Source organism: Parasteatoda tepidariorum, chromosome 7, assembly GCF_043381705.1.
Source record: "Parasteatoda tepidariorum isolate YZ-2023 chromosome 7, CAS_Ptep_4.0, whole genome shotgun sequence".
In the NCBI taxonomy this organism is placed as follows: domain Eukaryota; kingdom Metazoa; phylum Arthropoda; class Arachnida; order Araneae; family Theridiidae; genus Parasteatoda; species Parasteatoda tepidariorum.
The window spans coordinates 29,274,349-29,346,437 of NC_092210.1; the positions used below are offsets into that span (position 1 = coordinate 29,274,349).

General features: G+C 29.3%; 1 protein-coding gene across 1 annotated transcript; it reads left to right on the forward strand.

Moving 5' to 3' along the window:
* Window positions 1-7,631: 7,631 nt before the first annotated feature.
* LOC107446820 (glutamate receptor ionotropic, kainate 2) lies at window positions 7,632-53,256 on the forward strand. Its single transcript, XM_021144471.3, has 14 exons — window positions 7,632-7,782; window positions 24,991-25,242; window positions 26,386-26,576; window positions 28,897-28,950; window positions 30,345-30,503; window positions 31,918-32,070; window positions 35,555-35,659; window positions 37,626-37,742; window positions 37,823-38,026; window positions 40,376-40,737; window positions 42,395-42,593; window positions 47,260-47,485; window positions 48,739-48,986; window positions 52,226-53,256. Exons 1-14 carry the CDS (start codon window positions 7,686-7,688, stop codon window positions 52,379-52,381), a joined length of 2,523 nt encoding a protein of 840 aa, XP_021000130.2. The 5' UTR covers window positions 7,632-7,685; the 3' UTR covers window positions 52,382-53,256.
* Window positions 53,257-72,089: the final 18,833 nt, after the last annotated feature.

Consider the following 72,089-nt stretch of genomic DNA (forward strand, 5'->3'; position numbering starts at 1 on the left):
TTTCAGAAAGTGCAGTGTTTCAGGAGTTTGCTTAGGAAAATTCCGAACTTAAATGAGTTTTAGATATATAGGTTTTATACATGACTGAAAAAAAATTTCATTCTCGCAATGATTGCCATCAGTAATAGTAATGTTAAAATCATTCCGACTATACTGTAAAAAGTTCCGGATTAAATTAGCGTAAAAAAAGCGTCGTCTCTCAGGGTTCCGGTATTTTTTTATCATAAAATTCGTTTTTTTTTTTTTCAGGAACATGTTATGGAGGAAGAAAAAATCTGAGATATCTTAGCTTTTACAGTAATAATTACCGTAATATTTTCAAGTCACTTTAATGTAATAAATATTACTGTAAAATTATGATATAATATTTTTTCGGATGATGTACCTGAAGTTCCGGTACTTTATTCCGTAATTTGAACCGGAATTTTTTACAGTGCAGTCTCCTGATTAAACTAAGGCTTAACAGTCTCCAAATTGTGGACGCTGTCCCTCCTATTTTAAGACCAGATATTTAACAGATATCGGATATAAAGAAAAATCTCAGATTTCAAGTTGCAGATGAAAATTAAATGAAAAAATTACTTCACCATTCTTTAAAAGATACTATTTTGTATCTCAATTTATTTCATTCTACTCGCATTGTATAATTTTATTTACCGTTTATTTTGTTATAAATATGAACCTTAAAAATTTAACAAAATCTCTTTTAAAATTAAGTTAGAAATCACTTGATAAAAAGTCTCCTCAAATGATTTAATGCATTTATGCATTATTTATTTATTTTCAATCAATTCTGTTTTGATAGCAATAGAACTGAAGCATTTTTAACCTTCAAGCTTCATCGATGAGTGCATTTCTAGCTGCTTACTTTTCAATAAATTTATATTGATTTATCATCTACTTTTTTAGTTTCAAAGAATTTACGAAAGAATGTAAAACATAACATAAAGATACTACACTGTGTGTAATCTTACTTGATAAGTACTGTGTGAATACATTACATAAAGATACTATTGGCAATCAATTCTGTTTTAATAGAAATATAACTGAAATTTTTTTAACCTTCAAGCTTCCTCGATGAGCGCATTCTTAGCTGCTTACTTTTCAATAAATTTCTATTGATTTATCATCTACTTTTTTAGTTTCAAAGAATGTATGAAAGAATGTAAAACATTACATAAAGATACTACACTGTATGTAATCTTACTTGATAAGTACTGTGTGAATAATAAATGGTGGATTTAATAAATGGTAAAGGAGTTACACGTTGATTGCAATAAGCTAGTAAATACGGTTTATCATAAGTGAATATGCAATTTAGAGGAAGGATTAATTAAGCTTTCTCAGTGGTTTACTCAGCAGATATTCTAAAGTCACTTACTATCTGAGAATAATTACTAGTAATCATTATTACTCACCGAATTTATCACATTCCAGTTAAAGTGTATATAAGTTGTTAAATGCAACGGGTTACAAGTGATTTATAAAATATGAGTTAAGGTAATGCAGTGTGTCGCGTGCAAAAATAAAAAGCAAGCACCTTGAATAACTAAATGTAATTTTTAGATTTTCATGTAGTAACTTAATGATTCGAAGTCTTTACCTTTAAATGTTAAATATTTTGTGAAGATGATGTTTAAAATATCAAAATCGTACTCAAAAACGTATTTTCTCTCTACAAAATAATTTTTTCATTGACCAAAGCCTTTTATTCGTGTCTCTTAAATTATAAATACCCTTATTTTGAAGAATTTGAAAGGAATCTGTCGATTAGTTTTTGTGGAATAAAAACTTAAAAATACGATATTTTTGAACTTGAAATATTCTTGAATTAAAAATATGAAGAAAAACTGAAAGTGGAATTAGTATTAAGGAGATCAAAATTTAGACCTCTCTCCTGTTTGATCTGTTAATCCCCTATTTTATAGAAATGAGACTACTTTCCCGTACTTGAAGGTCAAATATACAAATCTGAGACAATTGAAGTTTATGTGTGAAATATGTGTAACCCTATATTGAGAAGCAAAATAAATTTTTCTGAAATGGTTATGAAAGAGAAAGGAATGGTGATTGATTATTAATGATATTTCACTTAGTCATTGTTAGATTCATATCTCTATCCGCATAAATTCACTCTTGAATCATTGATGTTCCAAAAATATCATCAAATGTGTTTATAGTGTATAAATATGAAACGTTTTTAATGTGCAAGAAAGTTTTAAATTTATTAGAAATACCCTGCAGCCAAAATTAAAACTATATAATTAACGTTTTTGTAAGCTTTTATAAATATTACTGGCATCAATTTAATGATTTCATTGTAATGTCGACAAAAATATTGAGTTGGTGTCTGTGTATTAAAAAAGAAATTCATACATAGAAAAGCATATGCCTAAAAACATACGCTTTTTTGAAAGTGTAATAATTTCTTTTAAAGGCAGCCATTTTGTCTTGAAATAATAAGACTTTTGCCAAAACAAGAATTTTAATTTGACTTTAAATATTTTTTACTATTTGAAGGAAAACTACACGTATTACGACTCTCGCTTTTCATCCAAGCTTTACAGATTCGATATTGTGTTATTATTGGAAACCCATTAGCTCATATTACGAATAACCACCAAATTAAATCAAATTTGATGGTTTTATAAACTTTTTTTTAAGGCTTTTTATGAAATTTTACAAAAAGCGAATATTAAACATATTATTTTCTTAACAATCAATGTAACGGCTAACCTTTTATTTCAGTACTAACGTAAGACTCATCAATTCACCGCCGCGACTTAATTGAAAATAAAAATCTATTTGTAAGTCGTTTTTCTTTATTTCTTACCGCAAAAATGTTTCAGTTATATGGTTATACCAATTCTCGCAGTCTTTTTGGCGATTCGTTTTGGTCAAATTATTTTCATATTTAATATTGATTACGGGGGGTTAGCTTTATTTTTTGCTGCGTTATCTTGGTATAATTCCCAAACCATGGTTCTCTTCCCATGCTCCTAACTGTCCGTTGGGAACAATTATTTTACTTTGAATTTGGAATTATTGGCATAAAGATTTGGGGGTGTTTTGGGCCTCCAATCAGATATATCAGTTAATCAGCATAGATAATATAACCATAAAAATACTATCTTATTTTTATCACTTCATTGTCATCAATGTAGAGGGAGTTAATATTCGGTGCCGGTTGGTATCTGTTCCAGGACTGTCTCTACCATGCTGATGTAACCATCAACAAGAATGTTGTAGCTTCTCGAACAATGTAAGGAAGCATTACATAATAATCGTGTAAATTAATTGTCAACTTGCTAAATTTTGCTGAAGTTCGTTATAATTACGGGTATTAGGATATGTGTCTTAAAGATGCAAGCTGGCAGTATAAATTAATGGTGAACTCTTTAAATTTCACGAGAATTTCTTAGAATGCACTCATGAAAATTTATTATTTTTTTTCTGTCTGATGAAATAAAATGCTTATTGCGGCATTTCCAGGAATCAGTTTTGTCAAAATCTAAGAAATTTTTGTGATCTTATAGGGATCTGATTATTATTAATCCAATTTTGCAATTTACTTCTTATGCTCTTATTAGTTGAAGATATTATTAACACAAATTTATCTAACGCATTAAGGTTTTTTAATAACAGTTTAAAGTTACACAATTATTTACTGATATTTCAGGGTACGTCAATTAGATAGTGAATTTGGCCATCAGAAGTTAAAATTTTGCTCCTAAACATAAGCCTATTTTGGTAAATCTTTAGCGTATCCACAGAAATGGTCAAAAAAATTTTTAGCCTTTATTTGGCCTAGAAACCAAAAGTTTGAATTTTGCCTCCAAAAGTTATGTTGTTTGAAATCATTAGCCCAAGTTAGCTCACCAAACATTTTCGCTAGCCCACCCACCCAAAACAGTTATGGCCAAAACCAATTTTGGCAAAGTTCTGAAGTTGGAAACAGCTGAATGTTTGAAGATAAAATTCAATTTCTGTTTGAACTTCACACACCCATATCAGTTAAGTATATATGGGTTATTATATTTAAATAAAAGTAGTAAGATTTTGTTTTATTTACAGGTGGCCTATTTGAAACAAATGAAAGTCAACAAGAGTTAGCTTTTAGAAAGGCTATAGAAATGATTAACTCGGATGGATTAAATCTTCCCGGAAAAAAATTACAAGCAAGAACGAGACAAGTTCCTCCACAAGACAGCTTCCGTGCTCTTAAGACAGGTATGTATTTATATAGTTGTTTGAAAAAAAAAAACTAGTCTGAATTAGGTATCGTAAGTTGCAATGCAGTTTTTTTACTTTTTAATGCCCGATTACTCCTTTCATTTTTTTGATATATTTTTTTTTCTCTTTTAAAGCACCATGTATGTGCATTAAATAAATAATATCAAGAAACTGTGCCGGTAAGATATTACTTGTCTAAAAAAAAACTTCATAAGTTTCAAAAATAAGCAACTGGCAATAAATGTCGACGTGTTTCAAGCGCTCAAAAATGGGCAACCATACTCATTACTTGCAAGACATGAAGTAAAACTGCATGTGTTTTTGTTTCTCACCTTTATTTCCCCATTTTTCGTTGCTGGCAACTTTACGATTCATGCTTTAAATCACTTTTTTTTCTCATTCACGTCTGTCACGTTTTGAGAATGGGCGCTTATTTCTGGGCGCTTGAAATATGTGGACTTTTATTTCCCTCAACATCTTTCTGAAAATAAGGAGATTTTCTAATCAAGTAATACCGTGTATTTATATTTTTAGACATAGATTAGAGCGAGATGTTTCCAAATTACTTTTATATACTTCGTGCTTAATATTTTATTTATTTTATTATTTAAATTTAATTTCTTTATGTTAATGATGTTTTTAAAGTAAGATAAATCTTTAAATAAAGAAAATCTATACATAGAGAGAGAACTTTAGCCGTTCACATAATGATCGAAGTGAAGCCGTGAAGTCAAGTGTTCTTTGTATAAGGAAAACAAGACGTTAAAGGCTGCTAATTAATTATTAAATTCTGCTTTTAATTTGACGTTTATCTTGGACTTTAGATAGTTCTATATTGGTATTTTTTTCTAGATTTATTCTATGTCCCTTCCAATATAATTTAAAATAATTTGAAATAAATATACACATTTTATAATAAATGTAGTCAGAGCATTCTGAAATAATAATGACAGGTTTTTGAATTATTGCATGCGAATAATTTAAATTAGGGGTATGGAAATTTTGAAAAAGAGTCCCGAATAGGGATCTCAAAATACCAGTTATTGTCGATCAAGTTGATTAAAAGAAATGAATGGAAATAATATTTTTTTACATGTATCTAAACATTGTGTGTTAGTTTATTTATTTAGTATTTTTTTTTCATAATCTATTTTAATTATTCCGCATAAAAATGTGATTGATAAACCCCATCCAGATCAGGGCAGACTGTAAAATCTAGAATAATTGAAAACTGCGAAATAAATAATAAAAATTTGATTTAATTTGATGGCTATTCGATAAACACTCAATAATTTAATTGATGACGCGTGTATGCTTACCATGTACAGGCAACCCAGGGAGCAGAATTAAAAATTTATCANGGCGTAAAACGTCTGAAAGCAAACACCCTGCAACAATTGCCGGAAGGCTGCAGGCTGGAAGAGGGAGCGTTATGGTTTGGGGAATGTTTTCCTGGCATTCACTGGGTGCACTCATCATTGTGGAAGGTACGATGGATCAGTATAAGTACATATCTGTCCTTGCGGACCATGTCCACCCCTACATGCAAATGATTTTTTCTCAGAATGATGGCATCTACCACCAGTACAATGCGAGGTGTCATACAGCTCGCAGTGCATGTGCGTGGTTCGAAGAGCACCAGGATGAATTTACCGTACTCTCCTGGCCAGCAAATTCACCGGATTTGAACAAAATCGAGAATCTGTGGGACCACCTCGATCGGGTTGTTCGGGCCGTAGATCCTCATCCGCGTAATCTAGCGCAGCTTGTCACGGCACTGGAGTCGGCATGGCTCAACATCCCAGTGAACACTTTCAGAAACCTAATTGACTTTCTTCCTGCACGTTTTGTAGCGGCCCGCTCAGCCAAAGGTGGTTATTCTGGCTTTTGACAGGTGGTCACATTAATGTGACTGGACTGTGTATATTATTTTCTTAGCAATCAATGTAACGGCCAACTTTTTATTCCAATACTAACGTAAGACTCATCAGTTCACTGCCGCGACTGAATTGAAAACAAAAATCTATTTATAATTCGTTTTTCCTTATTTCTTATCACAGAAATGTTTCAGTTGCATGGTTATACCAATTCTCGCAATCTTTTTGGCGATTCGTTTTCGTCAAATTATTTTCATATTTAATATTGAGTACGGGGGGTTAGCCTTATTTTTTGCTACGTTATCTTGCGATAATTCCCAAACCATGGTTCTCTTCCCATGCTCCTAACTGTCCGTTGCGAACAATTCATTTACTTTGAATTGCGAGTTACTGGCATGAAGATATGGCAGCCTTTTGGGCCTCCAATCAGATATATCAGTTAATCAGCATTGATAATATAACCATTAAAATACTATATTATTTTTATCACTTCATTGTCATCAATGTAGAGGGAGTTAATATTCGGTGCTGGTTGGTATCTGTTCCAGGACTGTCTCTAACACGTTGATGTAACCATCAATAAGAATATTATAGCTCCTCAAAGTTTTAAAGAAGCTTTACATAATAATCGTATAAATTAATTGTCAACTTACTAAATTTTGCTGAAGTTCGCTACTATTATGGGTATTGGGATTTGTGTGTTCAAGATGCGAGCTGGTCGTATAAATTAATGGTGAACTCTTTAAATTTCACGAGAATTTCTTAGAATGTACTCATGGAAAGTTATTATTATTTTTTTCTGTCTGGAGAAATAAAATGCTTGTTGCGGCATTTACAGGAATCAGTTTTGTCAAAATCTATGAAATTTTTGAGATCTTATATAGATCCTATTATTATTAATCCAATTTTGTAATTTGCTTCTTATGCGCTTATTAGTTGAAAATATTATGAACACAAATTTATCGAACGTATTAAGGTTTTTTAATAACAGTTAATTTAAAGTTACACAAATGTTTACTGATACATTGAATAATTAGGTATGTGACTTTGCCATCAGAAGTCAAAATTTTGTTTCTAAGCGTAAATCTATTTTGGGAAATCCTTAGCCCATCTACAGAAAAAAAAGGTTTACGGTCAAAACAAATTTTAGCCATTATTTGACCTAGAAACCAGAAGTTTGAATTTTGCCTCCAAAAGTTAGCATGATGTTTGAAATCGTTAGCCCATGTTAGCTCGCCAAAAATTTGCACTAGCCCACCCATCCAAAACAGTTATGGCCAAAACCAATTTTGGCAAAGTTTTGAAGTTGGAAACAGATAGTCATAACATATTTTATGGTGGGTGGGCTAACAAAAACTTTTGGAGGGCAAACATGGGCTAGCAATTTCCTACAATGAACAAACGTTTGAAGATAAAATTCAAACTTAAGTTTGACAACTTCACACACCCATATCAGTTAAGTATATATGGGTTATTATATTTAAATAAAAGCAGTAAGATTGTGTTTTATTTACAGGTGGCCTATTTGAAACAAATGAAAGTCAACAAGAGTTAGCTTTTAGAAAGGCTATAGAAATGATTAACTCGGATGGATTAAATCTTCCCGGAAAAAAATTACAAGCAAGAACGAGACAAGTTCCTCCACAAGACAGCTTCCGTGCTCTTAAGACAGGTATGTATTTATATAGTTGTTTGAAAAAAAAAAACTAGTCTGAATTAGGTATCGTAAGTTGCAATGCAGTTTTTTTACTTTTTAATGCCCGATTACTCCTTTCATTTTTTTGATATATTTTTTTTTCTCTTTTAAAGCACCATGTATGTGCATTAAATAAATAATATCAAGAAACTGTGCCGGTAAGATATTACTTGTCTAAAAAAAAACTTCATAAGTTTCAAAAATAAGCAACTGGCAATAAATGTCGACGTGTTTCAAGCGCTCAAAAATGGGCAACCATACTCATTACTTGCAAGACATGAAGTAAAACTGCATGTGTTTTTGTTTCTCACCTTTATTTCCCCATTTTTCGTTGCTGGCAACTTTACGATTCATGCTTTAAATCACTTTTTTTTCTCATTCACGTCTGTCACGTTTTGAGAATGGGCGCTTATTTCTGGGCGCTTGAAATATGTGGACTTTTATTTCCCTCAACATCTTTCTGAAAATAAGGAGATTTTCTAATCAAGTAATACCGTGTATTTATATTTTTAGACATAGATTAGAGCGAGATGTTTCCAAATTACTTTTATATACTTCGTGCTTAATATTTTATTTATTTTATTATTTAAATTTAATTTCTTTATGTTAATGATGTTTTTAAAGTAAGATAAATCTTTAAATAAAGAAAATCTATACATAGAGAGAGAACTTTAGCCGTTCACATAATGATCGAAGTGAAGCCGTGAAGTCAAGTGTTCTTTGTATAAGGAAAACAAGACGTTAAAGGCTGCTAATTAATTATTAAATTATGCTTTTACTTTGACGTTTATCTTGGACTTTAGATAGTTCTATATTGGTATTTTTTTTCCTAGATTTATTCTATGTCCCTTCCAATATAATTTAAAATAATTTGAAATAAATATACACATTTTATAATAAATGTAGTCAGAGCATTCTGAAATAATAATGACAGGTTTTTGAATTATTGCATGCGAATAATTTAAATTAGGGGTATGGAAATTTTGAAAAAGAGTCCCGAATAGGGATCTCAAAATACCAGTTATTGTCGATCAAGTTGATTAAAAGAAATGAATGGAAATAATATTTTTTTACATGTATCTAAACATTGTGTGTTAGTTTATTTATTTAGTATTTTTTTTTCATAATCTATTTTAATTATTCCGCATAAAAATGTGATTGATAAACCCCATCCAGATCAGGGCAGACTGTAAAATCTAGAATAATTGAAAACTGCGAAATAAATAATAAAAATTTGATTTAATTTGATGGCTATTCGATAAACACTCAATAATTTAATTGATGACGCGTGTATGCTTACCATGTACAGGCAACCCAGGGAGCAGAATTAAAAATTTATCAATAAACTTGGAAGTTCCACCCCTGGCGCGCTATGCACAATAAAATCCGTGACTGCTTCATCATTACTTTTTTTCCTTTAAAATAAAAAATTTCTCACAAAAAAACTTTTTTGTGGATAAAATATATTATTGCAATCATTTTATTCAAAAATATCTCTTTTAGATTTTAAACGTAGAGATATGAATCATTACCTGGATATGTGAACTAATCAACTGCATTCCAGAGAAAATTTAAATTTAAGAATTTAGAGTGTCTGAATAAAAAATAAATAAACAAGAAGTATTTGTACTCATTAACGAAACTTTCATCATTATAAAAGTTTTTTTTTAATCTCTCTTGAATTAATCCTTTTTCTTCTAATAATTTCAATATGAATATGAAGATTTTTATCTAGAAAAATCACATTTTTATCTAGTAACATTGGCTGAGATGACGATTGGTTAGGTGTTCGGTCCAAGAGGTCGTGAGTTCGATCCCACTGGCCAAAGAATTTATGTACAGTAAATGGTGACAGGTGCACTGTAAATCTGTCAGGTCTCATAGCAAATTATACCTCTTGGGGTGCTGAATTGGAGATTAATCGTTCCCTGGTTCAGGTCAAAATTACGAATTTAGTATTGATGAACATATGCATGAATGGGACTGCCCTATAAACAGTCTGTGACGAATGTGTGACTGAAGCCTTATTCTTGGTTGTAGTTGGTGCCATTGGCAGACAAAAAACGCACCCTTTGCCTTAAATTAGCTTGGATTCACTAAGCAGGCTTGTTGATAATGGCAAGTGACTTTAGAAACAACAACATCTAGCAACCTCAGACTCAGTCTCTCTCTTCTTTTTATAATTTTCAACACCATCAGCTCAAACGTAAGCCCATGAAATAGAGATTTCGAGTCAGATAAATAAAATTTCTGGCATAAATGGATAAATAATCATCATTTTAAGCAGATAAAGTAAGAAAATCTCATGAAAAAACACCTAAAATTTAAAAAAACTTTCGATTAAATAGGAATTTCAAAAATAATTCATGTTTAGTTTATAAAGGAAGATTTTCTCATTTGACACACCTTATTTCAACTCTGTAGAGTAGCTGCATTTTTGCAAGGGGGTGACGTGGAGCGCAGAGTATTTTTAATAAAGCATTAACTGTGTGTGTGTGTGTGTAAATAATTGTCGAACTACGTATACAACACTACAAACACTACGTGTCTACTAAGAAATTACACCACTACTACCATTAATGCTTCCATTATGTTTGTTTAGATACATTTTATTTCTAAAAGAGAAAAATTTAATTTTAAATGAATAATTTCTGACTTTAAATAAGACACAAATTTTATATCAAATTTTATTTAAATATCAGTTCGCTCAAATACGAGCTTTTACGTATAAGTTTTATTAGGAAAATATTAATGTGAGTAAGTTGTGAAAAATGCATATAAACTGGCACAAAAGCAATAAACATAATTTATTTATTAATTTACTTATTTTTTAGTTTTATTGCTTTTGCTCCAACCCATGTGAGAACTGATTAAGGTTTTTGTGTCAGCTATTTTACGTTCTGATTCACTTTTTATGGTAAAAGTTAAATAAGTATGATTTTTGGTTAAAATTCTTAAATCTGTGATTCAAAAGTTAAGGAAAGAAATAATTCGTTGCAAATAATTCTTTTCTTAAGTCATACTTTCATTATTCGAATACTTGGTAAATAATTTTTTTCGATAAACGCAGTAAATACTTTCAAATGCAACTTTGTGATAGCTTTAAAAATATTTCCAAATTGAAACAATATACTCTTTTTACGCAAAAACAAATTTTTTCAGTCATTTTATATTTGCACTATAATTACTCTAACGTTCTTTCTCCTGTAAGAGCATAAAATATGATCGGAAATACATTTTCGCCATTTTTCTAAGATCAATATCAGAAAATCAATCGGTATATAATTAATGGTGAACAGCTGGTTATGTTTTTCTAGTCGGAATATATATTAAGGAACATAGGCATTTCTTTATTTATTTCTTAAAGAAAATGCTAATATTTTTTATAATTTTTACTAATGTATTTCGAGAGAAGTATGCTCAAGAAACAGATTTGATCATGAAAACATTAATTTGACATTATATCAATGAGTGAAATACTTTTTTTTTCCATTTGTTTCTTACTTTAAAATAATCCTTCAGGAAAACTTCGTACGATGAAGATTTTTGTGCTTTTTTCTTTTTGTAATTTGTAAGTTTTTACTTTTTTTGTGAAAAATCAATGTAGCAAAAATTATTCAACTACGTTTAAAACGTTTGTGAGAATTTTGAATGAGTATTGGAATGTTTAGTGCCAGATGAATTTCTTTATTTCATTTGAAAGAACATTTATTTAATTTTGCATTAATTAATTTTTAAACTTATGTAGTTAATTTATTTGACTACAAAAAAGTATTGCTTGCATTCTAAATCCAGATTACAAATTATAGAATACCAGATGTGAGCTTAAATTTAAGGAATTGAATTTTTTTATTTCATTATTTAACATTGTATTTAAATAAAAATCTATTATTCTAAGAATCTATCTATCTAAGTATGTATATATATATATATATATATATATATATAGATAGATAGATAGATAGATAGATATAGATAGATATTCCATTATTCCATTCCTTATTGCATTTTTTTTTCATTTATTGATTTTTTTGTGTATAAATGCTGGGGTTCCTATTATTTCTTTTTCTCCAAATAAAAGAAAATTAAAATTTAATCTAAGTCAGCTATTTGAAAATTAAGACTTTGCATGGAATTGAAAGAACAGTGCCCATTTTCTTAAATTGTATGAAGGCCTCGATGGCCTAATTCCGTGGAGTTTGTGTCTAATGTATACACAACACAGTGCAGATTTCATTGTAAGTTTGTAATAAAATCAATCATTTGTTTAATTATTGTTAATTTTCTTTGATAAGCATTATATTACTCTATGAGAACATCTTGAAACTAGTTATAACATATTTTGGCTTTACTTAAGCAAAAATTAAGAAAATTACATTAAGCTTTTTATAATAAAAACTGCACTAAAAATTTAACAAAACTGCCTCCAAATTATTCCGAAACAAATAATAGTCGAATTTGAAAAACCCATGCATTGAAAATTTAAACAGCATTAATTAATTTGTGTGCGAAACGTTTCTAACGTATAGCGAAACGTAGCGCGCATAATGCTTACTTGAATATCGCCTAATGAAAAAAAAAGAATTATTTCTTTATAGTATTATTTGCTTAAATTTCAAATAAGTTATTCGAGAGTTCGACAGCAAAGCTTTTCTGCTCAGTATCATAAATGAGTGTCCATTAATGCTCTAAGATAAATCTTGATTTTGTATGGTGAAAACATTATTCATACAAAATCATTTGAAAAAATGTTTTATTAAATTACACTGTCAAACAAATGGAATATGTGTTATTGTATATCTCTACATATCCTAAATTAAACACAGATATGTTAGATTTGCATTGATCTCACTCAGAATTTGTTACAAGAATTGTAAAAACAGAAAGTTGATTTGTAAATCATCAATTATCTGATTATATGCAATATTATTGTTGTTTTGATAAGAAAGCAATGAATAGCAATAATTGAGGGCAAGGAGCAGCAGAGAGAGATGCCTGATTGAGTGTTATATGTATCAACTGAACATATGATTCAAAAGCGTAACACATATTTTATTTTTTACTCCTGATATCACATGAAACAACATTTGAAAAATTATTTACGTATGTTCGTTTTATCTGTAACAGCCATACCAAACAAAATAAATATAAATGTATATGCTACGAAAGATATTGTTCTTTGCAAAAGGAAAGAAAGTTAAGCAGAAAATACGAACAGGAAAGGAAAAAAACTCAGTAAACAGATATATCATACATTAGAACTCTGTCAACACTTTCTTCGGACACCGTTTCCAAGTTTCTTCGCCTCATGACAATAAAGTTTCTGACTACGCCACACCGGATATTTTTTTTTTTTACTTAAATAGTGAGTGTCCGATGATAAGGCCTCTCGAGTAGTGCTGCTGGACAAATCACCTCGTTAGCCTCTGAACGTTATATGGTAGACTCATTTGGGATGACTATCTAAGAGAAAAACGACGCCATCTGGTGTCCGTTGGGATAAATTCTTCTGCGAGTTTTTTTTTCCTTCGATATTTTTTCATCACAATGTATTTGTTTTTTGCCACAATGTAGTGATTTTCTTTTTTTTATATGCACACATGCTTTCTGATTCTCAAAAGTGTTTGGTATTATTTTTTTAATCCTTTAAAAATATTTCTAACAATGTATAATTGTATTTTTATAAGAAATGCTACATTGCAATAATATTATAGTAGAATCGATTTTATTACTAAAAACTATTAGAAAATTATAAAATTCCACAAATATTTTTCCACAACTAAGTTTTTTTTATTTAATCCGATTTTTTTCATTATTTTTTAAAAAACTTTATTAAAATTGTTTTTACAATGGTATTCATATAGAATCCTTATTATTTTTATGCTGATGTTCACTTAGAGAATTACATTACAATATGGAATAAATTTACATGTTATTCCAATTGTAAACCACATTACTTTCATATATGGTTGAAAGTATATTAATAATATATAAGAATATATAATAAAATAATATATAATAAAATAATATATAATAATAATATATATTATATAAATATATATTATCAAATATATAATATTAAATATATAATATATAATAAATATAGTGTTTATTTAAAGCAGAAGAAACTAATAACTGTAATACTGTTCAGAATATAATTGTTAAGAAAAAAATGGCTAAGTGGTTTGGTAGGTAGGTATTTTATTTACGTCGCACTAGAGCTGCAGAATGGGTTATCGGTATGCGAAACATCCCTAAGGAGGGTCCGAATACATGCTATCACAATTTTGATTCTCATCAGAGGGGGTGGCTCACCCGCTTTGGTAGCCCGATGACCTGCACACGAAGTCAAGCACTTTACGGTCGAATTGCTTACGAGGACCGATACCGTCTACCCTCAGTTCATATGCAGGCTGATTAACGTGGTACCATTTATTGACCCGCTTATGATATGAACCGTTGATTGACGGCAGCCAGTGTTGCTTGACTACTGAGCTCTATTGGGAATCATGTCTTTACAATCAGTCCACTGCGGGATTGAAAAAAAAATTGCTAAGACCAAAATTATTATAGAAATTAAAGTTACAATATTATTTTCGTTACTCAATGCGCATAAAATATTTGTGCGAATTCGTGTTTTTATACGCGTGTGTAGACATTTCTTTAAAATTAAATTATTTTATAGCAATGCAAAGTTTATTATTTTTTTTTTAATATTTGTAAATGAATTTCGTTACAAGGCACTTTATATTAACATTGAAACAGTAGCATATTGTCTAAGTATTGCCACATTTCACATGAATATTTTATGCTAATTTTGCATTACATTAATTTTGTATTTAAAATAACTATTGCTTACACTAAATCTTTTTTAAATTTTTATTTGGAAATGTATATTTAACTTAGCTGAAAATGTTTAAAGTAGTTATTTCAGTGAAAGCGTAACTTGGTAAAATTAAATTCTTCCAACAATATAAATAATTCATAATCAGTCAATTCCTAAAATAATTTAAGTAAAGAAAAAATTATCAAGTTGTCTCTAACAGGCTCAGCTGAAATGAAATATTTAATTGTCTATTTTAAGATGAAGAAACTTAAAACTCCATAATTAGTTCCAGAAAGCAGTTACATCTGCAGAGTTAGGAAGATAAATACTCTTAGTCGGTTTTCTTTTGATTCAAAAAGAAGATAAAAAGAAAAGCGCTCTTTTCTATGCTTGTCGAAGAATGGACGAGAAAAACTTTTGTCCTTTTGCCAAGTATTTCTTTACTTATGAGATTGTTATTTTTTAATGTCACTGGATAAGACAAAAGTTTATTTTTAGAGTCATTTCGCAGAAATGGTATTTTTATTTCCAAAAAATACATTGATATAAGTGTCTTTGCAAGTAAGTAATGGTTTTTTAAGCAAGTGTACTTATAACCACTGGATATAGAGTTTTAAAGGTTATAGAAGATATCACAATACTGTTACTAACATTTAATTGATATTTTATGTTTTTCTTTCCAATACTCATTTTTTTCTTCAAAAAGTAACATTTGTACCACCCTTAAAAGGTCAATAATGCAATTAGCACTTTTATTTATGGCACTGCCATTCCAGAGCATGTGAAAAGTTCTTTTACCTAAAAAACAATAAATTAGCAAACAATAATGCTGTAATGTCAATTATTACTCACATGATTCTGATTTTCAATTGGTTCCGAAAAGAAACTTAGCATATTTATTTTAATGAACTTGAAATTTCGACTGTTTTATTAAGAACATAATTTAATTATCAACAGTTATAAGTAGTATAATATCATTTACATAACTATATGGTTAGAAAACTGATAAAAAAATTTTCTCCAAATAATGCTTTAAAAAGTAAAAGAAAAGAAAATAGAAATATTTTTTTCTCTAATTAAGTAAGTTCCGAAGCATATAATGTTATCATAGAAATAGTAACGTTTTAAATTTCAGTTTATAAATTTGAATAAAGAACAATGGGATTTATTTATTATTTTTTTTGCATTGATATCTATACTTGGCATCGCCTATTCAATTCTGTATTTAGTTTTGCTCCTGAAGTTACAGGTTTTTTAAATGACAGTTTTCGTCATTTTTTTTATCTTTATCGAAATGTACAAATTCCAAAACGTGAGAAGTGGTGGTTCAAGGGATATTCCAATGAGGCCTTCATTAAAGCCGGGCTCGAATCCCATAAATAGCTGGTCAATACGAATACCACCCCCGGATCGCACTTACCACAATGTTGACTTAAATATCCTCTGCGGTAGTCGGATCATGGGTCAGACTCCCTTTGCCACGAGGCAAACCGGGGAAGGATTTCGTGGTTTTCCGCTCCATGTAACGTAAATGCGTGTTAGTTCGGGTTAGTTCCTTCAAAAAATACTCCATGAAGGCAAATTTCTCACAATACTTGATTCAGGAGTTCCCTTGTCTTCTGGATTGGGTTAAAAAAAACAAGACTACGGTGTTGGACATTAGTAATCTTAAACCCAAAATTGGGCCAACTGTTCCATGACGCTTATGAAATAAAATCTTAAAAAGTAATAAATTTTGCATAAAGAGCAGAAGTTTGTGTAAATGCAGCGTCAAACTTTGAGGGAAGTTAGGCCAGGTCATCAAGATTAAATTGCATCGAACCCATATCGGAAATGTCGTCATATGCGGTTAGAGACAATTCCCTATTACGATCTGTTCATCACCACACAAAGAAACAGTTCATAAAAGTAAAGGGCCCCTAGCGGTATATGGTGACATGAGTTCCTATATAAAATTTTTACATATCATCAAACATTGACTAAGACTGAATTTTAAAAAATGTAACCTGGAGTGGGAAGTCGATAGCATATTATTTTAAATCACTGATACGAAAGTACATAACGTCTGTTAAAAAATTTCATGCCACAGAAAACACAATACGAAATTATAAACTTTACAAGCATTTAAAACTATAGTGACCCCCACATGTAAAATTGTCTGACAACTTAAGTTACCAAAAAAAATTATGTTTAAGGAAGCATAATTACCATATAAAGTATCATTTTAAAAATAAAGTTGATTCACAGTTTTATTTGTACAATGTCCGAAACCATAAAATAATGGATGAAAAATAAGAATTAAGATTGAAATAATACTAAAAGAACGCGAAAAAAAGGTTAATTCATTGTAAGGTAAGCGAAACTGAATAGCGAAAACTAGAATTCAAATTCATGGCAGTTTTAATCCTTTTATGATTAGAATAAAAAAAAAGGAAAAAAGTCGTTTTGTCAATTTAGAAGCTTTGAAAAGTCAAATATACAGAAAAAGTCCATAAGAAAAGGAGAATTTTTTACGTTTCGCGAATATTGGTTAAGAACAGTAGATATTTTAACTTTTCCTGAGAATTTTTTTTCCTGTAAAATTTACAGTAGTTTCTTACAGTGTAGAAGAAAATTCATAATTGCATTAAATAGTTCCGATTCAAAAAGAAAAAAGATAATTAAGTTTTAGTTCCGGTTCAAAAATAAAAAAGAAAATTAAGTTTCAAATGTTGTATAAAGCAAGATTTGTATTGAAACACTAAAAATATATCGTTATAATTTAATATGTGGAAAAAGGGATATTTTTCTCAAATTAAATAACTGTCCGTATCCATTAAGAAATTTAAATCTGTTTTGAGCAAGGTTAAAAATTATAGTATTCACATTTCATATCGATTTTTAAGTGCTGAAAATGAACCTATGTAACACTAAACCTCTTCATAAACCTAATTTCAGTGAAACAAATCCTAGTTTTAGGATCTTTTGAAGGTAAAGATTTCTCTTAAATCCAATTTCAATTGCTTTCAACCAGATAAATCAGTTCCCTGGATCATCTTATGCTTTTATGTAATTGAATTTTCTTCTCAGAAACAAAGATCAAGGGTAAATAAAGGCTTAACAATTTACTCAGAAAGGTGTGTAATCAAATCTCAAGCTGCTTTCTGAAAACAAAAATAGAATTAGTGGAACTTCTTTCCAGAAGGAAAAATAAAGTCCTAATAGTTGACGTCTTAGAATTATTGTTTTGATTGCATTTAACAATCATCAAATACTATTTGTGGCGTACGTTTATTTTTTGTTTGAAAATATTTAAAAATATTCGATTATTAGTTTAAAAAATGCGATTATTTCTGTTTAATAATCACTTAATTTAGTTAATACATAATGTTTCAAAATTTAAAGCAATAATTACTACGCTTCGGTTTTGAAACTATTACATTTTAAAATTTTTCAATAATTTTCAAAAAATAACATTCATTTGTTACAATTTACGTTTCCGGTTACCAAAATTAATAAACATCTCACCAATACGTAACTATAATAATTCCACTCAATATACTTCATATTTTTGTTTAGATGGAATGGATATGTGTTTTTTTTTAATTCGTATGCTCAAAGTCACAAATTCATATGAGCAAAAGAATACGAAAAATTAAAATGTTTATTAAAAAATAATTTCTTAAATCTGGATTTGCTTCAATTATTTTTGTGCTATTAACATCAGTCATAGTGCAACGTCTTTGGAGAGCCGCGTTAATTGATCATTCATTATTTGAAAAACTTAAAAAAAAATATCAGTATGTATAGTAATAATTAGGTAAACTTCTAATACATTTCCTTTTGAATGTATCCCTTTCTTGAGACAGTTGCCTATATGTTTGTTACTTTTATTAAGGAGATAAAGTAAGAATTATGTTCTTAAAAATAAAGTGTTTTTTACATTTTGTTATATACACATACTAGAGAACATAATTTGTGCCAGATAGGCAACTGTAAATTACCTGATATGTCAAGTTAAATCCATAAATATATGTGTACGTAAACTATGCATAAAAAATTTTAAGTGTAATTCATGAAACGAAAAATAACCAGTAGCCACTTGCTATGTGGCGAAACAAAAAGAAAGTAGTGAGATAAATTAAATATAAAATCTTTCACTTTTCGCTCTTCTTTTTTTTTAAAAATGCTTAATAATAAAAGTGCATCAGAGCAAAATTTTCATTACAGTGTCTAATCTCTCCATTCAAAAATGTTGATACTTTAGAATCCATCAATTCGTGATAGAAACATGCGGAAGAAGAAATTTTAACAATTCATATAATTCAAAGTTGTAATGTATACATTAAATGTGCTTCAGTGTCCCCAAATATATTTCGTTTTTTTAATGCTTAATAATAAAAGTGCATCAAAGCAAAGAGACTATGGAAAACATAATTTTCATTACAGTGTCTAATACCTTCATTTAAAATTTTGATACTTTAGAATCCATCAATTCGTGATGGAAACATGTGGAAGAAGAAGTCTTAACAATTCATATAATTCAAAGTTGTAATGTATTCATTAAATGTGCTTCAGCGTCCCCAAATATTTAAAAAAAAATTTTTTTCAAGTCATAATGTGTAACTAAATTTTGCCACATAATTACATTATTTTTATTGATGAATACGCTTTTTACAGAGGTCAATTTTTTTAAAAATAAAATGTAGCCCAATCAAGAAAAAAAAATTGCGAAAATTGTCTATTAAATGGTAAGGAATAATCGATAGTGGTCACCGACTCATTAGTTTGAAGAAAAAGTTGCTACTAAGGTATTCGAGTAAACTAGCCACTAGCTACTAATTGAAAATTTAAATTTTAAGGTTTAGAAATTCATAAATACTAATTGAAACTTAAGTGAGATATGAATTTGTTTAATTGCAGATTACATCTTGTCTCTATAATGAATTTTTTTCAAATAATTTGTTTTAAATCTCACCTGCAACCTTTTTTTAACATTAGTATTATTTTTACAAAATTGTAGCGTTTGGAACTATCATTAATAAATAAAAAAAATCATTTTCTTGGTACCGTGCTTCTCAAATGAATAATATTAGCAAATCCTCTACATAAAACGGCTCTAACAGTAAATCTTTTAAGAAGGCTTCAAATCGATAACGCAGAATGTGATTTCAGCAATATTTCATTTTTATGTCACGCAGAATATGCTTTACTTTTCATGCTTTAAGCAAAAGTAAATGTAAATAAATAAATAATAGGCTATCTTAAGAATCGTCTCATATATTGAATGGCGGACTCACCATTCCATCTGGAACTTCATGCGATTTCTCTTCTTGAATGTTTTTATGAGAAATGCTTTTGGATTTTCGCCAAATAGAACGCAATCTGCACTTTTTCCCATAGACGATGCATATTGTGATTGCATATGCAAGTCTTCACAAGTCAGCAATGACTTTAGAGAATTGCCTAAATTTTGCCAAATATAAAGCTAATGCATAAAAAATAAAGTAAAAATTTTGAAGATTTCCTTCTTTTTATCTATAATTTATTGTAAAATAAGGTTATAGAATCTAATTTTTATGCTGTATATTATCCTAAATTTTATCAATCTTAAGTTTTATGATTTAAATAAATACTTATGTAGAAGAACATTTTTCCACGAAACGTACATATATGAAATTTAATTTTAACTAAATATTGATTAGAATAAATTTTTCAAAAACATAATTCACAGCATAAATCTAATTTTCATTATCAACTCCTGCAATTATAAGGAAATGTAGAAGCATATAATAGTTCGATTTATAATTACAGTACATAGTCAAGCGATCAATGATTCCCTAGCTGACAATGTATTAAATCACAAGAACGGTATTCTTCCATGTATGATTATCTAAAATAAAAACTTTACTACAAATGCTTCGTATTTTTCTACAAAATAAGCCACCAATAGTTATTCCAAGAAAGACGTGTCGCATATTACTCACAGAAGAGTTGTTCAGGAAAAAGTAGTGTTAAATTTATTAATTAATTATCATTAAAGAACTATGTACGATATTTAAAAAAATGCGATATATATTCAATATAATATCTGTAGGTTGACTTATAATATTATAAGTCACTTAACTTTATTTTTTTATGTAAGTACAGTAAAATTTTGAATAAAATTTTACGAAATATTACTAACATTGCTAGCGCAAATAATAGTAGGAATATTACTAGAATAAAAAAAACATAGAGTAGAGGAACAATAATGGAAATAAACAATTAGAAAAATCTTACTAGCCCAAGTAGAAATTTAAATTAAACATGCTCAAAAGCAATATTGTAAATTTAAATTATTAATTATAAGTATATTTTCCATTCTAATACACTGACATAAAAAATAAATAAGGCGTAAGTAGAATTAAACATTCTGTATCAAAGCTTGATAAATTTGAGAACAATATTCAGCCGTTATTTAACTCTTAAACTCAAGGAAAAGTTTTTTTTTCTTTCTTTCGAATCATAAGCGTATGAAACTAATTCTTTAAAGATATTCAACTAGTCATTTCTCCTGATGCAAGAACTTAACATTGGAAAATAATACATTTTGTATTATGTTCTTTCCTTTCCTTGTGATTCCAACGTCAATTCCTTACTACGGTTCATTTTCTCCTAGCTGTGTTTTCTTCATTTTCTACTCCATCGAAGTTCCATTATTTGAAAATCTTATTTGTCGAAGGCTTTCAACTAGAAAGAAGAAATGCATTCTGGAGAAATTTCAGCTTTATTCATTTTAAATGCCACTCAAAATGGTGAATTTCCCTCTAAAAAGACACAGTATTCTCCATTTTGCTTCCGATACGTTATTATTTTTAGTGATATATCATTCTTTATAAAATATGATGTATAATGAGAAAAATGTACGTTTTTTTCTTTAATTTTTTTATTTTTTGCTCATCTTTATTTAGATTAAGTGCCACTCATACTGGTTATTTAACTCAAGAAGAAATAGTATTATATATTTTGCTTCTGATACGTTATTTTTTTTAAGGATATGTATTTAAAAAAAAAAAAAAAGATGTATAATGAGAAAAATGTACGTCTTTTTTAAATGAAATATTTAAGAACAGCTTTATTTATTTTATACGTCTTTAAAAATGGTGGTTTTTCCTAAAAAAGTGCAAAGAATTCTCAATTTTTTTTCTAATACAAAATTACTTTTCGAGTAATGTGTTATTTTTAAAAAAAAAAATTATGTATAAAAAGGAAGGCGTGTTTTTTTCTTCAAATTTTATGCACAGGCCCATTTATTTTAAATGCCTTTAGAAACTGTTATTCCCCCTTCTAAAAACATAGTATTCTCCATTTTGTTCCATATACATTATTATTTTCAGCGATTTATCATTCTTTATAAAATATGATGCATATCATGGAAAATGTAAGTTTTTTAAAAATGCTTTTAGCACTGCCTCATATAGGTTATTTTCCACAAAAATATATAATATTCTACATTGTGAATTTGATACGTTATTGTTTTTAAGGATACGTCTTTTTTTGGAAAAAATATGTATAATGAGAAAAATTTATCTTTTTTTGTAACGGATTCTTCCAGAACGGCTTTATTTGTTTTATACGTCTTTCAGAATGGGGATTTTACTGAAAACTACAAAGAATTTTCAATTTTACTTTTTATTAATAGATTCATTTTTCTTATTAAAAATAACGTATAAAGTGGAAAACATATTTTTTTTAAAAATCGTGTATACCGCCCGAATTATTTTAAAGGCCACTCTTAATCGTGGCTTCCCCCTAAAAAGAATCCTCTATTATTTTGTTTTCAATTTGTAATTATTTTAGTGAATTATTATTTTTCGTGAAGTATAATGTATAATTAGAAAAATATACGCTTTTTTTTTAAAAGATTTTATTAAGATTTTTATACTGTAAATGTCATTCTAGGTTATGTTCCTCTAAAAACATGTGGTGCTCTTTATTTTTTTCCTGTTACGTAATTATTTAAAAAAACTAACGATGTTTTTTCTTAAAAATCGATTAATAATGAAGAAAACGAACTTTTTTTTAAACGAAATATCTTACTGCAGTTTTATTGATATTATATGCCAATCAAAATGGTGATTTCTCCCAAAACAACAGAGAGTATTCAGTTTTGTTTCTAATACACAGATACTTTTTAACAATAAGTCCGTTTCAAAAATAGATGTAAAAGGTGGGAAATAATTTTATATGCAGCTCCATTTATCCTAAACGCCCCCTAAAAAGTGTGATTCCTTGTATGGCATTTATGGATTTTTATAGTAATTAAATAATTTATGTCGAACGTAGAACAGGATTTGCTACACATTAAAACCGTTTACTATTCTAAGCGTGGGATTGAGTTTTAAACTTTTCATCTTGAATAAAAATTTTATTATGACCATTCACCATGCTTTTAATTTTAAATAATATATAATTTAAGACTTTAATTTTAAATAATAAATAAGCTTTTTAATAATAAATAAGCTTTTAATTTTAAATAATAAATAGTTTTAGTAACTATAAAATAATGATGACTCTGCAGATTTTAATCAGATAGCATTTTATGTGGTTTATCACTTAACTGAGCCTAGACACCCCTTTAGTAATTGTAGCTAAAACCGCTTGAATTGTAGGGCAGGTTAGTGAGTAATTGGCTTAATAAATAGATTTTTTACATGATAATAAATATCAAGACATAAATTTTCAGCTCAGGGATAGAGCTTCCACCTCCCAGTGAGCTGATCCAGGTTTGAATCCCAGTGGTGGCTGGTTGAGACGAATTCAGCTCCCAGCTCTCACAGAAAACAGTGCTGACGCAAAATATCCTCAGTGGTATACGGATCATGGTTTAGAATCAATCCCTTTGCTGTCGATCTAACTGTGTTAGGTTTTCGCGGTTTTCCTCTACATGTAACGCAAATGCGTGTTAGTTACATCAAAAAGTCTTCCACCAAGGCTAATTTCTCCCAATACTTGGTTTAAGAGTTCGGGTAGAGCTCAAAATTGCAAGACTATAAAGTTGAATACTAATAGTCGTAAGCTCAGATTTAGGTAGGCTGTTCAATGCCGGTTATAAAATAAAGTCAAATGTAAACACAATCGAATTTTCAGACAAGGATGAATTAAGTCACGAATTCCTTCCTATCAAAACAAAGAATGAACTATTATTGTAAACACATGAAACACTGAAAAACATAAAAATAAAGGGCATGTCATTCTAAAACATTTCTTTGTTATGGGATCGCATTGCTTTTTTGCTGAAGGGAACCTAAACGAAATGCGACGTGAACAGTGTTTCGAACAAACACATAGACACCCTTTCTTAGGGGTTTTCTTGCTTCTTCAAGAGACACGTGGTTCGAATGTATGGTTTGATTCTATCCTTAAAGAATACAAAGGGGAATCAATTGCAGGAGTTTCCTTTTTTATGTTTTATTTTTCTTCCTGTCTACTAATGCTCTCAGAAACCTCAAACTATATTTGTTTCTAACTTTATAACATGTTCTTTGAAAAAAGTTTTTATTTCAATTGAGAATAAAATATCGGTTTTTGATTACATGAAAATATACCTTATTTTAATTTTTATTTCTCAATATATTAGGTGTTCTGAATCAGCTACGCATAATATATATATATATATATCTATATTCATTCTTGGATTTCCTTTTTTTTACTNGTTCAAAATTTAATGGTGAATGTTACTAATATAGTTTCCCCAATCATATGTCATATACGTCACCAATTTGTTTGTATATATATATGTAATACAAAAATTATAAATACTTTTGTATTAATAAAGGCATTAAAACTCTTTCGTTTTTATAAAATATCTTTGGTAAAGGATAAGTGTAGATATTCTATTTCAAGGTTGAAAACATACCAATGAATAATAATTAGATTTATATTTCAAAAGAGGAGTTATTTTAAGATCTTTCACTTCCATATAAGGAAGGATTAAACGATTTTCTATGAGAAATAAATAATTTTGATGAGGCGTAAGAATACAGGGAATGCAATATGACTGGCCTCTTTACACATTTTAATTATCGTATAAAACAGAGGAAGCAATGGTTTTTGCGTGGTTTTTTGGTGTTTCATACTTACCAACTAAACTCCGTCGGATCTGACTGGAACTGTGTCTCCCCCTCTCCAGCTGGAAGAGCGGGGATGAGATTTATGCTTCACCATCGATTACTAAATACAAGCTTGTGCACAACATGGCCTCATTATTCCTGTTATTTTGACTCATACTTCACGAAAATATCGAGGTTGTTGCCCTGATATTACATATATATATATTAGTAGTATTGTTCTTGTTTGACAATCTAACATTACTATTTGATTGTTTCTTCCGTCAGCTTGTGATTTTCTTGAAGAAGGCATGGCCGCCATCATCAGTCCAAAATCTCCGTCCAATGTAGGTGTTTTACAATCTACGTGTGATACCTTTGAAATTCCTCTCATACAAACGCATTGGTCGCCTGGTTACAAGGTTGGAAACACCTCCATTAATTTCTATCCAGACAGCCGGGGACTGGCACGTGCTTTTTCTGATTTCATGCTCACTCACAATTGGAAATCATTCACTCTCATTTATGAAGACAATGAAGGTAAGTATATTTCAGCACCTCCCTAAAGAATTTAGCGCATATTTTTTTTGAAAAGTCATTTTTCAAGATTTATTTATAAACATTGTAATAATGATTTACCTATTTAAATGAGCTATCCAGGATTGTCCGAGTGTTTGCATCATCTGCGGAAGAGTTCTTACACTTAATTGTACACCATTGGTCTCCATACATCTGCGATGCATTACTCCGAAATTAATTAAAATATTGATAAAAATAATTTAAAATTAACAAAATTAAAGTGAAGCACAATTTCAAAAGTGCATCGATTTTCTTTTATTTTTAAATTGTATTTTTTAATTACATTATTTCATTTATAATCGCATTTTCTAAAAATAACTTTTGAATGAAAGTTTTTACAGTAAAGTGTATAATTTTATTTTAATTTTCGATAAGACTGTATATGATTAAGTGGAATTGTTTGATAAAAGTTCACTCCAAGTAGATTGCGAATATGTTTAGGTCATATCTAAACTTTTCTACACTTACTAAAACCATTAAAATTTAAGCTTGACAAATGTGTATTTTGGAATTAGTAGGAATGCAATCGAAATTTCACAGAGCGTTGAAACAAAGATTTAAAAACTATAGCAGCAAAGTTTTGTTATACGGAACACTGCCTCTTGTAACTTTTGTAAAGGGATTTGACCTTTACCATAAATTTTCCTATCCCTTACTTGTCTCTTACCAGGGCCATTATTCTTATTTTATTTAAATGTTATATTTAATAAATAAATGAAACTGAAGAAAGGAAGTTTTTATGTTGTAGAAATAAAAAACCACGCAAATTTATGAGCAAATCAACAATAACAGGTCCGAACTTTACTTTTCAAACCAAATTATTTTGTTTGTTTCATTTTTGCATAAAGAAATAATAGTTACAATTAATTATACCCTAAAAATTTATAATGCTTAACTAATGTTTAACCTTTTTTTAACCTTAAAAATACCAGAGAATCATAAAATCTTTATATCCAAACATATTTATGAGCAAAACCACAGGCCTCAAACGTACTTTTAATGCCAAATTATTTTGCTTGTTGTATTATTCTTGAAGAAATAATAATTACAATTAATTATGCCATAAAGCGCATGATGTCTTACAAATGTGTTTTTTTTTTTTAGCCTTAATTCGCCTTCAGGAAATACTACAGTTGCCATCCTCTAAAGGAATAGGTCACAACATAAAAATAATGTTGAGGCACGCAAAACCTGGTCAAGATTTTTCTAAAATGATGAAAGATTTATACAAATTAAATGAAAATAATTTTGTTCTTGATTTACCTTTACCCCGAGTGAAGCAGCTATTTATTGATGTAAGTTTACATGATCCTTTATTCATTCTTCTTTTATGATTTTTTTTCTTTCACCTTTTAATACGAGGTTCGGAAGATATATGCTTTTTAATAATTTCAAATTAAGTTTTAGCTGAGAAATAAAGAAAAAACTAATAAAAACCTTTAGAAACATGTGAGCATGTGGTGGTTGAAATATTGAATCTTGCTTTTTTTCCCCCAAAAATGATATAAAGAGAAAAGCGAAAATAACTAATAACACTTTTTAAACAACAATAAAAAAATTTTATCGGATAAAAAAAAACAGGCTCTGATTTTTAATCCTATATAATAGTCAATTTTTTTAATTAATATTTACTTTCTTTTCCACATAAATGTGGCTCTTTATCTGTATTTATTTTTAATTATGTATTTGTTATTATTTTTGTTTTACTTATGAACTTTAAAATACGTTCTGCATAGCGCAGTCACCTCAGAACAGCCTCGATTTTTAAGGAACTTGCACAAAGCATAGACAGGGGATGTTAAATGAAAGTTCTAAATCTGCATTCCATATCTTCACACATAAGCATGCTCTGAAGTAACTATGAACGCTAAATTACTTCGGAACATGTGTAAGTGAACAGAATTTGAAATATTATTATTAAAAACACTATTATATAAATCAAGGAAGTTTTTTTTTAAATTCTGTTTTATATTGACGTTACTATGATACGATAACATACTTACGATAACAGCCCTGTATTTTGACGTCATAGCTACTATAGTCATAGCAGTGACTAAGACGATTCATAAGCCTTTCCGCTCTCGAATCCGTTCTAATTTATCTGAAGAGCGTGTTTGGAACATAGCGACACTGCAGATATTGTGAAACACATACGCGTTTCAGCATCCCTAAACCGGTTTTGATTGATTAAGAAGGCTGTCAACTTATGCACGCGGGGAATCATTTAATCATTCGAGGAGGAAGAACAGACATTTTTTAGGTTGACCTAGTGATATTGCTGCACCGTGGGATAAATTTTTCATTGCAAATCATGTATCACCCCATCCTTATTTTAAGTCTCGAAAATGTGAGTCTATGCAAACGTAGTATAAACAATGAAACTTAAAAAGCTAAGGAAATGTTCTCAAAATATCATAACAATACAAATTGTTATAATATTTATTTCCTATTGTGCAATCCTGAGAATTTGTCATTAATTTATTAGTATTTTAACATTTAAAAAAAAAAGAGATTATGATTTGAAACTTCATTGTTCACTCAGAGTTTGACCCTAACTCAATTTTTTCTACAATTTAAATATTAAATTATGTATGTTTTTGAAAAAGAATTTGCAATGAAGGTTTTCTCCAGTAGTATAGCATCATCTTATAAGACTCAGTCCAAGCCTCTCTACATTGTTAATTATCCAGGACTGATATTTTTTCTTGGGAGTTTTCAAGTGATGTACTAAAAACAAATTTGGTCTAGGTTAGACGCTGGGGAACCATTAATTCCTTTAAATTGGTTAAGCTAGTGTATCACGAGGAAAACTGAAAAACTGAATACCATGGTGCTTTCTTGTGGTGAAACGGTGTAGAGTCAGAATTTTTTGGATTACTTAATTTCTACACCCTTAAAGAAACATTCAAATGGCGGCATGGGATCAGGATTTCATTCACACATGTCACATTTTTAGAATCCTTAATGACTTCCCAGAAGAAACTTCGTTGAACCCTGAAGAAATATATTTCGGCTTTGACTGACTCAGCGTTCCTTCGCACTCTCATCACTAAAGACAGTCTTTATCACGACAAATTTCCCACTGAAATCTTAACGAAGTTCATACGAAACTTGATGGCAATTCATGGATGATAGTTATTAATGAAACAAAAGCAATTTCACTAAATTTCATACAGTTTCTCCCCCGGATTGTCAGAGATATTAGGGCGACATTCACGCATGCTTAAGCTGACCGTCCCTTTTACTGAATCCAAGTGGTCTCAGAATGCTGAAATGCGAATAAGCTTAACAATAAATTCAGTGGTATTACTTTACGAACGCATCCTGTATATAAAAGTAATATGTTTAAAAAGTTGTAAAAGAAGAAAGTTTTGCGTTTTGCAAACTGAATAATTTCGTTTTTATGCTTTAGAAATAAATTATTTGTACGCAGTATATGTGTACAAATATAGTATATGTGTGCTGCTTATAAGTAGAGTTTTTTTATATCTCATTGAATGCTTTTTAAGGAGATTTTTATTAAAATAACTTAAATTTTTGGTATGGAATATATTATGATTCTATGAATATTTCTTTCAGTATAAATATGTTTTAATGAACACATATTTTTTCCAGGCAACCAAAGTTTCTTTAATGACAGAATATCAAAGTTATTTGTTGACCTCATTAGTAAGTCTCTTTTTTTTCTAATAGCGATTCTTTTTAATGCACTAATTAAGCTAAAGAAATTTATTTCTCAAATAGTTCAATGTTCATTTTATTATTACAATTATTATTATTATAATTATTATTATAATAATTATTATTACAGTGAAACCTCCAGGAAAGAAACACCTCTTTGTAGCGACCTCCTCTATTTACGAGGGGTGGCACGGAATTTTTTTCCATATACTTTGTGTTGAAATAAACCTCTTAGGACATGGCATCAAAGCTTCTCCCAGTGACTGGGAAAACCTTTGCATTAAATGTAGGAAAAGAAACATAAATAAATATCAAAGCGAAAATTATTATCAAAACAAATAATTAGATTAAAATTTAGTCAAAATATCTGTGTGAGGTCCTTATATAGAGAGTTCTTCTTGAGGATCCCTGAAAGAAATCTACAACCTCATGTTGTATCTAGGGTGCACTAAAGCTGATACTGTCAATGATTTATGTTTGAAGTTGAAAGTTGAATTAGACAAAAAGTTTTTTTTTTTATTTCCTCTGAGCTGCACAATCAGCCTTCCCGATGAGCAGACCCAGTGCGTTCTCCGGAAGTGGTATCTACTCTTTCAGGACCACCACAATGGGTGAGATACCGTTGGGCACGCTAACTTGCACGTCTAGTTTCTGCCACACTAGATGGCAGCACCGAGACTCTATTTGGATGCTAAAGTGCACTAGGAATTTAATTTTGCCGGAAATGCCAAGAGCAAATACGGCACTCCAGCGATCTTTTACATGCCGCATAATCATACGACATGGCAGCTATGGATTTTCTGCATCCCGGAAATGTCTGGGCCGGGGATCCAACCCGCAGACTTGAATTCAGAGGGCCAAAGACAAAAAGTTATTTTAGAAAAAAATAAGCATCTCAAACAAGCAAATTTCTTCAAATTTTTTTTCTAAGTAAACTAATTTTTATGCTATAAAATTAAACGAAAGCTTAAGCAAAAAACATAATTGTACATTTATTTAAAATCATTCTATCATTTATGTTTGGGGAATTTGTTTTTACTCATGATTATATCAGTAGGGATAATTTTTATTGATGCTAAATTTTATTCATCGATCCAGTTTTCATGACACAAACACAACTGGCATTTCCGCACCAAGGAAATGACACTGACTAAAATTCAAATCATTTGCGAAAAATCATATACTTTCTATAACATTTTGAAGTAACCCCCTTAGAACGATTATTTTACAGTGAAACAGAGAGTAGTCGTTCCCGAAAGGTTTCTCTGTATCATTGAAAATAATAATAATAACTGTAATTCTGACGTATTATTAATTTGCAGCAAATATTTGAAATTTATATTCGAGTAATTTATTCAGTATTTTTTATTTTATTTTAACAGGATACGCATACAGAAAATTGGACAAATATTGGTTTAGCAAATATTTCAGCGTTTAGATTAATTAATCCTGAAAATGAAAAATACAAAAAGTTTGTAAGCGAGTGGATATTTTCTGAACAAACAGCAGGAAGAAATATCATAAACAAGCAGCCAGTGACGGTAATTTAATTAATGCTGATATATTCCTTTTTTTACAGCTAAAACCTTAATCTTACACAAAATTTTTCAATATTTTGAAGCTAAAAAAATATTTCTAAATAAATAGAATTTTTTTGAAAAATATGGGAATATATCATTCCCATTTCCAATAATTTCCGTTGCAAATATGGCTTGTGTTTTTTTTTTTCTTTTTTTCTTATTGTGCCTGATAGATTTATGATTATTAATAGGTTCACGTTCTTTCAGATTAGTTGGAAAATGTGTGAAAAAACACTCAATCAGGTTAAATTAGTTTAGTATAAATTGCAATAAACTTTTAATTACGCTGTTCTCAATATGAAGTTTTTGACAAGTACCTGAAAAAGTTGTACTGGTTGAATAATAAATTATGGGTTTTCTAGCTTAAATAACAGTATGTGGGCATAACACAAGAAATTCTATTTCAGTCTTTTAGAGAACTAAGAAACTTCACCCCTGATTGTTCCGCCCACCAAACCCAGTAATTATTCTCATTCATCATAATTCATTTTTCATTAAAAGTCGATGCCTTCCTTCCTTTTCTTTAAAAAAGAACATTTTGTTAGCAAATATGCAATTTTTGCTGTTTTATGTAGTAATACTTTCTCAATATGTAAATGTTAATTTAGATCACCTTTCTTTAGTTATTGGGATGACCACTTCTAGGACAAAATAGCACTCTCTCGACTAACATGGTATATTTTTGAAACAAATAACTGTCCAAAAAAAGTGATCATTCTATTCCAGAACGCGCTTTAGTTTTTAAGAAACACTTTTGTGGAGCAGGCAACCAGGATTTTTCATCTTTTAATTAGTTGTTGTAGTTAAAATTTATTTAATTTAAGGAATTTACATTCAAACTCGTTTGCATACCACCTATCGAATGTCACCAAAAAATACCCGTACCATACCTTTCTAGCAATATACGCCAGCAAATATTTTAATATAAAAATTTGGAAATTTTAGGCCCATATAATATTCAGTTATATAAAAATGTGTTATATAAAAATGTGTTACATAGAAAAATTAGAATGTTATATAAAATAGATGGTATTAATATGCTATCTAAAAAAATCAAAATGCCGAATTATAATTATTTGAACAGTGATTATATGATAACTATGTCCAATGTTATATAGAAAAATAAAATGTTATATACAATAGATGGTGTTAATATGCTATCTAAAAAAATCACAATGCCAAATTATAATTATTTGAACAATGATTATATGATAACCATGTCCAATGTTATGTAGAAAAATAAAATGTTATATAAAATAGATGGTGTTAATATGCTATCTAAAAAAATCACAATGCTAAATTATAATTATTTGAACAATGATTATATGATAACTATGTCCAATAACAGTTATTTCTATTTTAAAAATATTTTCAGACAGAGGCTGCTCTTGTATACGATTCACTTCTGTGGCTGTCTCATATGATAAATGAACTTGACAGAAGTAAGCAGATTCATATTAAATCATTGTACTGCGACGGAACACAAACCTGGGCTTCAGGTTTGCAATTAGTTAACGCCATGAAAATAGTACGTTTTATCTATTTATTTATTTATTTATTTTTATTTCAGCTGCAATAATACTGCACTGTAGAATTTTTTCTAGCTAAGACACTATTCCTATGGATTTTAAAATGATCTCCTGAATCCAAATATTACTCCGGTTGCCTCGTTTAATGAATCTTTAAAAACTTTTACAAAAGAACTTAGGAGTCTCTTAGAGAGTCAAAAACATTTATTTTAACGATTAGGGGATGTGGATTGAGGCTAGAAGGAAGAAACGGTTCTCGTAAATCTTCAATTATAGCAATTAGGGAGATTTTGATGGGTTGGGCCACCTTCAATAACATTAAAAAAGGAAGAAGAAAAAAAGAAATTTTCTAATATTTTTTCTACATATTTGAAGGTTCAGCCATAATGCCTTCCTAAATACGTCATATTATTAAAATTATTTAGTTTCGGTTTTAACTAAAAACGGAAAAATGGATTCTAAATCTCAGGCGAGAAAAATTTGGCCTCCCTTTCCCCTCAACGCTTTAAGCCAATATTGTTTCTAATTATTTTTATTGTTTGGATGGAAAAGAGTGTAACTGAATTTTGAATATGTAGAGAACTAGTTTTAAAAAATTTCAAAACTAAATAAAAAAAACTATAATTTAAGATTCTTTTCCAGTTCAAGGGCAAAAATTTCCAAGAAATTTCTCCTTTCTGCAAATGTTCGTGTCTTAAAACTTTGAATCTCGCTAGACTTACGTAAGATGAATAAAGGTAAAAACAATCATTTTTCCCGTCTTATATCAAATTTATGACAGTTAAATCATTGAATGAAGTAACAAATATAGTCATGTCACCAAAAAAGGGTAGATGAGGAATAATTATTTGCTGAATGGTGTCAGGGCTTTCATTTTCGCGAAGAACTGTATAATTTATCAAAAATGTGAATTTAATAGAGCAGAGTTCCGCTTTTAACTTTTGAATTTTTATCAATCACAGCTCACTGACAATTATATTTAAAGTTTCTTAATAATAAAATACAGCAATTGAACTACTAATATTATTTCTTGGGTAATAATTGTTCATTAAGTACTCATAAGGATTTGTTTTTGCAAGGTTTGTAAATGGTACGATTTAGGAGGCTGGGATAGCCTAGTTGGTAGGGCGTTGGGCCTATGTTCAAGAGGTAGTGAGTTTGACTCCCGTGCAGTAAATAGTGACTAGTGCACGTTTAATCCGTCGGTAACGAAGTCCTCAGTGTTTCCATAACAAATCAATACTTCTGCGGGTACTGAATAGGAGTTTGATAGTTCTCTTGTTCATGTCAAAATTACGGCCTATGGATCAATGAATGAATGTATGAATGAATCCACCCTATAAACGGGCTGTGACGTGTGTGGCTGAATTCGTGTTCTTGGACATAGATAGCGCCACTGAAAAACAAGAAGCGCACCACGTGCCTTAAATACGCTTGGTTTCACCAGACAGGCTTACTAGTGTTGGTAAGTGGCGTTAGAGATAACAACGGTTCTGAAAACCGGTTGCTTTTTTCGTACCAACCTCAAACTTATTGGGTACTTATGATTAAATTAATAAATCGACCACGTGAATCCAAAAAAAATTTTTAATAGTGGAATAAGAAGTGTCATATTAAATTTATTTAGCAGTTACAAGTATAATAATATTATTTTATGTCAAAGAAATGTTGAACCTGATTTTAAGGTGATACAAAATTCAAGTGTTACATTGCTTGTGATGTTTTTTTATTGCATTTTATGAGATCTGTAACCAACTTTCTTTTCTTAAATTTAACAAATGGGGAAATTGGTTCGGTCGAAGCCTTTAACTGGTAAGTTACTGTGACAAATCAGCCTATAATCACATTACTATTTCATTGTTAGATCACTACTTTAAAATACTAGAAAGCTTTTAAATTAGACAGTTTTTATCACTTTTTTTCGTACCTGGAGTAAGTGATAAAATAAATCTCATCAAAAGAAAATTAAATCTCAATAAGTTTTCAGAAATAGTTTCGTTTATTTCCGATTGATTTGCATATAGTATGAAGTTTTGCGCCAAAAAAAAATTAGCTTAGTTAAAAATTTACTTATGAGAATAGTAAAAACCTTTGAAATACTATTCTCGTCTGTTGCAACCTTATTCAATGGGAGTTGGTAGGGAATAAATCAATAATGCTAAATTTGAACTTTTTTGATGCACCTTTTCTAAGAAACTACTTTTGATATCGTTCTGTAATTTTTTGGGGATATTTGAGATTATATTTGCTGCATGATGTGGTAATGTTTTAGCGTTAACAAGAATAATTTTTGAGTCAATTTAATTTTGACAAAGATTTTTGCTCAAAAATGGTGCAACTTCTTAAAAAATCAGGATTCACAGTTCATAATTTTTTAAAAAATAAATTCGGAGAAAGATATGTAATAAAACTATCATATTGTAAACATGCATTAAGTAACTATTTTGTGAAAAGAAACTGAAGTAATATCATGCTTAGATGCTGAGAAAAGGCACATTTCGAAGGGTTAGTTTTAGCATTATTGGTATATGCCCAAACAACTCCCTTTAAAAGTCTCAATCACGAAATCGGAAATTCGATAATCGGAGAAAGTTTGCTGATAAATAATTTTCAGCCACCTTTCGACAGTTTGAGTGAAGTATAGTTTGAAAGATTTTAAATTCAGTCTATTCAGTAGTTGAAATTAATTCATTGCTCTTAAATCGTGCCGGTACGATTTATGAATGCACACGACACACAATTCAAGCTACTACGTAACTTTTTTTTTATAAAAAATTTTTTTTTCAAACCTCTAACAGCAGTTATCTAGCAAAATATAACGTAAGAGCAATAACATTTTACAATTATATAATGTATTAAAATATCTCGAAATCACTGCAGTTATGCTACTCTCTTACGCAGGATGTTCGAAAATTTCATTGAAATCTTGTTAAACAAATTAAATCGAAAGCGACTTGACTCATCTTCATGGATCTATATGTAAAAAAAATCTTTCTAATTTATCCACTAGAGCGTAGTTTCTCCAATTTGTATTTCTTCTGAAACCAAAGGTGGTACGATATTCAAACGGTGCGATTAAACGGTGCGATTTTAAAGACTCTTCTCTATAATGTGCCGGTACTTAAAACCGTAATTTAATACAAAATCTTTTCAATGTTATACCATTTCAAATACAAAAATGAATATATTCATAATTGGACAAATTTGAGCAGTTTTTAAGAAAAAAATACTTAGTGTAAAAAAAAATCATAAAAAAGTTTGATCTTCAAACAATTAGCTGCTTCCATAAAATCTATTATCTCTTAAAGAAACAAACATTTTTTTTGGAATCTTGTAATTTACAATTAAATGTAATTACAACACCTTTGGTGGACAATAATTTAGCTTTTCTTCGCACTTTTTTTTTTGAAATTTTACCTAAGCATTCTGCATTATTTTTTATTAACCATATTTATATCTAATTTATATTTCTTTATTCAACAGAGTTCCCCAGAATATACGACAGGGATATTGAAATTTGATAAAAATGGGACACGATCAAGCTTCGAGCTAGATCTTGTAAAAATTTCAACAAAAGGATTACACAAGGTAACTCATTAAGGCTAATACAATATCTATGCAATAGCATCTTTATTTGTTTTAAAGTGTAATTGTATGAACCGTAACTATGGAAGTGCTTAGATTTTTTTCAATTTGGAGATTTGACTACGCAATTTTACATAATAGGCATACAGTGCGTAAGCTTTGAAGAAGCAATTGCGCATGCTCAATTTTTTCCCCTCTATCCTGAATAACTTTATGTTTTGTGGACTTGACTTGCGTCATAAAGTTATAACAATGCTGTTAAAGTTGTTAGATCAACCAGCTGTTATCATAACATGCACGAATGAATTTGTAACAGTTTAGAGATACTTTTTAAGGTTTATTGCCATTCGTTATAATGTATGAACTAATTTAAAATCATTCATCATTTTAGAATTTTATAAATCGATTAACTTTTCCTATAAAATATTTATAGAATAATATTACCGGTATTTTTATTTTTATGGGCAAAAACTAAATATCGTTTATGAAACTATTTTTTACAATATGATAACATTAAGAACTTAATAGTTTTGACAACACGAATAAAATAACATGTTACATATTTTTTTGTTCAAATCATTACTGCTTCTAAAAACCAACAGCTCATTTTAGTCCATGTAACATCAGTTTGGCCCTAAAACAGGACCATTTCCTTTTTAATTCATAAATAATTAGTTGATTATATGCATATTATTAAACATTATATTGGACGGATGTTGCATAGTTCTAAAGTAATTGAGTGAACTTGAAATCTTAGAACGAATCCTCCACAAAATCATCTGACTTAAAAGAAGTTAGTTTCTAATATTCAAACTCATATATGAAAATATTATCAAATTACCGTTACACGTTGAATTTAAAACCCTGGAATCTAGGGCTTTAGGTAAATTCTCACCATTTATTACGTAGAAGAAGCTTACTGAAGATTAGCTGTGATGACAAATCGTGTTAAAGAGCGTATTCCATGTATATGTATATTTCTAGCCTCATTTGTATATTTTGTTCGTTCATTTAGTAATTTTCTTCTGAATTAATTTTTTTCCTGAAAATTAAAATTTGAATTACATTTAGGTCAATTCTTTTCAAATTAAGGTTTACTTCTTTCTCCCCATAAAGAAATGAAGTTTAAGGCTCATTCAGAGTGAGATATATATCCTTCGATTTCAATTGGGTACATGCAACTCTTAAGAAAATGATTATGCCTGTTTAAAATCATATTTAATCTGTTACGTGTAAACGACGTCACGACGAATGCGTGTCGAACCAGATTAGCTTCTGAATTAACAAATGCCGCGATTTACCCACGATGACGTCACTTACATGCATCCTACTAAAACTCAGTGGCGCGACAGCCCATAGAGGGCCAAAGCATTCTGTGCCAATCTCAGTTTTCTTGACTTTGGGTTCTGGGGTGCAGAAGCAGATGTTCCGGTCAGGTGGTCAGCCGAGCACGGAACACCCAGTGTTTAGTTCCCAAACATGCTTGGTACTCATTTATCGACCCACTGAAGGGATGAAATGCTGAGTCAACCTTGCCTGGCGCAAGGATCAAACCAGGGGCCTGCGGCAGGACAGCGCGAAGTGCTACCGCTCAGCCACCGGGGGTCTTACATGCATCCAATTAAAGATTTATTGATATATCTCTGATCCTAATTACCACTTTATAAAATTTAAATTTTTAAATTTATTTAATTCTTGATTTCAAAAGTAATTTAAAAATCCAAATTTGTTGTTAATCGTTCCAAATTTTTGATTTCTTTTTAAATATTTTTTATTGCTTAATTATTTTTTGTTGATTGTTCTAAATTTTTGATTTCGAAACAAAAATCACCTCACTTCTTTTTTATATACCTGGGTAATATACTTTTGCATTTATGTTAGTTTGATCAATTCCTATAATACTACTATGGTTTCCCTTTTAACGAATGTCTCTATTTTAAACAATTTCCTTGTTTTTTTTCCTACATAGGTTGGTACCTGGGATACAGAAATTGGATTACATTTATCTAAGCGAGGGGACGGAGATGAATTTGGTGACGTTTTGGATATCTTGAAAAACAAGACTTTGAGGGTTACAACAAAACTGGTGCGTAAATCGAATTGAATGGTTTCATGTGTCAATGTATAAATTAACTTTATATTCATTTCGATATTGTGCTATTGCAGACTGCGCCGTACATGTCGAAAGTGGAATCTGATCAAGAACTTAGGGGAAACGATCGATATGAAGGATTTTGCAAGGATCTTTTAGACAAACTAGCCAGTAAACATCATTTTCAATATACGATAAGAGAAGTGGTGGATGGTAATCATGGAAAAAGACTTGATAATGGATCTTGGAATGGAATGATTGGTGAACTCTTACGAAAGGTCTGTTTCTTGTTCTTTTACTCATTATTTCAACTAAATAAGTGTCTTCATCTCTTTTCATTTATCAATCAGTACTCAAAACGTTTACTAATTTTTTTATAATATATATTTTTTATTTTTACGAAAATAAAATGTTTAAACAGTAGCCATACAAAGGCATTAAATAATTGAAATACATTAAATAAAATAATATGGATTTCGTGAAAAAAAAGGTTTTTATAGGGTTCCACGTTTCAACACTCTACCAGGCTGCATGATAATTTTTTTACTCAGCGAACATTAATCTGCATCTAACCTCTGCTTCAACCTCTGCTGCTAGAGACTTTTCAGTTCTCAGGATGGTGCCCTCAGAACAGGACCTATAGCCTTGGCAAAAAAAGTTGCTTTTGAGGTTGACAGATGTAAAAATGTGGCACAAAATGAGATTATGTTTTGCACCAAAAATAATCTCATTAAGAAGCCTCAGTTACACCTCACAAAATCAATCTCATATGTAACTCAGAAATAATTTTACTTAGATCGAGGGAAATTATTCACACCTCAAATATACAAATTTGCTGAAGTGTCGAAAAAAATTCCGTATACTTCAAAAACAACCTCCCTAAGCTGGATTGCTCTTAACTGTATTTCCATCCAGTGTTAATAAAACAATCGCATACACCTTGATTATACTCCTTGGGAGGTTGATCTTGGGAGGTTGATGTTTTTAAACGAATGAATCGTGACTTCGAATGAATTTCAAACCAACCTTGACACCTCAGAACAATCACAAAATTACCTTAAATTTCTGTAGGGGAAGGCTATCCCTCCCCCCACTCTTAGAATTCACTTTCTTTTGCATTCTATATATTTTTACATGAGATATTTTTCGCTTAAAGTTTTTTTTTATGTCTTTTTCTTTACAGTAAACTACATTCCTTAGCAGAAATATTTCTGTTTATTTTCTTTGTGCGGCAAAGTAAACTACCTCAGGTTATCTAAGTGGGCGCAAAAACATATTTTAGTTTCATATGAGTAATAATAATAATTAAAAAAACTAAAATGAAAATAAATGCAAACTTTTTGCAAACAAATTTAAAAGGCAAAAAATTCATAAATTTATTGGTTTGATATGTATGTATGTATATGAATATTCATATAATAATAAATAATTTATCAAATCAATATTCCGGTAAGGCAGTTTATTTATTTGTAGAAATATTTCAATATGTTCCTTTGATAATTTAAATCAAATCAGGTATGTTATTCAAATATGGATGTTTTAACCCTATAAATTTAGGGTAACATTACTGCACCCCTATTACCCTTCCTACCCCAATCCCCCTCTCAGACTTGTACATGCTGCATTAACGGATGATATCTCAACATTACGGATTTAGTCTTCCTTATTTACGAATGCAGCGCTTGAATTATAAATGAACGTTTTCACGGTATTTCTAGTTTAAAGGTTCCTGTCTTTTGCTTGGTTCGTTTCACCATCACACTACCACTTCACTTTCTCTACTCTATACTACGAATAGAGATATATATATATATATATATATATATATAGTCCCCGAAAAATTGGTTTTTATTTTCATATAGGAATTACATACATTTCATATAAGAATTCAAATTACTACCACGAATTACTTATTCTAAATGGTCATTGAAAACAAGTTCTCAATGGCTGATAATTGGCAACTTCTGAAATTAAAATTTTGTGAAATTCAAACTCTGTGTAATAACTTGCATATTCTTGTTCTTCATATTCTGCTACTTCCTGGCTCCTGCCATATAACATTCTGAATAATCTGGAGTTTCATGTTTTTTAAATGCTCATTTCCAATAACACAATTCCATTAATACTTAAGTCCTGCAGTGGACCGATTGTAAAGGCACGGTTCCCAGTGGAACACCGAAGTCAAGTTTCACTGGCTGTGGCCAGTAAACGGGTGGGGACCACTTTGATTAGCCTGCGTAGGGACTGAGGATGCACGGTATTGGTTTTCGTTAAGTATTCGACTTTGAGTGCAGGTCGTTGACCTACAAAAGCAGGGGAGCCATCCCTTCTTCAGAGGATCAAAATTGCGCTGACTTGTATGCGAATCATTCTCAGGGATATTTCCCGGACTGTCGCCAATAGCCCATTGTGAAGCTCTAGTGCGAGAAAAAAAAGTACCTACCTACCTACCATGTCCACTTAAAGTAATTTTTGTCCTTTTCGTTGCATTCAACATAGTATTTCTAATCTGTAGGGGGAAAAATTGCGGACTTAGAACAATTTAATAATACTTAAAAGTTTTTCTTTTTAATAGTAAATCATCTATTAAACAGTTTATACTTAACATTGTTATTTGCATTATTCAGGAAGCTGATATAGCCATAGCTGACTTGTCAATAACTTACGAAAGAGAAGAAGCTGTGGATTTTACCATGCCTTGGATGACACTTGGCATCAGCATTCTTTTCAAAAAACCTGACAAGAAGAGTCCACCCATGTTTTCATTTCTTCAGCCTTTATCATTAGAAGTGTGGTTCTATATGGGAACAGCATACTTAGGAGTGAGCTTGTTTCTATTCATCTTAGCAAGACTGAGTCCTTATGAATGGGTGAATCCTCATCCATGTGATACTGAGAATGATACCGTGGAAAATCAATTTACTCTTCTAAATTGCTTCTGGTTTACGATTGGTTCAATAATGCAGCAAGGTTCGGATATCTTACCCAGGTTAGAGTCTTACAAATTAATTGTGTGTATTACGCATGTACTGCCTGCTGTTTTCTGATTTATATTTAGTATTCACGAGCTACTGTCACTGTGTTTTTAAAAGTAATCCATGTTTTAGTGGATTTTTCGATCGCACAACAAAATTAATTTCAATATTTATTTTATTACTTTGACTTAAATTTAATCTATAATGAAATAAGTTATGTGAAATAAGTGTTACGGTGTATAACAACAGTGAATAACAGTGGGTATCATCCCTTTTAGGATACCTAAATATGATAAAGATGGTAACATTTCCATCAAAATGTAACAATTTAAATAATGTATAATTGCAAAATATTTTAGTAAATGAACTGAAAATTAACGGGTTTATAGTTCATGCAACTTCAGAGAAAAATAGTAATTTGAGAAAACATGAGTTTTCGAAAGCTTAGTTCAACCATATGAGTGGCTTTTTTGAAGGGAAAAAAATTGATGTTTTTTTTTTTTTTTTAATTTTGTAAAAATAAAAATTGATTTTAAAAAATTCCTTTATCCCTCGTTTAAAATTTGTGTGGGTGCTTGATATCGGAGCATTTTTTGTTGTGTTAGATTTAAGGAGAAGGTAACTTATCATGTTATTCGTTATAATTTCTTGCATTTTAGTCCTAAAGCATTTTTGAAGCAGAAGCTGGAATTTGTGCGATTTATTCTGTTTCCTAATACTTGTCAGTAATTGATTAAAAATTGTTTTGAGTGTTTGCTGGGAATTTTCGAAAACTCTATGTTTTAGATAAATTTTACATAATGTGCGAATCCATAGAAATATGTAATTATATGAATATATTGTTAAACTTAAAATCCTGAATCATTTAATCATGAATCATCATATCATAATTTTTTAATAAAGACTTGAATTTGGGTACATGGTACATTTTGTGTCGCAAGAACAGTTTAGAAATACTAACTTAACAAGTAAATTGTATCGGGTAATTTTGTTTGTCTCGTTAGAGTTAATACTTTATTACTAAATGATTATTTTTAATATTCTCATTGAACACCTCCTTGAAAAGGAAAGGCCTCCGTACGGGTAACCAACCATAACCGAGCAATCTGATACTTTATTATCCCAAACGCTGTGACATCTTTCGTATTTTTCCTGCAGTTCATTTGCCTGGACGTTGTGAGATCTTCTTTATCTCCTCCCTGCCCAGTTCGTTACGTCCGAATCTATAGTGACCAGTACTGATGCCTCTTATCTTCTAAGAGGTGTTTCCTTGACCAGATAAGTCCACGACTATCTCAGCCATCTGGTGCAGTGATTGTGAAGAACAGAGGTTCGATCCTCTGTGACGGCGTGAATCCTGACCAGTTTCAGATCCTTCGGTAACAGATTTTCTGGGAAGAAAAGGTGACCTATGCTCCATACTGATCCCAATGCCGTAAACATGCCATACGAAATTGCAGAGCCTTTGTCTCCCTGAACTTCCAGTCCCGCAAAGCATTGTGGTGTGAATACTTTACTTTTTATTAATTCGACTTAATATTTTACATATTATTACAAACCCTTACAGTTTTAATATACTTTAGAAAGTTTCAAGCTATTTATTGGGGTCATTTCTTGAACAATACATCATAAGTTATAGTAGTTAAAAAGAAATGTCTTGTTTCATTCCAGAGCTATTTCAACCAGAATAGTTGCTAGCAGTTGGTGGTTTTTTACTTTAATTATGATATCATCATACACAGCAAACTTAGCAGCTTTCCTCACGTCTCAACGTATGACATCTCCTATAACTGATGCAAAAGATCTTGCAAAACAAACGACAATTCAGTACGGGAGTGTGGATGGAGGATCAACTCAAGCTTTTTTTAGAGTAAGATTACAGTTTAAGTTAAGTTTGATAAATATCAGATGTACTAACAAGGGAAAAAACTTAAAAATTGGAGATACAGATTTTTTTTAAAAACTATATACTAAACAAAGAGTAGAGATAGGTCGTGATTATGTAATGACACGAGATGTAAATTCTTTCCTTTGCTATGCTGATTAATTTGAAGAAATTTACAATCATGATTTTGCATAAATGTGGCTAGATCTCTCAATAATGCAATGCTCGGGCAGTCATGAGCGTGTCATTAAAATTATTGTTTTTATAAGAATCCAGAAACACTCAAGTCAATTGCGGTAAATCGAAAATTTTAGACCCCTCAAAAAACCTTTTTAAACACCTTTAGACCAAAATGAGCTATTTTTTCATTGAACTAAGAGGAAATGTAAGTCAAAAAACATAAATAGTCCCATTAATGCTTGTCATTACAGCAATTTTTTGGAATCTGTAATATCTGAATGAATCTGAATAATCTAGCAAAAACAAAAGATAATAAATAAAGCTACTGCTCGGAAACAATGTTTATTATTCTACCGGTTTTAAAATAAAATTTAATTAGATTATGGGTACGCGAAGTGTTTTACTATTTGCTTATTACCTTCAATGTATGAAATCAAACATTCTATAGAAAGCTTAGGCTTTGAAAAAAAAATGTTTAAAATCGACCCGATAAGTATGAAATGATTAATTTATCATTCACTTCCTAAGTAGTTTATAGAAAAATTATCATGCCATGTTGACTTCCGAACATCAGATTCGATCATTGTCTTAGCGTAAGTTGGTATTGGCAATTATCTTGTGTACTTGCTCCTTGTTTAATGCATGTAACTCATGTATTGTTGTTGTCTCTGTGGAAAATAGCATAGATGAAGAACTAACAAAAAATATTAAATGCAGTACCTCTAATTAAATTATGCACCAAGAAGTGACGCATTTACCTTATATGTTGTCACCCAATCATGGAATTTCGTTTAAAGGAAATCGTAAATACAATACCTCCAGTCAAAATCTACACAAAAAAAACAATGCAGTTATATAATGTTCTTATATGACGAGCGGGGAATTACGCGATAGGGAATCATAGATGCCAAGTATCCAGTTAACTCCGTGTTTCAAAAACGACACTTTTTCAGGACCGAGTGCTCTATACCTAAAAGTAACCTTTCGTGCCTATGATAAAACATTTTTAAAGTAAATATTTGATATTAACATAGATGGGACTAAAATGATGATACAGGGGTTGGACGAAATAATGGAAATTCTTTCATGCTAAATTTTTTTTTGTTGACATTTCTCAAAAAATACTTCGAGAATGAGTTCATAAATTTAGAAATGTATAGAAGATCATGAAACTTCTCACTCATATCAAGAAAGTTTAAAGCTTTTTGAGGTTTGAGGAACCAACAATAAATTACAAACTTAAAAAATATTTTTGAGCACCCTTGGCCAAAAAAATATTTTTTTTTATTTCCAATGCCCGCCTGTGTCAACATCCGTCAATTCAAGCGTATACAGGGCGATTTTGTTGGCCTCTCTTTCAGGGTCACCATATTAGGTGGGCCAGCGTCGCTCCCACAGTGAGGACAGATAGTGCAGAGAGGGAAAGAACATCCATGCCTTGCCCGGGATTCGAGCCCAGAACCTTTCTGATGCAAGGACAGTTCCCTGCCCCCTACACAGGCTAGTCGGCGACCAAAAAAATATAATAATGCATTTATAACTTATAACTATTGCTTTAGTTATTAAATGCAATAATTGCCCAAAAATTCGTAAACCTAGTTTAAATATTAATGAAGATATGGACATTTTAAAAAAAACGATTTTTTTTTTGTGTTATCTTTTTTTGCTTTAACTTTGAAACAATTTAATGCAACAAAGCCTTTGTATCAAATTAAAATTGATTACAAAATTATTGCTTTGAAATTTGAGAAAAGTTGTTAAAAACAATTAGCAAGCTCTGAAATGTGTGCTTCCTTAGTCGAAGGAATATTTTCCTGAATTGAAAACTTTATTTACCATGGTAATGATCGACTATTTTGGGGAATGTATCTTGTGGAATATAAAATTTATTTTCCAAAAGTGTATGATAATTAGTTGAATCAACTTATCAGTTTCAGTCTTAGTAACTACTTTTCGAAAAATCTGGAAAGAAAATAAAAAATTAAATAAATAATCTTTTTTATCAGCTCGTACAGCAAAATCAGGAAAAAATATGTTAATGCCTCAGAATTATGTGTGATATATAATCACCTGTTTTAAATTTTAAGTTAATGTGAATGTTGAATTAGATACGGTTACAAAATCTGAATATATTAAAACTGCAGAAAATATCTGCGCATATAATTACGTAAAACTATTCGTTCTGGAACTGATATTGCCATATCATTAAATAATGATTTATCTGAAAAAACAATTTTCAGTTTTAGTCCTCTTAAAAAGTTGTATGTCTTGTTTTTCATATATTGCATGATTTGTAAAGTTTAATGAAGTATTAAAATCAAAAATGGCTTTTATAATTTATTTGGTTAGCTTATGAATCTAAAATTTTAATTACGTGTACTATCTAATATATTATTAATTTTGCATCCAATATTTTAGTAATTAATAAAATTCTTAAATTGCAATAAAATTTTTAAATTAATTCAATTTAATTAGAGAGATATTTACTTCCAATTAAACGATTAATTTAATTTACACAAATGAAAGAAAAAAAATTTAAGAAAATTTTTGCATTCTTCAAGAAAGCTTTGATAAAATAATTCCATAATTACTAAAAAATCAAGAATACTTACTTAAAGAAAAAAGATTGCTTGTATTGAAATTTATTTTCCGAACCGTCTAATAGAAAGCTAAATTAAAAAGTAAAGATAAATTTCCACTCGTTTTCGAAAGTTTATTGCTTCGCTTAAATATGTCGTTAAAAAATGATAAATATACTTAATTATATGGAAATAAGTCTTCCATGGAAAATAAAGCATAAGCTTCTATAATTATGAACTACTCATTTTCACTCTGAACATACTTAATTGCATTCGAAGTAAATCATCAACTGTAAGAAAAAAATAGATCTTAATAATTTAAAACTATATATATTCAGTGATTATTTCGCGCCTTGTTTAAGTAGTGTAAATTTAGCAAATAGGGTTAGGAAATACATTAGTTGCAACTCAAATTTCAAATTCTGATGTAAACAAATACATTTACTTGAAATCGGGATGAATTGAAGTTGTAAATGATTTTGGTGGGAAAGATTTTGGTTTTAGTTACTTTGAAGTTACAGTACGATTCTGCATGATTACCTTGGCTGCTTACTAAATGTTTCTTATTCCGCACTTTGAACAATCTGTTTCCTTGAAGTAAATTACATGCCAGCAGTGCAAATATAGTTTATACCTACATTAAAGTACAATTTACCTACGTTTAAATTAATCATCAGAAAAATGTTAATTTTTCTTTTCTTCATGGTAGCAGTCTATGGGAGAACAAGCATAGAAGTTACCATTAATTTACTTTTCCAGTATAAACTGCATCATAAAAAATTAAACTAACGTAATCGAAAACTGACATGCTTATAATAAATTTTATTATAATTATTTTTAATATAAATTTTGAGATACTTCTGATAGTTTTCAGTTACAATTATACTAATTTCAATGTGTTAAATTATACTAGTTAGTGCGCATTAAACTTATTAAAAATAAGAAGAAAATAATCGTTTAAAATCAGGGCATGAAAGGCATGAAGGGCAGTATTCAGTTCCATTGTATTATTCGGTGAAGTACATCTATACGTATACTTATGTATACTTTTGGTGAGGTACAAGTATACGTATAGTTATGTACACTTCAGTGGAACTTTTTATAAATTTATACATGAAACTTGCGCTATGAATTCCTTTTATCTAATATTTTGGTGATTAATTTGCTTTATTTTTTGTTTTATTTAGTTTTACTTGCTACGGAAAAGTAATTTACACTTGTGGCAAATTTTCAAATAACGACAACTTTCTTTTAGAGTTGATTTTTTTTGAGTAGGTAAAAAACTAATATTTGTTTTTAAAAAAATGTAACATTATAAGTGATAATACAGTGAGCACAAAATTTCCACTTGGAGATATGAATTTTTTGGGCTTAAGTAATTTCCAATTGTATCACAATTTTAAATAGTACTTCATACTTTGATTCCTAGGTGTAATATTTCATAACACATTTAATCAAAAATTATTGCTAACTTTACTAAAATGTTTACTTATAAAAAGCAAAAGTTTCCGGTAAAATGTGGTAGCACACAAAATGTCGGTACTTTCAACCGTAAAATCCATTTTTACCAGGATATGTTGCGGAATGAAAAAAATTTGACTTACAGCAATTCTTAAAGTAACAATTATCATAAAATCTCTGAATCACTGCAATTAAATAAATATTTCTAACAAAATCACGGTAAAATATTTTTTGGGTGAAATGGTTTTTACGGATGATTCCCCTAAGTACCCGTACTTTAAACAGTAACTTTCAACAGTTAATGTAATAACACAATGAAGTCTTAAAAATGGTAAAAGAATATCCCTAGCTTTAAAATATTATATATATACGAGTGTTTATTATAAAAAATTGCTTTATTAATATTTTAAATAATTATTATTTTTAAACAGAATTCTTCTTATCCGATTTACAAAAGAATGTGGTCATTTATGGAATCTCAACGACCATCGGTATTCACCAAAACTAATGGCGATGGAATTTCCAGGGTAAAAATGGGAAATTATGCTTTTCTTATGGAGTCAACAAGTATAGAATATATCACTGAAAGAAGATGCGAACTGACAAAAATTGGTGGAGAACTGGATTCAAAGGGATATGGAATTGCAACCCCACCCAGTAAGTTTTATTTTTATTTAATGAATTGTTTCAGTTCAATTGAAATACCATGTGTTCTGATCCAAAGAGATATAGAATTGCTACATCTCCTACTAAGTTCTTTTTTTCTATTATTAAAAGGACTGTTTGCGTTGAAATAAATTGGATCCAAAATCCTTTTGATCCAAGAATCTTTTGATGTTATGTAATGTGAAAACAAAATTGTTTTTATTTTCCATGCGATGAACATTTCTTGAATTATGAAGTATATTTTATATATATATATATATATATATATATATATATATATATATATGCAGATATATATATATATATATATATATATATATATATATATATATATATATATATATATATATATATATATATATATATATATATATATATATATATATATATATATATATATATATATATATATATATATATATATATATATATATATATATATATATATATATATATATATATATATATATATATATATATATATATATATATATATATATATATATATATATATATATATATATATATATATATATATATATATATATATATATATATATATATATATATATATATATATATATATATATATATATATATATATATATATATATATATATATATATATATATATATATATATATATATATATATATATATATATATATATATATATATATATATATATATATATATATATATATATATATATATATATATATATATATATATATATATATATATATATATATATATATATATATATATATATATATATATATATATATATATATANATATATATATATATATATGTATGTATCAATAATGTCAAAAAGGCTAAAAATAAAATGGGAGGAAAGTAGGAGGATAATTAAGAAAAATATTACGTTTCATAAACTGCTCACAAGCTGTTATTATAATAAAAGGAGAAGAAGAAAAATCATTAAAATAAAATATTTTAAAAATATTTATTTATTTTTAAAACATTTACTCTCCTGTAGTATTTACAGTACTGCAGTAGGAACGCTCCATAAAAAAGCTCCCTCGATTTAAGCTTCTAATCTCTATTTACTCTTCTATTTGCATATTTTGTAATTTGGCAAACTTATTACGAAAATATATTAAATCATTTTTGAAAGATTTCTGAGTAACGTGAAAGAACAAAGAACGTGAATAAAGTCAAATAATGACTTAATTGATTTTAGATACATTTAACTTAAAATATTAAATTCTTTCTTCTAGATTCACCATATAGAGGTCTCCTGTCGAGCGGAATACTCGAGTTACAAGAAACACAACAGTTGCATATGCTGAAACAGAAATGGTGGAAAGCACCTGTTCAATGTGTAGACGATAGTGCTGCAGACTCGGCGGAAATGGGTATTCGAAACGTAGGAGGTGTTTTTCTTGTACTTGGTATTGGCTCATGTTTAGGAGCGATTCTTGTTGTCATGGAATTCGTATGGAAGGCCAATAAGATATTAGAACGGGTAAATATTTTATTCCCTTAGAACGACTTTCGTAATTACTAATTAATCAAAAATTTAAGAAGTATCCTTTAATTTGCATAAATTCCATGAGTAAAGTAAAACAACGTGAATGAGGTTAAAGAGTTATTGAAAATTAAAGCAAATGTATTGAAGCAGTACATTTGCTTTTGTCTACGAACAAAGAACATTCCGCAGTTTCGCTGTATTCATATTCCTTAGTTTTATTTCCACTTAACGCAAAAAGTACCCTATATTCATCAAGATGCATTCCATAGTTTACCAAATTTACTTTTTTTTACTACCCAATTTGTTAATAACTGTGCTGTTTGTAGAAACTGTGGATTAATTTGTCTGAAAATATTGATGAGAAACACGAAGTATGCATGCATAAGATGACGATTTTAATTTCATACAAAATATTGGTAAATTTTTCCGAGAATATATGATAGTTTGCAGTTGTGCATAAACTGACACGGTAATGTAATTTGCATTTTATTTGATAATTTTGCATTCTTTTGATAGAATTATGAATCATGGTATGACATAAATGAAACACGTACTTTATGATGCAGTGTCTAATCGGCACATATGGCTGTAGACTTTTTGAAATAAAAACGAAAAGGAAATAAAGAGCAATTTGTCCCACCAAATAATTATATTACTCTAAAGAGTTGACTATGATAAAACGTTTTGATTAGGCTTTCTCACCAAATTCTTTGCCTAAAATCGTTAAATTACCAGATGCAATCAGTATACCATAATATATAATTTTATCAAGAGACTCTGAAAGTTGATTTAAAGAAGCTCTTATAGAGGATTTATCTTTTTTTTAAAAAAAATATTCATAACGAAAAAAAAATCATGGAGATAGCTTCCATATTCCCTTCCGCGTATACCATACAAACCATACAAATATACAACCTGAGTTCTTTATTATTTTATGAAAACAATGGTATTAAATGAAAAAAATAAGTTATTCGGTATTTAATTAACAATTTGCGACTCCTATTGTTAAGACGCTTTTTAATTTATTAAACCCAAAAATTCTATTTCATTTAAAATGGTTTATTAAAATTAGTTTATTGTTACTTAATCTCAAAGATTGTTTGATTGGTTCGAAACTAGATTGAACTGGTTTGATTTGTTTAAAATGCAAACAACAATTAAATACAACTGAAGCAATTAAGAAAATTAAGATTGAGCAAAATGATTGCAAGGTATCATATGATACATGCAAATAATATGATACTATTTTCAAAGTTTTTTCCCCTTGCAACTAGGATTAAAATCAATAAATGTCAGGCAGAATTCAGGCTGTCTACTTTCATTTATACTGCGCGTCGTACTGCTTTCTGTGTGGCCATTTGTCTTTCGACTCTTTATGAAGACACTTCTCAGGTGGTTTACAACGCGAAGAAACTTTTTCTTCAAAAATGTCGCTGAGGGAGACATCGCTTAAGAGAAGAGAGTTGATAAATAAATTTTAATGTAGTTGCTTTTGTAATATAGAAGCAGGGGGGGAAGTGTAATAAAAGATTCCGTTGCTAAACAGGTTTTTGTAGCTGAAAATTTGGTTTTATTTGCTTATTCATGAACTAATCAGTGTGAAAGCTTCTGTAAAATTTTTAATGTCCCATGAAGCTTCAAAGATAAAACTTTAGAACCTTTGATGCAATGACAACATTATGTTATTATCATACTCTTTGTGAATCAATTTGTTTTGTGTGCAATATAAAAAAGAAAAATAACTTGCACTTTCTAGTTGCTCTGTGCCCCAAAAATTACTAAAAATATCAATTTAAGTAAAACGCGAGGTGACAGAGATGCATAGTTTGATGCCATCGACTCAACAATTCAAGCCTACTTAGTTTAAAAAATAGCTACAAAGCTTATTAAAATTTGGCTTTGCTGACTGAGAAAATATGTATATAAAATATTTTTTTTCAACAAAACCATGATTTTCAGACACAAAATAGCTCAATACAATATTCACCAATATTCAGTTTTCATACAATATTCACCACTTTCTGTGTAATATTTTATTTGGTATTGACTGGCGCCATCTCTCGACGAGCTTTGTAACTAACTATTATAACTTTTCTAAATACAAACCAACTAATATTTAACATAACTCAGCCAATAGTACATTTGTATTTCTTTCTATTTTTCTTAATTAAATTCTTGGAACATTATGAGATAAAAAATAATGAAAAGATAAGGAAAAGAAAGGGATGAAAATGAATGCGCGTGAACTAGCATAGTTAAATTTAATATTGTTTCAGACTTACATGCACTGTAAGAAAATTGATACTCAAATTTCGCGACACGTTTTTTTTGTTTTCGAAGAAACTGTTTCCTTGTATATGTGTCGAGCGAACATTTCGTCAAAGTGACGAAATAGACGCTATGTCTCTGAGGAAATGAATTTTGTCAATACTCAAGAAATTGTTCGTCATTCTATTTTTTTCGAAAAAAAATTACTCGTAGTGCTTAACTTTCTAAAAATCACTTTATCGTAGGCGACATATAGCAGAATCAATGTCACCTATCATCACAACAAACGAAATACAGATTGAACAAAGACATAAATTGTACCCCTCATCGAAGTGGGATGTGATACCGGGATCTTTGTAGTGCTCTCCTTGACCACCATACGTGCCGGTCACCCAAATTGGTCATTTTATTTTCAGTTATCTAGTCTTCATCCTAGTATCGTCATTCTAGTTAAAAATCTTCCACAATGCACTAGCATGAGGTCCGAGTTGAGGAAATATTTTCGTCATATGCTAGAAAGCTCCTATTTCGTCACAAATTACGATTTTGCGGCGAAATAATACTCAAAACTTGTGAAATATATCTCAAGGATTTCTGAATCGTCCAAAATAGGAGTTTTATTTCTAAGAGTGTGGTTTATCTGCTAATCTTTAATAAACCTCTTTGGTATTTTGAGATAAAGATTGCTGCTGCATAAAAATCAACCCTTCAATGATATCTGGGATTAAATGGCTCATAACTCAGAAGAAACAGAAGTAATAAAAAATGTTGGTAAAATATATTATGTTGCTATTTTCTTAAATGAAAAAAAATCAACAAAGTAATGATAAAATAAATTTAAGTTCTAAACCAGTTTCTTCTTCCAACATCATCCAGCATCTGTTCTCTATATCAAATTTGAAAAGAAAACAACCATTTTTTTTAGAGTTTCTATCTATAATAATTTACACTTTTATTTTTACTAGGAATCTATTCCCAGGATGTTATGGAATGAGCTAAAGTCAACGTTAACTTGCAGAGGATCTTCTAGGCCGGCACCTAAAGACGCGGAAGACGAACCATCAGTTGAGAAAATGCCAATGGTCAACATGAGCAAAATTGAGGATTACAAATTCTCATGACCTTCTCTGCTCTTTATAGATGTACTTAAAATTTTCAATCTGGAGGGAACTTACAGTCATCTTGTACTCGTCTATTTGAGTTACTAATATTAAATTGCATTGCATCTGTTAATAGATATTTAAGCATAAAGGTTTTAAAAACTTTTAAAGAAAGTTAAAAATTTTTAAAATACTCAAAACAACCAAAAAGTATAATATCAATCAAACAATTACTTCACACGTCATTCAAATGAATTGGATTTAAGAATAAGTTTCTTCATCGTATAATAATGAATCATGTTAATAAGGTTGATATAAATTAGCGGTTAGCTAAAAATATTTATTAAATCTCCGTCCTGAAACTGTTAAAAATATCTTTGTTAATGGTTTCTTGTAAATTACTATCTAATGCAACACAAGTTGTTTAAGAAAAACTAGAGATGCTTGCTTATACGCATGAGTATTACTATTTCATTTTTAACATTACTAAGCAAGCATTAACAAATTATACACATTTATTGTTTTTTTTTTGTATTTATTACTCATGAAGATTATTTTGATTGATTAGAAGCACAACTTTCTTTATCAGTAACTGAAAAATAATATGCATTCTGAAAAAGCAATGAGAGCTATAAGAACCTTCCAGAGGAAGAAAAAAAAGTGTAATTGTTTGTCAATGTGCCTACAACTGCAAAAAATGCAGTAATTTTTATCCCTTAAGCGAATTCTGTGTACCCATCCCGGTGTTTGTATTTAACATAACAAAAAATCACTAAAAAGAGCTTTAATTCTCACCGACGTCTTTAAAAAGATACTGGTAGCTATATATATTTTATTACTTGATAATACTGAACAAAACTGTAGAGTTTGTATGTAATAAAGTTATATTTGTGGAATTTCTGTGTGTTACTTTCTTTATTTAAATTATAATTTAAATATTCATCAAAAAATATAGAACATAAAGGGGACATGTATTTTAAAAGTATAACTATTTAAACACTGAGAAATAAGTATGGTCAAATTTACAAATTTACCAATCTATAGTGAATTCTACCGTGTTTTTGGTTCTGTGAGAACACAAAAAGCTAGGTAATTTTACGGAAGAGCTTTGGTAAAGATTTTGGTAAAATTAACAATGAAATATGGCGTTATATTTTATGATAAAGTTTGGTAATTGTGGTAAAATTTGTTAATTTTATCATGATACCTTAGGGGATGGAATGAAAACCATTTATTTGGTTGAAATAGTTTCTTGGTTTAGTATTTTTTTACCTAATGTGTGGTAATAAGAGGTATAATTTTTAAAACCGGAATTTTTGTTAAACCGTTACCATATGAACGAAAGCATATTTTTGTTTTATTAACCAAAACTATGTTGCTCTTTTTATACCGTAAATGTCACTAACATACATCATTAGAATTTTACTAGAATTTTTTTCGCCTTGAAAAATTAAAACTAACATTAAAATTAAAACAATACATTGAAGTTTATATAATAAGTATTAAATGAGCTTTTGATATTTTTTATTCACCTAAATAGTCAACTCTAAAGTAAGCTAATAATGATTCATAACTCTCATTTTAAAACTTTTTTTAAAATTTATTAAATAGCTGTAGTGCAAATATGTAAAAATGAGCACGGATATTTTGCCGGAAACTCAATGAATGATTGACACAAGGATATGAAACGGATTATGTTTAAAGTAAAATTTGTAGAGAAAAAGAATAATGAGATAATGCAAATTTAATGACTTCCGGTTGCTGTCTTGTCATTCTATAAATGAAAACTAAGTATTTAATATCGAAAGTCTTTAAAGATTTATAAGAAATTTTCCAATTCCTTACTTCCTAACACGCCACTAAGCTTATTTCAGCTATCCACTTTATTTTTCTTTTATACTTCTCTACTTTTTTACAACATCACTGGTTTCACAAGCCGGGAAGTCATCGATCACGATCCTAATCTTGCGGCAAAAAATTTCCGGATCTTTTCGATATGATCCGTGACATTTTTGATCAATCACAAACTTTAGAGCTCTACTCTAATAGTCGCTTTACAAAGAAAGAGCCCTTCGGCGTAGTTTGTCATTTAGATACCGGAAAGGACTTTACGCAAAGTGTTATAGCCCCGAAATTTTATCGGAATTATTTTATGGCAAGATTAGATCAACACGCTGACTTTATGAGGCACTTGTAAAACATCCAAATTTCTTTTACCGTAATTTGAGGAATACATTAAGTTAGACTGTTCCTTATTGTTTATTTTAAGAGGTTTAAATTAACATCGTTGTGGTGCAGCATTTTTAAGTGAAATTTTTTAAGACTGTAGTGTATTTTTATTAAATTTTGATAAGATTAAAAATGATTAAAACAGCAAAATTCCTTTCACCGCAATTTTGTTTGATGAATACATTTGCAAAATAAAAACGTCTCCTCATCTTTTTAAAGTTCAGGAAAATGAAAATAATATTATATTGTTTTTAAGCTAAATATTTTAAAATCGCAGTGAGTTTTTTTTAAATAAACATTTGAAAGTAGTGCATTAAAATGTATGATATTATGTTCAGTTAGAGTAAATTTTAAATAGTAAACGCTTAACTATTTATAATTTAATGTGTTTTTTGCACATTAATTTAATGAGAATTCAAACAAGGTTTAAATGTTTACAGTTCCGATATGATCCATGATATTTTTAATCAGACTTTAGAGCTCTCCTCTAATAGTCGCTTTACAAGGAAAAAGCTATTGGGTGCAGTTTGTCGTTTAGATACCGGAAAGGACTTAACGCAAAGTTTAACCCTAAATTTTTTCCGAATTATTATACGGCAAGATTAGATCAACATGCTGACTTTATGAGACACTTGTAAAACATCCAAATTACCGCAACTGTGTATGAGGAATAGTAAGTAAGTAAGATTGTTTATTTTAAGAGAATTAAATTAATATTGTTGTGAGGCATCATTTTTACGCAAATTTCTTTTAAAACTGCGGTGGGTTTTTATTAAATTTTACATGTACGGGAGTAAAAACGAATAAAAGATCGGCATTTCTTTCTTGTTTTCATATTTTAAGATAATTAAATTAATATTGCAATGCTTTTAAGTGAAATATTTAAAAACTGCAACGGATTTTTTTAAAATAAACTTTGAGAGCAACGCATTAAGAAATGACTAATTATATTATGCTTAGTTGAAGTAATATTTAGACAGCATTTGTTTAACTATTTTTAACTTAATGTTTGCCTTATGCCGATATTAATGAGGAGCCAAATGAGGTTAAGATGCTTGAATACAAAATTTCCAGCTTCAACTTCATAATATTTACTAAAGCTTGCACGCAGAAACAAAATCTGGTAAAATTACTGTACTTTATGGCAAAGACATTTCTGTTCCAAAATCCATAGTTCTGGTTAATAAAGCTTAGATATTTAGTGTTTAAGCCAATCATTTCGTAGATTTTTCATTCATAAGTTAACGGTTTACTGGAATTTCTGGCTTAAAAATTAAAGTACTTATTATTCCGTTTAGTAAAAAGTATAAAATTGAAAAGTAAATTCAACCGAATTAAGGGTTTTTATGCCATGTTCCAAGATATTTTGGTAAAATTACCATTTCTTACTTTTTTTACCCCATTTTATCACACATTATAAAAATTATATTTTATTGTTAACTTTTCCAAAAACATTGCCAAGACGCAATGTAGGAAAGTGAAATTTGAGGAGAGGGTTTTGATAAAAATTACAAAATATTTGGTCAAATTTACCATATTTTGGTAGTTTTGACCATATTGTTTTCTTAGTGTATAAAAAAATTATTTACTATGATAAGCAGAAATAAATATATATTTGCTAAGAAAACCACTGTTTCTTGTACCAGAAAAAATACTTGAAGAAATTAAAAGAATAAAATTATTACATATAAAACCATAGAAAAACAAGAAAGAACAAGCCCATTTTGTGGTTCAGGAGGTAGAGAGCTCGCTTTCCTGTTAGGTACCCCAAGTTCAAATCCCAACAATGGCTGGTCCATACTTGGAGCGACCAACTTGGAAAGACGTAGGGAAAAAATAATTGACAACTTTAAATAACAACTAACATATAAAATATGCTGAAAATTAGTTATTATACCTAAGTAGGTGGTTCAACTGAACTTGAATTTAAGAACTAACATTCTTCTTCAAATTGTTGCGGATATGAAAAATACGTTTTTAACATTTTTATCTCTGAATTTTATTTATGAACATATTCAGTTGAAATAGGCGCAGCAAGGATTAAATAACGATAACTTAGACGTGCACATAAAAAACTCATATATGGAAGAATTCGCTATTTAAAAAAATCATCAAGTTTAAGATAGTGTTTATATTCAACTGTAATGATTCATGTTACAGTTTCAAATTAGTGTCAATATTTAACTCAAATATGGAGTTATCAAACTGATAAATCGATCCTCAACTTTTTAATAAAATGTAAGAGAGATGGAAAATTCATAAGTGTTTGGTAGTTATTAAACTGCTAAATCGATTAATTTTGAGAAAAAAGTAGCAGATATTAAAAATTTGCAAGTGTGGTAGAGTTGTCGAACTGTTAAATCGGTGCTCAACTGTTTTGTGTAAAAGTACCAATTATGTAAAATTTGCAAGTATAGTGGAGTTATCAAACTGCTAAATCTATGTTCAATTACTTTAAGAAAATGTACCAAATATCGAAAATTTTCAACTGTAGTGGAGTTATCCAACTGCTAAATCTATGATTTTGAGAAAAAATACCAGACATGCAAAATTTGCAAGTGTAGAGGAGTTATCAAACTGCTAAATCGATGAGTTAGGGAGAAAAGTACCAGATATGTAAAATTTACGAGTGTACTGGAGTTATGAGCAGCGTGCGATATGAATGATGTCCCGGGGTATTGGTCCTCGTCAGACTATTTGACTGTAGAGTGCTCGAATTAACACACAGTTCGTTTGGCCACCAAAACGAGTGAGCCATTTGCAGATGATCAAAATTATGAAGAAGTGTTTTCGGGACTAATAGGTGAATCGTGCTCGAATCCGAGCGATGGTTGGTCCATACGAATTCCACACCCAGCTCGCACCGATTACAGTGCTGACGTAAAAAAGCTTCAAAAGTAGATGGATCATGGGTTATAGTCCCCTTGTCATCAGGTTAACCATGGAAGGTTTTCGTGGTTTTCTTCTTCATGTAGTGCAAATGCGGGTTAGTTCCACCAAGAAGTCCTCCAAGAAGGCAAATTTCTTCCAATACTTGATCTAGGTTGTTGTAAACTCAAAAATGAGTCTGCTGTCCACCGACGGTTAGAACAAATACTACTACTTCTATTTTATTCAGTAAATGATTGTTTATTTTGTTTTTCGTCTGTTAGTGGTTTTATTTAAGTACTACAGATTTGTTGCGTTTTTTTCACAAAAATAAAAATAAATTCTTAACATAAAATGAAATTATTTTATTTTCGAATCTAAACTTTTTTTTTGATAATAAATGACGCATTATTTTTGTTAAATGTAAAACTAAATAAATGCATTAATGATTTAGATCTAATTTAAGTTAAATGAGTAACGATAATTAATTTATTAACTATTTAATTAGGAACAATACAATTGTCAGCAATTTGCTAAAAAATGACAAACACTTTGAAGTTAGCCATTTTATTATTCTAATTTCAATACGCTCTTCAATACCCCAAATGCGCAATTGAAATTAGAAGCCAGAAGTTTCCATTATTGCAAACAGCTTATTTTGATTATTAAACTGCATTTTGTAATTCCATATAATTCCAATCCACTTATAATTTTGTGTTTAACAATAAATTTGAATTTTTTACCTCAAGTATATTAATATGATAAAATGGACAAAGTTAGAGTTTTAAATTTGCGGATCAAATCACAGTATTAAGTATTGGCATCTTGGGTGCACAACCCGTAAAATCCACTTTAGAGAAAAATACATTTTTACTGTAAAATATTATACTGTAATATTTACAGTAATATTCATTCAATTTGATAAAGTGATTTCAAGCTAAATATTACTCTAAAAATTAAGACATATTAGATTTTCGTCCCGTATCATATTTCCGTAAAATTGGATCTCACGGTAAAAAGCCTGTATTTTTCACTGTAATTTGATCCGAAATTTTTAATAGTGCGGTTTTTCATCTTATTAATGCATCCACATGTTTTAACAGCATTACTATTACTTTAAAGCTCATCGAAATAATATAACAGAGGTATTAAAAATTAATGAAGAAATATTTTTTTGATATTTTTGGTCTACGAACAACTAATATATCTGTCTTAATTCTTCGCAACAAAATCCATAATTAGTAAGCTAGAAAGATAATTCCCATACTTCATTTTTCTTAAAAAAATGCAAAGTAAAAAAAAAAGTCACTTTAGCCATACTCATATTCTACTTTTAATGTATAAATACATTTTCTCCTGTTTCATAAATAGTAAATCGATCCGTTTCAGATCAGTAAAAAACGTACTTAGGGAGAATCGAAAAAAAAAGTCCAATTAATTTAGCTTCTTCCACTTGCTCGAAAAATGCTCGATTCTTTTTCTTAACACAAAAGATAGAAAATAGTGTGGCAAATAAAACATTAACAATTTCCCCAAACAAATAATTAAAAGCCCTTGTCGACTAACTGTAAACATGAGAGAACATTTGTTATCCTATACTTAACGATACTTGTTGTTAAGTAATGTTTTGTTCTTAGTTGAAAAGCTCCGTTGATTAATGTTTCTTTTCTCTTTTATTATCAGTCGCTATTCATCATAAATGTTTAATACTGCTAATTATTTAAATAGTAAAGGATTTAAAAATGACATATTTCTATTCTATTTATTACGGAGTCAGCTTATGCTTAAAATATTTAATTACATGTTAAGTTTAGGAATTCTTGATGCACGTTAAAAATTATTTAGATAAAGTATATTACCTAGTTAAATTTCAATTAATTTTAATTAGTAATTTAAATTTAAATAATTTTAATTAAATTAAATTAAATTTAAGTTTCTTAGTTATTTTATTCAAAAATCACTTTTAGATAGACCCGCAAATAGCTAACCTATGTAGCTTAACAATTTAGCGACACACTTGTCAAGTTCAAGGTGTTGGTCACCGAATCATTTTAAACTAATATAGTACAGCTATTTCTAAACCTATTGGAATGATTTTTTTAGAAAAGTTATAAGGAAAAGTAAAATTTATATGAAATTAAGATGATTAATGAAAGTATATCTTCAAATGCGCATGAATATTCAATTTAAAAAAGGAGGGTGCTTATCTCAGCGTACGCAGTCACCACATCTTTTGATGTGCACTAGATTGGAAAGTTTTTAATCACTGTACAGAATCACCCTGTATCCCTGTAAAATCCACTATAAAGTTGTTTTCTCCGCCTCTCTCGGCTGTCATTTGTCCGAACTCTTTGTCTCTCTCTCTAAGATATAATCTTTTCAACAGCCCACATGATTATATCCGCAAAAAAGAGTTTTTTCTGATATTGTATCAATATAGCCAAAGCAAAATATATTAATACAATAGTGTGAGGNTCTTCGTATACAAAATATTGAGAAAATATTTCATTAACTGTCCTGAAATGTTAATACACATTTTAAAACTGTAGTGCTCTCAGCATCACTTACCACTATGTTGCCTATCACTTACACAAATTATCACTATTCTCTTCCAATGTATTATATAATTTTGAAAATTGCTTTTTATATTCTATATTTTGATAACCATGTTTGGTCTAAATTATATTTTTCCTAATTATTATTTTTTTTAAAATTAAAACTCTTCGAATTACCGAAAGGTTACTATTTTGAAAATGAATTATTTCTCTATTCATTTTTTTCAATGAAACTCCATTTTTATATTTATTGACTTATAACTTTGGAAAAAATAGAATAAAAATGAAGCAAATTTACCTTAACCAATTTTAAAAAAAGGCGTATTAGTTTTCAAGAACATGTTGGTGGAACATGTCAGGAACATGAACAATTATAACAGTGACTGAAAAAAAATGACATTAATTTGTAGTAACAGTTATTTCCACTTAATTTTAAACAAATCTAATCAATATATTTTTTTCTGAAATATATAAAAATCAGAAATATAAATCTACTTATGTAATTGTTGTTTTTGATTTAAAATTTTTTTCTATCCCTTTAAAAATTCCAAGAAATAAATCTTGGTTTTGGAGCTCGCCTAACTAATGAGAAAGACAAANTTTTTTCTGAAATATATAAAAATCAGAAATATAAATCTACTTATGTAATTGTTGTTTTTGATTTAAAATTTTTTTCTATTCCTTTAAAAATTCCAAGAAATAAATCTTGGTTTTGGAGCTCACCTAACTAATGAGAAAGACAAATTTTTAAAACTTTATTATAACTACTTGCCTTATTATATTAAATTAGCACACAAAAAGGAATTTTAACTTAAAGGGAACTTAGAAAATTTAAAAAGTATAGCAAAAGTTTCACGACTGGCTCATTTACTTGACATTTATTTATGTTATAAAACCTACCATTATGGGAAAATAAACTAACTTCAAAAAGTATTTTTGAATAAAAGAAGCAGGAAATAATTTATGTTTCAAACTAATTTTTTCAGTAGTTTTCTAAGTTGTTTAAAGTATAAACGTGATTCTGTTTTAGACACCACATATTTCGTTGGTATTTAATTTTATTTCACTCGTAAATATATATTTAATTTTAATAACCTTTTACCAATTTTTTTGTTCAATGAGCACTCGATTGACAGTCGTCATTTAGGTATAATTAAGGAAGATTTGATGGAGACTCTTTCAAGGGCACCATATTTGGTGGGCCAGCGCTGCTCCCACAGCTCAAATAAGGACAGGTAGTAGAGAATGAAAAAAGTACCATGCCTTGTATAACAAGTATAACAATAGAAAATTTATAATTATTGTTGCAGAAAAGCAGTTGTCAAATTCGATTAACAGATTATCTATCTTTATCTGCCATAGCCGTAGTATAAAATATAATATCTTACATGGATTTCCTATATTTCTTTTAAAGTACTTCATTTTTTTCAAATTTCGTCAAGTCATTTATGTATACAATATTTTTTTCAATGCTTGGGCTTGATTAGATGAGTTACGGAAAGTTCTTTTTCGATCAATAACAAAATGAAGAATCTTCCATTACTAAACTGCTCTAAATTCTCGTCACAGATAACAAAAATTGGATCAAGCAAAATGTAATTGGTCTTGCAGCTTCCCCTTGACGAGACATAATTTTTTTCATTACTTAATTCATTAACAAACATTCCTTAATTCATTAAATATTTCAACATTTTTCATTTATTCATTACTTTTTTAAGATATCATTTTTTTTTCTTTAAAATAATTAGATGTGATAAAAACTATCAAAATTATAAAAATCCAATTAATATAAATTTGAATTAACAAGCTTATGAATATATGTATTTTGCATAATAGGAAACTAAATGAATTACTAATTTTGGATTTTGTTTTTGAGAAAACACTACTTAGTTTGAACCTTTGTTGAAATACTTGCCATAATCTAGTAAACAATCGATGATTCTCTACAACTTCATTTACAATACAATAGTTCCCTTTTGAAAACAACCATTACAGCAATAAAATCTATTTTTTCTTGCATAAATGCAAATAACAATTATGCTTATAAAGTAAGCTCAGTAATTCTATTTTACTGTTAATATTAAAGAACTATGAGTTTTCTCGGAATGTTTAATGCCAGATGTCAATACAATAGTTCCCTTTTGAAACAACCATTACAGCAATAAAATCTATTTTTTCTTGCATAAATGCAAATGACAATTATGCTTATAAAGTAAGCTCAGTAATTCTATTTTACTGTTAATATTGAAGAACTATGAGTTTTCTCGGAATGTTTAATGCCAGATGTCAAAATCCTTATTCCATATGCTAATCAATTCCTACCAGATCATTATCACCAAAATCTCATCAAAAACTGATTTTTACGTAGTCTTGTCTCAAAATATGAATTTCTATTCATCTGCTTGTCATAAATAATTGCTATCACTGGTTTATTTAATAAAATTTTCGAACAAAATGTGGAATGTAAAGCTTTAAAAAATGTTTTTCTAAACATACTCATAGTTTGATTCACAATAATCAGATTTATAATAGTCATAACCTTCTGATTTTTAATGGTCATAACCTTGTACACAAGCAATACTTCTCTACTACTTTATTTTCCAATACATTAGTTCTTCTTTGAAAGCAACAATTTCATCAATAAAAACTAATTTTTCTTGCATAAATGCAAATAGTTCGCGAGCTTATAAAGTATATTCAGTAATTTTATTTTACTGTTAATTAATGACAGATGTCCAAATCCATATTCCATTTACTCATCATGTCCAACCGGATTATTGTCACCAAAACCTCAATCAAAACCAATTTATTATCCATTCTTATCTCAAAATATGAAATTTCATTTAGCTATTTGTCATGAATAATTGCTATCACTGGTTTACTTTATAAAATGTATGAATAAAATAATACATGTAGAACTTGTTTTTCTGCTTTAAATTTTTTTTCTAAAGACACTCACAGAATTTTAAGTTATGAAAAAAACATAAAATCTGATTATTCTTGTATGAATAGTAGTTGTGTTTATAAAGTAATTCCGGTAATAAAATATCATTCTGCTAATATTAAGGAACAATAGCTTTTCGCCAAATGTTTAATGGCACAAGTCAAAATCCATCATCTGTACACACATCACGCCCAACTGGATCATTATCCCCTAAACCTCAATCAAAATCCCTTCATTATTGTGTCTTATCTCAAAATATGAAATTGTATTCATCTGTTTGTTTTAAATAATTGCTATCACTGATTTATTTAAACAAATCTTCGTATCCAATTTAAAGCCCCTTTGTGCTCAGGAAATACTGATAAATTTGGACAATTTATCACTTCTCCAACCTAAGCAATAAGAGATTCAAACAAGAATAAATCAAAGAGAGGTTGGAACAAATCTTGCACTGACACTCATTCACCAGGCTTTTGGAGCGATGCGATTGTCGGTGATAATTAGTCAATTTAATTACTGCTAATTAGGCTATTTTGTTATCCAGAAAAGCACTTAAGGTTTTTACCTTGTTAACTGAGGGGAATAAAGTGATTATCGTCTCCCTCTTTCGATATTTTTGTTCCATGCTGTTGCCCTTTTCTTTGGCTTAGTTTTTAAAAAGACGTTCCCAGTGCTTTGTTTACTGAGTTAAATTAGCTTTAGACAATTTATTTCTTACCTTCTAAAATACAAAAGCCACAATTACCCAATTAGACGAGATGAAGTAATTAATGTGTTAATTGTGATTAAATTTTGATATTCAAACCACCAGCTGGGGTACATGGTACTTTGTGGTCATTATGTCATCACGTAATTATATACACACAAGTAAGTCAATATTGGAGATGATAACTATTTTTCAATAAATTAGTAGAATCTATAGTCTATTATGGCTTATAATTCTCTAATATGCCATATAAACTATAAGTTTGGAAAAAAATGCCCCACCTGGTTCTTAAACTTGACTACATTTAATAAATAAAATGTCATTTCAGGGAGTTAATTTGATTATGATATGAGCACTTCTTGAGACAATTTATGCTAAGAAGCATTCTAGAGATTATTATGGTTAATTTTAATAATAGGTAGGTCGACAAATTATTAAATTCTAATTTTCTCCAAAATAACAATCCAATTTTCCCTGAATTTCTCCACATACAAAAAAATTACATTTAGCTAGCTTTTTTTGATTTTTGTGTAGCCATAGAACATGGTATTAAAATTTATATTAAAATAAATTTCATTTCCTAATCAGATGGGGCACATGGTATTTTGTGGTCATTATGTAATAATAAACACGCAAGTAGGTCAATATTGGACATGATAACAATTTTTCAAGAAGTGAGAAAAATGTATAGTCTATTATGGTTTATAATTCTTTAATAAGCCATATAAACTAAGTTAGAAAAGTAAAAAAAAGAATGCTCCACCTGGTTCCTTAGTTTCTTAAACTTGATTGCATTTAATAAATAAAATGACCTGGGAGGGAGTTTATTCGATTATGGAATAAGCTCTTTCAATTTATACTAAGAAACATATAAATATTAGTATGGTTAATTTTAATAACAAACAGGTAGACAAATTATTAAATTCTAATTTTCTACTAAATTCTGAATTTCACAAAAAAAAATAATTATAGTTATTTTGCTTTTTTATATTGTTGTTTAGCCGTAGCACATGATCTTAAAATTTAAATTAAAATAACTTTCATTTCCCAATCTGATTTGCCTAAGCTTTCTTTTCCAAATCAGATTTGCCTGTTAAGAAAGTTCTTTGCATATAATTTAGCTGATATACCTTATTTGGCTTCCAAATTAACTAATGAAAATGTCAAAAATAGTAATTATTGAAAAGATATAATTGTTGATCAATCACTAGCTATAACTAAAAATTCATCATGTTTAAAATTTCAAAAACTTGAATTAAACGTTTGAAAAAGTTTACATGTGAGCAGAAATTAGAAATATAAATGGATTGAGGGCAACTAGTAAATATGGTCAATAAAATTGATGCAACTTGAGAAGAGTGTACATTTGTAAATTTTTCATATTGCTTTTAGTTTCATTCATTTCTATACCTGAAGTAATCCCGTTCACTATTTTCATAGGCTTTCAAATATTTTTAACTTCTCTGTTTCAATACTTTGATATCCAGTTCGTAAAAAATTCTCACCGCCATTAAAACTTTACAGTACCAGTACTATTTTATATTTTAACATACTTATTTTATACAAATTTTGAACCAAAAAATCTAAACATAGTTTAGAATTTGTGAATTCAGAAAATTTTCCAGATCAGTGGTCCTCATTTTTTTTTGCTATGGCAACCTAAATGATCATCATTATTTTGACGGAACCAAAGAAAAAGTGTATATAAAAAAAATTGTGAAAATATTTAATAAGAAGAGAGAGAATGACATTTTGTCATCATTTTATCATTAATAATCTTCAATTAAGGTTCTAAATCCGACAGTTGAAGTAATTGTCTTGGTGGTGAATCTAGCTTTGTTATGAATTTGTCTTTAGTGTATAAAGATAAGCTTAAAGTGAATGAAATAAGCCGAATTAGGTTATTGGTTGAAATAAAAACTAAAATGAGCTGCTTTAAACGTTGCAAAATTGCTATTTTGGAAGACCCGTTCTTCACTAACAATATAGTTATATTATTTAGGTTTGAAAATCACGAAGGGAAGTACTAACGCATCATTTTATAAATGCATGTCTTTTTCATAGTTTATTCAATACATTGTAGTTCAAAAAATAAAGTATTTTTTTCCGAAAAAAAAATTGCTATTTTATAGGCATTTTACTTAAATAATATTGTTAAGCCAACCAAAATGTTAAGTAAATAATGGATTTTAGTATAATTACAGATATCAGAAATTTTAGAACCCAATAGAACCCGTAAAAGTGTTAGAATCTCTTGGAACCTGTTTACCTCTTTGACGAAACCCTTGTGCTTTACGGACAACATTTGAGAACTGCTTTTTTTATATATAAAATCAAAAATAATAGCAATCGATTTTCTCTTTCAGTTTTTTGTAGATACTCCAGAATTTAATCTTACACTTATTTTCAAAGAAATAAAAACAGATAGCGATTTAAAAGATATTAAGTGAGCCCAAGAAACTCATACAATGAAAGTAAACGTGACCACGGCTATCATTAAGTGGGACAAAGAAGAATGTTTTTTGTCCAAGAGCATCATCTATCATTGACCAAACTGGTACCAATGCCAAACTTGCTGAGAATGGAATTCGTTTCGCCATTGGGAGCCCTTGTTCTGGACTCAATTAAAGAGGACACATGATAAACGACCATTTCATCGACATCGTCGATATATCCGCTTTCGCTGCCAATGTGCGGAGTTTTATGAAATTATTACATCCAACATAAGATTTTGTATCCCACTTAAAAGATACATCTATCGGGAAATACATTCATTATAGATATGTTGTAGAAATAGGAAAGCAATTAAAACAATTTGGCGCGTTTGATATCGAATGTGATATCAAATTATAGTTTTAAAAGCAGAAAGCATTATTGATTGATCTCGAATAGTTGCTGATAGCAGTTCTGAAGCGTGCCAAGGGAGTATTTAGCACAATTTAATGTGTTATTTATTGATCAGTAAAATTGCTTGAATAAATGTTTCTTTTAGTATTTGCCAATAATTATTTAAAACTGGCACTTAAGTTAATGAAGACACGATGCATAATGATGAAATTACCACTTCAACTCGTTTAAAATATTTTGAATCAAAAACAGCGTGAGCGGATTTAATTTATTTGTGTTTAATTATTTTTTAATTGGTTCGAATCAATTCCATGATTAAACATTTTAAAATCGTATTTAGCATATGATTAAACTCTTATACTATTAATTCGTTTTGAATTTCGTGTTCCTATTATTTGTTTTCATAATTTGAAACTGTGAATAATGCGTTAATCATTTGTTTCTCATTTTACTGTGTATTTTTATAGTTGAAATGTGCTATTTATTTAATGCATTTTATTGCTATTTATTTAAATTCAGTTTAGCAGTTTTAATAAAATTAGAAAAATAAATCTGTTCAGTATTAATTGCAAACTTAAAATTATTACTGTTATTATATTGGTAAGTATATTAAGTTATACTCATAGTTATTTTTCTGTGAACAAGTAAAAAGTGTGCCCATTAACTGTTTGATGAAAATGATTATCAATGAAGAGAAGTTATTATTTATTTTATCCAAATAGTTATTATTAGCATTTAGTTGTTTATAATTCTCTATATCACATTAATTTATTAGCAACCCCTAGTAATTATAACATGTAGCTCAATGAATAAACTTGCAATATTTAAAAATAATGAAAGTAAATATTAATAACTAGTAATTATTATTAGTTCCCTATCAATATTATATGCAACTTCGATAAATATTTTATTTTATTTTGACTAACGTTCTCCCGTTTGTTATCGATATTTAACGCGTATTTTATTAATAACCATAGGTTGTTATGGACTATACGTAATTATATGAATATCTATAATATGACACTTTTTTGCAGCATTTTATGCCGAAATATTTAAACTCACAGCTATATGATTCTTTTAAATATTTTTTTTTTAAAAAATTGGCAGTACAAAATTTAACTCGAATTCAAACAGATGTAATTTTATTTACCATTTTAATAAGATTTACAAGAATCCCCCTTATTCCTTAAATTTTATCGACCATGGTTTGGTAAGAGCAATAGAAGAGTAATACTTGTCTTTTGAATAATATGTTTTTTTTTTCAATGGGCAAATTGAAGCGGATGTTTTCCCCTTAGATACTGTGTTGTTATTGTTGTTGTTTATCCAAACAGGTCTAGTCGATAGGCTAGACCAGCTGCTGCTGAACGAGTTCGTATAATTTCAAAAAATCCAAAACAAGAAGGGATTTTATTTTCAAATCTTCATTCTCTAGTTCCAGACAGGAAATGTGATGATTGGGTGAGGAATGCGAGGCATTGCATTTTCCGCAAATGGAAGATTATTTTACCCCTTTTAAATCTTAGACACTTTAGTTCATGTAAAAAGGGAGATTTTACAACTTCTGCTTGTCAAGTGGCGTGGAGCATCTGGAGGTAGAAGCTTCGCTGAGATTTCACCTACTAGTTTTAGCTGGGTAGAATAAAATGGCGGTCACACCTTGACTGGCCCTACCAGGAAAAGAACACCAGATGCCTAAATTCCACTCAGTGTCACTCCCCAGAAAGGCAACTTTGATCAATCGAAGGTTATTATATTTACTTATTAATAGAATATTGAAGGTCATTATCTCCTAAAGTAAACTAAATTAGTTGAATTCAATTGAAAACTTGAAACTAAGTAAAGCAAGATGCAATTATTTACACAAACTCTATTGAAAAGTAAAGAAGGAACATAAAATTTTAACACAACTCTTCAGTCATATTGATGGGGTGCAACTGAAATATCTAAACCCATTTATTGAATATATTCGAATGAGCCTTGTAGAGAGAAAGGGAAATGTGTCCCTTTAATAGAGCTCGATACCATAGATAAATCGTACCATAGAAATTTCCAAGAAGATTGACTAAATACTATGATTGCCATATTGTCTATTCGCTGAAAATTTTATACAAACTGTTCCTCCTCTAACAACTATATTAAAAAGTAAAAAGGTAAGCATAAGAAAAAAATTCAAAATAAGTCGTAATTCATATTAAAGGGGTTCAAGATAAGTATCTAAACCTATTTATTGGGTGAATTCGAATGAGCCTTGGAGAACGAAAGGGTGTTGTTGCTGTTGTTGTTAATTTACGTCATACAAGAGCTGCACAATGGGCTTTTGGCGACAGTCTGGGAACATCCCGGAGGATGATCCGAAGACATGCCATCAAAATTTTGATCCTCTGCGGAGGGGATGGCACCCCCGATTCGGTAGCCCGACGACCGGCGCGCGAAGTCGAGCACTTTACGGTAGCACAGTTTAACGAGGACCAATTCCGCACACCCTCGGACCCTACGCAGACTGATCCAAGTGGTCACCCACCCGCACACTGACCGTAGCCAGTGATGCTTGACTTCGGTGATCTGCTGGGAACCGTGTCTTAACGATCAGTCCACTGCGGGACGGAGAACGAAAGGGAAATATGTCCTTGTAATAGAGGTCGGTACCATAAATATATCGCACCATGAAATTTCCAAGGAGATAGACTAAGTCACCTGATTGCCATCTTGTCTATAAGATGAAAATTTGATGCCATTAAACTCTAACAAAACAAGAGACAGTATGTTCAAATTTTTCTCATGGGTTTCTATTGATGGGTTAAAAAGGAAAAAAAAATATTTTCAACGCATCTTTTCACTCATTATATAGGACAACTGAAATAGCTAAAACCCATTATTTCCATGCATTTAAATGAGACTTGGGAAGAGAAAGGGTAATGTGTCCGTGTAATAGAACTCAGCACCATAGATTAATCGTAAGATAGAAATTTCCACAAATACCTCTCGTCTAAGTCCTATGATCGTCCTCTTGTCTCGAGAGACTTTCATCACTGTTTAGAAAGATCAAAGTGAAGAGCGTAATTACTTCCATCACAACCACATCGCTTTTGCTTAGTCGCTACACTGTCATATAAAATAACTTAAGATAGAAAGATGTTATATTCCTTGGGAGTTTCAATTATCATTTATCCGATACTTCTTATGCTATATGGTTTTTATGCTGTCAATAACTTTTTTCTAACTAGTACAGAAATATAGTAAAATATATTAAATTAACTAAAAAGACTTTTTAATACATATCGCACCCCGGCAGGAAAAGTGACACAAATAAAAAATCAACAATTTTGAGTTTATGTCAATAAGAAATATATATGAAGTGCCCCATCAAGTTAAAAAAACGTCACTTCTCTAACGCGCAATTTATCCAGCTGAGGGCAGTTGTGTCAGTTTTGTGTCTAATTCAGAATAATGTTAGAAGTATTCTTTCAGTTGATTTTTCTCAAATGCTGCATTTTAGAGTTGTGACACTTTTCTTGCAAGGGTGCGATATATTCTTATAAAATGTATTACTTACAATACAGTATTCAGAAATTTATCCAAATTTTATAAGTTTACATAAGGTATTGTTTGTTAAGCTCGGTCTATTATTTTTCTGCTATTACAGGGATTCGTAACAAAATACTGCATAAAGTACAGGTACTGTGAGTGTATCATCGGTAAAATCCAGTTTTCCGCAAGTTATTAGTTTTTCGCCAGTTTTCCGCTAGTTATATAGTTATAGTTGTAGATAGCATTTCTGCAGCAAATTATTATACCATAATTTTTATAGTAATATTTATTTAATTAGAGTGATTCAGTATTCTTACGGTAATTATTATTGTAAAAATACAGTATATCGGATTATTTGTTCCAGTATAAATAGATTTTATGGTAAAAAATACCGGCACCTTGAGTGCCGATACTTTTTACCGTAATTTGAACCAAATTTTTTTACAGTGAAGCAGAAACTGTGAAGCAAGTAAATAAAAAAAGAAATTCTACGTAATAACATGCAAAGAATTTCCTGTATTGAATGGTTTTTGTTTAAATTTCTTCTTATTCAATTTGAAAATGCTGAAATTTCTATCTGGACAAACAGGAGGTCATATCTAAATTAATTTATTACGCTAGAATCAACAAAAACAATCCTAACAAACAACTAAAAATTTAAACGCTAATAACTTTTTATGTAATAAAAGTACAATTTTATACTTATTTGTACTAGCTGTGATATTTTTTCGCCATACGATCAGCATCTAAACACAACATGTAATGTACTACTTTAAATGTTTTTTATGCCACATCCAAAAAAAGTCTTAATTAAGGTAATAAAAATAGAAGTTTAAAAGAAATTCAAATTTTTTGCATGGAAATTATAGTTTTTGTTTTAAACCTGTTACGCATAAGAACTTCTTGCTTTTGAAACTATTTGTTCCAAAAAAGCACGTGGTATCAGACTACTTTAAAAGAAGAGCCATTGAATTAGAAAGGCCGGCTCGTACACCGTTTCAGAGCAAAAATTTTACCAATGCAGAGGAGCTACAAGATTTGACATCTTATCGCTACAATTGACGCTAACTTCAAATACGATATAAAAAAAAGCGTAATTGCGTGCATCGATTTACATTGTTTCTAACTTTTTTTAGTACTTGTACAATTTTTTTTCTATTTTTTTTATTTTCAATATAAATACTATTCATTACTAGTTAGGAATAGTTTATACACATTTTTGGTTCTTTAATAATTATAAAATAAAAAACTCCAAGAAAATGGAGAAGAATCAGTAAATTTATATTTGCAGTAGTTTTAAGTTCATCTAAAATTGATCCTTGTTTTAAACAACTTATCTATTTAAGTCATTTTGGTGGAATTCTTAAAGGTTTTGGAATAGTATCAGGCCTTGATTTTTTGTTACCATCTTTAATAGTTACTTTAAGTTGAGATTCTACAGAATGAACCTGAAAGAAAATTTAAAATATTGTTTTGTATTTTCATACATAAATTAAATCAAATTAAAAGATTCATAAAAGATTCGTTTAAATTTTGTGAACATACTCCAATTAACTCTTTTGCAATAGGAGAGATTATTTCAACATTTTAACACAAGAAGTTTCAAGAAAAAACCCTTACAGATCAAAATATTCAAAACGTATGAAATATGGCATATTAAATAGATTTCTTATTACAAATATAAACGAACCGTTTGAACTTTCCAGCGATATGTTACTATAAGTAACTAAAAAAATAATGAAATGAGCCAAGGTTAAAAAACTAATTATATGATATATTAGTTAATCAAAATAAAATGCATTCAGAAACATGTAAATATTTATTTTTAACAAAATACAAGGAAATACTTAAAAGGGAAGGTAAAACTTGGCGATTCTGAGATAGGTTTGGCAAATTCAGCCAATATCTTGCCTTTGTTTATTTGGTTTTATACCGTACAAACATTTAAAATTGTTAAATAAATTATTAAATGTTGTTTAATGGTCATATTGTAAATAAATGCTTACATAATAAATAAATACTTACTTAATAAATAATTCCTCTGCGGAG

Bases quoted from the DNA above. Each gene is read 5' to 3' on its own strand.
- LOC107446820 (XM_021144471.3), top strand. From the start codon at position 7,686: ATGATTAACTCGGATGGATTAAATCTTCCCGGAAAAAAATTACAAGCA. The intron at 7,783-24,990 runs GTATGTATTTAT...TTCTTCCGTCAG, and splicing joins CTTCCGTGCTCTTAAGACAG to CTTGTGATTTTCTTGAAGAA. The intron at 30,504-31,917 runs GTAATTTAATTA...AAATATTTTCAG, and splicing joins TAAACAAGCAGCCAGTGACG to ACAGAGGCTGCTCTTGTATA.